Genomic DNA, 60,948 nt, shown 5'->3' on the forward strand with positions numbered 1-60,948 from the left:
AAAGAGAAAACAGGCTGCGCAAGAAATCGCATCTTCCCCAAGAAAAAAACGAAAGAAAAAAGAAGCGCACGATGAAAAGCAAGAGACGTGTTGCATGTAGCTAGCGCGCGCACGACCCGGACTCGCGGCGATGACGCAAGCGTGCCGAAGCCATGAAAGCAGGTGAGGGGAAAAAAATAGAGTCAGAAAGACAAAAGGCGGCACCGACTTCGTCATCTTGAGAGTTACCTCTCCACACCTCCTTTCCTCTTTTAGCCATTTCCCGCGACCTGTTGTCCTCCTTCGCCGCGAAGACAATGGTGCGGTGTAATTGGACGTGCACTACATATAGTGGCTTTGTTAAGCTCTACGTTGGAAGGGCAAGGTACGATACGGGACTGGGACAAGAGGACGGCCGCGATTAATATCGGTTATGTGCGGGGGAGAGTCAAGGCAGCGGTTTTGCATTCTGACTCAAAAAGCGATGCGGTTGTATCACATTCCCTTCTTTGTTTTTCTTTTTTATGGTATCGGGACTCGCTCGGGACGCTGATTTTATCAATAAAAGTTTCTTTCTCTGTTTCGGCAGCGTCTTAACTTGCATCCTTCTAACCATGGGCACTCGTTCCCTGGGCCTTTGTCATCCTTATGCCAGTTGCATTTTTAGAGTTTGAAAAAGCTTTTGAATAAAAAGAAAATGGGCAGACTCCACTCCAGTTGGTATCTAGGTAATGCGAAGCATGCTTGGTTTGGCAGAGAACGGTTGTTATGAATCATAACTGTTCTGCAGTGAATGTTAATGAACTTTCGACTCATTGACGAACTGATGTAAAGTGCAGCGCATGGAGTATTTGCTTGTTATTGTTGTGATACCCAGTGCCCCAAGGTGGTGTCAAAGAGGTTCAATGAGGAGCGGAACATACAGAAGGGTACATACCCAAGTTGCCAAATGTGTTAATTGAAGAGCGGCACATATTCAGTGTCACATAAGCAAAAAGCGGCCCACTTTTTTTTTTACTTCTCTACCTTCGGGATCAGCCCATGGCAACGGCCAGCTAGTCGTTACGAAAATCTGCATAGAACTCGCCAAGAATGCTTCGCATTAAAAGGGGGCAGCTAACTGCACTCCTTACGATCAAAATACGCGACGCAAGTTTCAATGCACAATCGTAATTTTTGACTCGGAAATTCCACCTGTGCACGTCTTGGTATAAATTGACAATGCTTGCTGACTTGCTACATTATCAGCGCCACTATATAGGAGCGAGTTTACCGAACATGCAGCAGTGATTCCTCGGCGCTGTTCTTGACTACTGTGTAGTAGGTGCATTATTTATCAGCGTGCATGCACGACAGGTCCTTGAAAGGATGCTTCTATTGGTTATGTTTGCTTATGGAAGCTGTATGAAAGGGACCTTCCAAAACACCTGTTTACAGTTTCTAGCGCATTAGAGCTTCTTGGTGTCTCGTCGACACAGATTGCGCAAAATTAAGTCATTGAAGATAAAATCCAATATTAAGAAGTTTTTCCATTCATAAGCATTTCTCTGCCTGCTTAATGAGAAGGTTGTCCGTCTTTCACATAGCTGACTGTTTACAATGCATTAATACGACAAAAAATTGCATATTCCGAGCCCATCTTACACGGACTTTCCCGCACGTCAGAAGAGAGACTTCCAAGACTTTTAGCTAGCGGACTACACCTATGTCTAGGAGTTCCACGAGCGACTTCGAGTTCTCTTGTAATAGCTGAGGCTCGCCAATCACCATTTCCAGTTATGCGAACTACAGAAACATGCCGGCATTATTTCCGTCTTCAAACCCAGCATAAAAACCACCCATTGGCTCTAGACATAATAAAACGAGATAGAAGTTATGTTCATATATAAATTCAAAAAAATCTTCACATAATGCCAGGAAATGAATTTTGGAACTCAGACATCGAATATCCTCCGTGGCTGCTTACAGTTCCAAAAATCGAATTGTCAGTAGAAGGGATAATCAGCAAAAGAGACATGTTCATTCAAGCTGCTCAACAACTAGCACTATACCAGATATATATGCGGTATTCAGGATACACACACATCTATACAGACGGCTCCAGTACAGCAACCTCTTCAACTTCATCATTCATTATACCGCACCTCAACAAAGAACAATCATTTAAGTTATCTCGTGCGACTTCGTCCACAACGGCTGAACTGTTCGCAATCCTATGTGCGGTAAAATATATATTGTCAGTAACAGAAGCGCAAAAATGGGTAATTTTCAGCGATTCACAGGCGGCTCTAACATCACTCTGCAGCACAAAGGGGAAAACATTCAGCGACAGTATAATATATGAAACACTTAAAAACCTCACAAAGGCAAGCGAAGCGAAACATGCAATAGCATTCCAGTGGATACCAGGGCATTGCAACATTCCTGGCAACACAGCAGCCGATGAAGCAGCACGACAAGCGCACCTGAAAGATGATACGGCTCCGCTCCCAATATCAAAGAATGAATTACGCTGCATTATAAGGACAACGTCTTTCAACATGTCTAGAAACACTTGGTTTGACCAGAATTCTAAGAGCTCTGACTTATATCATATTGATCCATTTATTGAATTCAAACTTTCATTGTCTTTAGATAGAACTATGGAAATGCTTATTCATCGATTAAGGCTAGGCACTGCCGACACAAAGCATTTCTTACACAGAATTGGCCGAGCGGAAACCTCCGAATGTGATTGTGGATTTGTAGATGAAGATGTATATCACCTCCTCCTAGATTGCCCACATCACGATACACCAAGAGGCCGGCTTAAATCAGCGCTAAGTAAATTAGACCGCAGACCTTTCAGTTTAAGGAAACTTTTGGGCCCTTGGCCAACAACGGCCTTGCAGAAGAGCGCTTTAAAAGCACTAAAGACTTTTTTTGAAGACAGCGGCATCGTTGGACGTTATTAGTGCTTTCATTGTTCTGTTCATTTCAATGTCACTCTATATATCCATCTGTTTCGGAATAATGTTATGTTGACTGCTCTGTTGTGACTGTATGTGCTAATATATTTACACGATGTATATACCACCCGCGGACTAGACAATGTGTTATTAGGCGACAGTATCGTTTGTACTTTTGAGACTTTCGACTACATAGGTGTGGAGACATTTGCCATAGTCTTCCTGTGAAAACGTTGCTTTATAAGTCCTGGTGTTTGTGTGAAAAGATTATTTGATATGTAACCGTGAACCCTGAATGATGTGTGACGGAGCCACCCAAGAGATAAGGAGTAGCCGGCGCCTTAAATTGCGCGCCAACATCTCCTTATATCATATAAATAAAAAAAAGACGAATGCACTGGCTCATACCTCGTAAATCATGGCTCATAGCCCCGTAAGCAATGGCTCATATCTACGAAAGGCAGAGGCTACAAGCACTCAGCAAAGTGAAACGAACAGCACAAACATTCATTAAAATCACCCGTACAACAGACAAAACAGCATACATTTCAATAAAAAACAAACTCAAAGCAAGCATCCGATACATCAATAAAGCATTGCATATCCCTCTCAGCGTTTGTAAAAGTTGTTTTTTTTTTTGCAACAGCTTCGCTTGACCTCTGTGTTGATAAGGACATATAAGAGTTGATAATGGTCGCATCATGTTCGATAAGCTTGATAACGACCGATGAGGATGATAAGGGTTTATGCTAGTTAAATGAAGTTTCATAACATTAATAATGACACTGGGCTGCGTGAGGATTAGCAAGTGGCACAATACTTACACCTACTTAGACAACTCCCAGAGGAGTTCCTGCATGATTTTTTTTTTTTTGCCTGCGCAGGAGAATAGAGCTTACCCGCAAACTACGTAGAAAAAAGGTGATGAAAAGTGATGAAAGGTGAGTGCTCAAACGGTAAAATTTTCTAATCAAGTATAAATATTTGAAAAGAAATTGTAAATGTTGCGTGTGTTTTTATCACACCTCTTCGTTTCCATCTGTATGCAGTAATCGTCACCCCAGGTCTGCTCTTTTTGGCAGGTACTATGTGCGACCTCACCTAATAAAAGCGTTGGGTGTGGTTCCGTCTTTTAAGTAGTGGAGGCTCTCCTCGATCTCAGTGACGCACAGGCTTTCCGTTCTCCCTGGAAATGTGCACAGGACACCGGGTGCACCCGCCTGCAACTGAAATGTTGAACTCCAGGGAGCTCCAGTTCTACTAACCGTACAGCTCCTGGTACCTCAAGCGCCCCAGTTTGGACTGTCAACAGCCATCAGCGTAATCCCCATGTCATCACAGGACTCCGCGGTGACGACATTGAGGACTGTATCAACAACTACAACAGAGTAAGCGACTATAAAAAGCGGGTAGACCTCGAGCAGGTGGCGAAAAAATTGGTTCCTCAACCACGAATAGTAAATTACCGATTTGGCGGCATTTACAAGGTCGATCGCATTTACGCAGGAGATATGACAGATCTTCGGCACTACTGCAGGCCGATCTGATGCTGCCAAAAAGAAGCTGGCCTACCGCTGCCAAAACGAAGGTGAATCGTACACTTCGTACATTACAGACACCAGTAGCAACATGACACAAGCAGAATGCATTCGCCACATTTTGAAGGGAATCAGCCCCGTCGCATTTAACGCTTTGGTGGTTCAAAATCCCCCTTCAGTTAGTGACGTCATCACTACATCCGAGCGGCTTGACGAGCTTCACTTCCTTCGGCTACCGCATCCCTACGACAGTCTGTATACAGACTGTCATAGACGCTCAAATACACGAAAAATTGCCGCGTGACTAGCCGGTAGAGGCACTTTGCGTGTATTCACGGGCTTCTTTTACGCTCGGAAAAACACTTTTATGCAGCACGTATCCAGCAACAGAAAACTGTGTCGGGGAGTTTTTCATGTTGCTCTACAATTCTCTTATTGGCACTCTTCATCTAACTATAATATTTGAGAAGTTGATTAATTAATTAAGACTAATGATCTAGTTACGCGGAATGAAAAAATAGTAATCTGAGTATCTCCCTGCAACGGCAAACAACGTTACTTCGGTTCCGTTCAGTTACGTGGCAATTGCATATCATTATGTTTGGCTCAAGTTACGCGAGACACCTTGCATACATGTCCACGGTTGCTGAATTGACGCAACAAATGTTTTGGTGTTAAAAGAATGAGCTGCGTTTACACGAATACGACAGCGGGGCTTTGCTTCACCTATACACTTTCTCAGCAGTTCCTTGCAGATTCTGCGTCTCTGCCAAAGCAGACTGAAACCACATCATACAGCGGAGCCCTCAGAACCCCCTCCCCTTTCCTTACACAATTATTAACTAGTGAGGAGCAGTGGGCTGCCTTGCACGGCTCCAGGCCCGACCTTCAGGAGGCCATCCTGGGGTAGAGGGAAGCGGAGAGCCAGCCCGAGTGGTCTCTCCTCCATTTATTCACTTCCCTTTCCCCTTAAAGAGGTACAAATAAAGTTTTCATCCATTCATTACTTCCAGCCTCCTTAGCCAGTGGTAAGGGCGAACGCACTTACAAATGTTCGTCCGTGCCGTTTCGCCATGCTCGGCGTCTGTTTGGCGCTCGCCACCGTCATCACGACCATGCTACAGCTGAGCAATAAATTAACGATGTGGTGAACAATAAGGCCTTTAAAGCGTTCCGAATCGTCAACGCACCAGCAGTGGTGATGTTGTGGCTCCATCTACTAACCGGAAATCAAACCACTTTTACGGCTCTGCTCGGCTCGGCTCGGCTCGGCTCGGCTCGTCTCTGTAGTCTTAGGAGCGTCAAAACAGACAGCTGATCTTAAAGGGACACTAAAGAGAAACAATAAATCAGTTTAGACTAATGAAGCATTGTTTGAGAACTCTGCAAGCAGTCATTTTAAAAAAATTGTTTCATTATTAGATGAGAAAATCAAGGTCCACGTATCAGAATTTGAATTTCGCGCCGAAACTCCAGCGCCAGTACGTCAGCGTGACGTCAGGGATTCTAAAATATGTTTTCGCATTTGGGCCACGTTGACCGAATAAAGGTTACCGAAACTTGCCATGTTTAATATTTGGTTCCTTTAGAACACAATGTAGTCAATCTGTACCGCTATATATAATTAGTAGGCCCTAGAAGATGCCATCAATATCCAAGACGTCACAGCCCCCAGGTGCGGGAACTTAAGTAGGCGTCGCCACCCGTATTTCGTTCTTGCGCTATTTCTTATCGTGTTATACCAAACGTCTTATCGTCGTAAGAGTGGTGTTTTTGGTGTTGTATAACGCTAATTTACTGATGCCGAAGAAATCATTTTTCACTTTAGGGTCCCTTTAATAAATCGATTGCGACAAAGCGTACCTAATGCTTGCCCTTAGCGTGAGCTGAGACCAAGCGATGACGGATTGTACAGCTATTTCTTGCCGTTGGGCGGACGGCCAATAATAAGTGCGAATTCCGATCGAGGTTGACAGTCGGCGTTGTATGCATGGGCGCTGCCAAGTTGCCACGTATCACGGTTAGTCTGACTATTACACTTACCGGCGGCAACCTCCTATAACTGGGAGGTCATCGCAACTGTGGCATTGTGATTTGCCACAGTGACTCGATGTTCTGGTTCGCTAATCGGTGGTACTCGTATCTGGCGCGTGTTACACGTGCGGCGGTTACCAGCCAACATCAAGCAAAATCATTCTACCTTATGGGTCGGTTCATTCAAAACTTCTCAAAAGGAGCGTCGCCAAGTTTGGCTCCAGGAAAGATCTTAAGAAATCATGCCCGCACTTTGCACAGCAGTGTTTTTCGGAGAAAGTTGATCGCCTGAAGGCGTCTGGCTACCCGGATCATATTTTAGCTTCGCTGTACGACGCGGAAGTCAGAAGGATTAGGAAATAGTCTTCCTGCCAGCAGCAACGCGAAGAACCAAAAAAAAAATGGCTGTGGCTTAGCTAAAGTTAAGCCCAGGATGCGAAGCATACTAGCCTCTATTTCAGTTGTTAAACCACTGTTTAGCCTGGTGAACTGCTGTTGCTTGGCTATATTTGGTTCGGCTAGACGAAGAAACAACTCATGCGTTACTCTGCTTCGCCTTCAAGAGTGAAATGCGACAGCGTTCCCGTCGACCCGCCAAAGGGTGTAAGACAATGGGCTACGGCGCAGCGACTACGCGCCCCGCATTGGACGCGGTGAGCGTCGAGCAACGCAGCGTTCGGCGCGGCAACGAAATGTGCGCCTGAGCAAGCGACGCACGCCTGAGCCTTAGAAACAGCTCGTTTCTAAGGCAACACCGCATTCACTAGAGGCGCTTTTGTACCGCTTTGAAGCATCGTATTCGTGGCTCAGTGGTAGCGTCTCCGTCTCACACTCCGGAGACCCTGGTTCGATTCCCACCCAGCCCATCTTCCAAGAGTTGAGCCAAAGCCACCTAGAAAATCAGTCTCTGTAGCACGCCGCAACCTTCGCTTCTCATTCCAACGAGCAGCTCTGTCTCCAGGAGGCATCTCACCTCGTGAGTGTCTCTAGCAGAGGCAAACGCAGCTGCTTAAATACCGCCGCGACGGCGCGAGTTGGAGCCCCGTTTCTCCTCTGTCGTGACGTCACTGTGTCACGTTGTATTGAAGGCGACACCGCCGCGCCTGAGGAGCTGGGTTGAGCTCTCGTAATTATGCTTCGCATAAAAAGAAAGTAGTAATTCCGTGCATTCATCGGGTATCGCACTACCTTAAGAAAGCAAGGGCTGAGCATTGGTAAAGCAACCAGTGTGGCATATAATTTAGTTCGGACTATGGCAGACGAAGGAATCTGTGAATTGAAATTGGAAAAATCGACGACAAGAATAACTACGTCTGTGTAGGATGTCCACTGAACCCACACGAGAAAGAAAACCAGCTGCGGCTGAGAAGCATATGGAAAATTAGCTTGGCAATCAAAGGGTTGACGCGCACATAAAGCTAAGTGCACCGGCGTTTCCGAATTCTACCTCCACGGGGATTTTGCCGCCGTTTGAGCAGCGACGCAGCAGCAGTTCAGCAGCAGAAAGCAACAGAGACACAGCCACCATGCCGGGTCACTCGAAAATACTCGACTGACTTCTAACGCCCCCTTGAAGTGCGCCAAGACAACTTTCCGAACGCTCCTGAAAAGACAATTCAAGTACAAACAACATAGCATCATGGCACCACGCGCCCCCACTTGCCCAGGAAATGAGCCAGCTAGGAAATAGTTTTGTCAGAACAGTGCAAGCACAGTAAATACCCGTAACACCGTCGAAGAGCGAATACGGCGTGCGCGCCAGTAGACGACTTTATGCAAGTTACATCATATGCCGGAGCTTTCAAACACTCGCGTCTCCGCCACGGCCGTCGACCATCATGCTCGTCAACCAAGAAATTCCTTCCGACATGAGATAACGAGCGACGGTGCATTAAGACCATTTTCTACCCCTCTTGATTACTTCTAGAGAAGCTTTCCGATCCCTCCCCTTTTTCAATGTTGCGAGAATGCCTCTCGGTCGCGATTAATTAAGAACTACTATTATTTCATAACGCTGGTCATCTTTTATACCGGTCACGAGCAAATTCCATGAGCAGCCTATAATTTTCCTCTTCATTACTTCTTGAGCTGTCCTCAGTTTTCTTTCAGAGTTTTTTCGGTATCACCGAAGTTTTGGCTATGTAGGTGAGCATCGGTGAGACACTGTAAATATATTAACTCATCTTTCCTACTACTATACAAAGGGATTTCTTATCGTGCGCCCATCTCTTTCGTTTATCCATGGCCTGAAGAAAGCTTTTGTTTCGTTGCCCATGCACGACCAAGTTTTCACGCAATCCGGAAGCCGCTGCAGGAGCAACGCATGGAATGATGATTCGACTCGCATGGCTATTTAGTATAGCTTTTTTTTAATCTGCACCAAGAGTAAATTCTACATAAATCATGTCAGCAAATTAATCTACTTGGCTGGCAACGTGAGCCGTTACAGCATTCTTCTATACAACTTCGAGTAGACATGTTATTTCTATTTCGACGAAGTAAATTTCTTTCTACCAGGGAGAAGATGTTAGCATATGTTCATAAGGGTTTACGGCTAATGGTCATGTGTTTCAATGCGCTTCTGTGCATCAGGTAACAAAATCAACGAACCAACTATAGCAACGTAACCATATGCTACAGATGCTGTGTACAGCCTCCGGACTGGACGACCTTCCTTAATGCATGAGCGTGCTTACCTGCCCTTTCCATGTAAGCGCGTATCTTCAATTTTATCATTCTCTAAGTTGTCTGAACTCGTGGTGTTCTATGCATACTGAGAAAATTACCAAACTATTTTATCTTCACGGCGAACGAGATTTACTGGAAAAAGACGAAGTGCCCCCTCTTACTCTTTGATAGATGATGTTATAGAAGCACTTCACAACGTGCATATATCATCTCCAATGTGTTGAAACCATACAGTTTGCGTGCAGAGGGTGCTCATTCCTGGACGTATTACCTGACAAGAGTATCCCATTAATTCATAACATGGCAAATCTTGCTGTGCACGCGCAAAAAAAAGAAAGGAAGAAAGAAGTTTGTCTTTTCACTGTCGCATACTGTCCGATGCCAGGATTTAGTACTCCGCGTATTGAGCCGCAGAATGATAAGACGCCGCCTGCTGCAGCGCCCCATATTACCACGGTGGTTCAGAAAGATGCGAGTACATTATCCACCTCCTCTGATGTGGAATGGCCTGCTCTGTCATCCAAAGTCGTCGAACCAACGCGTCCATCATTCCGTGCCGGTCCAGTGGACAATAAGGACAAGCCGGAAGGCCAGCAGGTGAACGTTCTTCTGAAACAACTTTTACATTCCATGCGCACGCTGCTTTCAGGCCTCAATACGCCAACAGCAAGGGTTGTTGTTCAGTTTTTGGATGCAATTGAGCCGCTCTTGGCGGCACTGCAGTGATTCATTATGGCGCTACCACACAACCCCTCCTCTGTGTCGATGCACATACGTCGCAGTGTAGTGATGCAGTGGAATGCCCGAGGCCTGCGTGGTCGCCTAAGTGACTTCCGACAGCGCGTCCAGAAATACCGCTTCCCCGTGATTGTTATATGTGAGCCCAACATGCCTTCTGCTTTCCGCCTTTCTGGATATGTATTGCTGTGGTCTCGAGAAGCTGATGAAATCAGCAAGGTATTAGTGTGCATACGCCGAGATATTCCACACTACCGCCTTGTCCTCCAGCACCATAACACGAACCACTACATTTGCTTGACGTTAACGCTTAAAGGGCGCGTCTTCTCGATACTCGGCGGCTATATTCCACCCAGAGATCACATTGATTTCTCGTACCTGTCCTCAGCAATCCAGAGTTGCACAGCTCCCCATATTATTGTGGGCGACTTCAATGCTCATCACCCCCAATGGGGAAGTACAGTAATGAATAACCGAGGCAAAGCCTTGTCCGACTTTATGCACTCACAGGATTTCGTCACTATTAACGATGGCTCTCCTACGTTTCTGTGTGGCACGACCTATAGTAGCTGCTTGGACCTGACGTTCGTTTCCCCACGACTACAGTCTTCTATTAGCTGGTCCAGTGATGTGGAAACACATGGCAGTGATCACATACCAACGTATATCTGCGTCAAGTGGTTCGCACTTACCACTTCGTCTCATGTGCGGTGCACTGACTGGCCCACTTTTAAGACATTCGTGGAGAATTCCTGTGCGAATCTCGAGTCACCAACGCAAATAGAAGACTTGATCACGTCCGCCCTCGGTGAGGCCACGCGGACCATATGTGCACCTTCACCGGGGTCTCCTATCGACGTGGAATTCGAGAGGTTGCGCGCAGTCCGACGGCGTGCTGAAAGGAAATATAGAAGGACGAAATCCACGTACGATCTCGCCCTCTGTCGCCGAGCGCAGCGAAAATAAAGCGCCATCTCGAGAAATTAGGAAGGAAGCGCTGGAGGAAGTTCTGCTCATCACTGGATCCTCGCAAGCCACTGTCACGTAATTGGCATGTAGACAGGAGCCTACATTTTCCCCCACAAGAAAGGTACCCTTTCAGTGCTCTGGCCCTTTACCAACGCCGCAATAATGTAGAGGTAGCGGACGACTTCTGCAAAATGATTGTGGGCACAACTCAACCAGCCTCAATCCAATTCGAAGTTTTTGCGCCACCTTCCTCAAGTGACCACTACGACTTGCTCTTTACGATGCCCGAATTAGAGGCTGCTCTTGCGTCGTGTCGGCATTCATCTGCTCCTGGCCCTGACGGGATCTCGTACTCGTCTCTGTCTCACCTTGTCAGGGCTGGTCGCACTGCACTGCTCAATTATTACAACGACACATGGGTCTCCGGTATTGTTCCGCAGCAGTGGAAGATCAGCCGCCTGGTTGCTCTCTTGAAGCCTGGAAAGACTCCTTATGAGCTTACCTCATACCGCCCAGTTGCATTAGCCAGCTGTGTTGGCAAAGTTATGGAACGAATGGTCCTGGCGAGGCTCGAATGGTTTCTGGAAAGAAATGATCTTTATCCGAACATGATGACCGGTTTTCGGCGGGGTCGTTCTTCAATTGACAGCGTCATTCACCTCGTTACTACAGTGGAACATGAAAAACGTCAACGCCGACTCGTCGCCGCTGTTTTCTTAGATATCAAAGGGGCCTAGGACAACATCCTTCATGAAGCCATTATCGATGCCCTAGATGACTTGGGTATTGGCGGCCGGCTCTACCTGTGGTTTGTGAGCTACCTCAGCGGCCGTTTCGTTTATATGTCCACGCCTGACGGAGACAGTAACCGTCATCAGGTATGCCGTGGAGTTCCTCAGGGAGGAGTTCTCAGCCCAACATTATTTAATGTGGCACTGATTGGCCTGGTGAGCGAGCTTCCACCTCACATCCACATCAGTGCATATGCAGATGACATCTGCATCTGGGCTTCTGGTACAACACGCCCACAACTACGTGCGAAATTACAACGGGCTGTGTCATCTACTTCACGATACATGCGGCGTCAGGGTTCGCGCTTAGCTGCCGAAAAATGTGCTGTGGTTGCATTCACGCGCAAATCCGTCTGCCGCTACCCGACCTTGATTGACGGTGTCATAATACCTTATGTCTCTCACCACAGATTCTTGGGCATTATCATCGACCGCGGTTTGTCATGGACGAGTCATGCTAATATGTTGAAGCAAAAACTTAATCTGTTTTGCCATGTTCTTCGCTTCGCAACAGGCATGAAATGGGGCCCCCCGGAAGGCTCATTACTAAGACTTTATACGTCTCTTTTTGTAGGCTACATTCGATACAGCCTTCCGATACTGTCAAACTTGAGCATTTCCTGCTTACGGACATTAGAGAGCGTCCAAGCGCAGGCACTCAAAATATGCCTCGGGTTGCCACGGCGTGCCTCCAACAAAGGCACAATTCAGGAAGCCCACGTATGCCCATTACCGATATACCTGTCCCACGAACCACTTCGTGTGTATTTACGCTTACTGACACGACACCATTGCCATCCATTGACGTCGGTTCTACATGAGCGACCGGACAGCAGTTTCACAAGTGCCCTCCGCTGCCATCTACCCCACATAACATCAGGCTATGCCCTTCCGTATCACCCCGTCAAACCACCATGGGTGATGGTTCAACCTTCCGTATGCGTACATGTCCCCGGCATACTAAAGAAATCATTGGTTCCCGTCAGTGGACTACAACAACTTGCTCTCGCGTACATCTGGTCAGAATACCAGACATATGTTCATGTTTACACAGACGGCTCCGCGTCACCTAAGGCATCGACAGCAGCTGTAGTGGTACCAGCCCAACAGATGACTCGAGCTTTCATACTAGACCATAATTCAACATCAACCGCTGCAGAGCTTGTGGCTATTCGGGAAGCGATTCGCCACATTTGCGGGGAAAGACCTCAAGAGTGGTACATTTTCACGGACTCAAAACCCGCGCTGCAAATTTTGGGATGCTTCCTGCGCCACACCGCATATCAGGTTCTGGCCCTGCAGATCACCGAGCTACTTTCATACGCTCAAGAAAAACACCACCGCATAGTGTTCCAATGGATCCCGGGACACTGTGGGCTCAACGGTAATGAGATGGCCGATGCTGCAGCAAGGCGCGCCCTCAGCAATGGCCTGCGAACTGTAGTGCCATTCTCCAGACCGGACATCACATGCCTCCTGTCGGAATTAATGAGGAGTGCGACGAGAAGACACTGGGCCCAGCCAGACGCTTGTCACGTCCGCCTTAAAAGCCTGGATCCCGATATGAAATTTCCCATTCTGCGTGGAATTCCACGCCCTCATACATGCCTGATACACAGACTGCGATTAGGCGTCGCCTTCACGCGCAAATATTTGCACATTATTGGACGGACAGACTCCCCAGACTGTTCAGTCTGTGGCGCTGTAGAGACTATAGAACGTGTGCTCGTGGTGTGCCCTGAGTATGTGCGAGAAAGACTGACATTGGCAGATACATTGAGACATTTACACAATGGACCACTGTCGGAGGACCTCTTGGTAGGCGTGTGGCCACAGAGTTGGCAGACGACAGAGACAATGCGTGCACTTTCACGTTTCCTAGGTGACACGGGCCTGGGCTCACGCCTGTGATACCAGTTGTGCTGTGTCATTCACCTCGTTCCTCCCATTATCATCCCCCATTGTGACCCTTTTTCTTCCCCTCTTCCCCTTCCCTTACGTAGAGTAGCAGGCCAGATGCTCCATTATCCGGCCGACCTCTCTACATTTTCCAATCATTAAAATACTTCTTCTTCTAGTACTCCGCGAAACATGCGTGGTGTCATGTGCCTCATTACCGCGCGGCAAATGCGTCGATCAGTATAACATGTCTCAACCATTCCTCTACTACATCGGGACTGCTGTGTTTGGGTCATCTGAGCCCCCCTTCACAGAAGTGTGGATCAAGAGAAGCTTGTATTGCCTCACTCGTGTCAGTGTTGGTGTTGCCGTACGAAAAAAACCAAGCCGCGCGAAAGTAAAAATTGCTTGTCGGGTTGGGAGACCACCAGGCAAACCGATTCAGCCACTGCCGGTTCATCATACGCGACCTTTAAAGCGAGGGTTTATATGCATGAAGAAACAGGCGCAGCGCTAGACGCAAGTCAAACACAGGCGTCCCCTCGCTCCGGAGGAGGGAAAGGGTGTGATCGCATGTTCACTCGCCTCGCGCTCCCCGTTTCCCGCCAGTTCAGGCCCGGCAGTCAGATGGGAAGGCCCCGTTTTGTTCGTTCTGCCGAAGAGCAGGCTGCGTCGAAGGAAACGCAGCGATAGCGGGCCGAGCCAAAGCCACCTTTGGCCGAGCGTCGTGCGTTCGGCTGAAGAACAGGCGGTATTTCATGAACGCTGACGGAAACTCGCTCGAGAAAGGGCTCGTCGTCGACCTGCCGACCTCGCCGTGAGAGAGCGCGAAGCCGAGGCCTTACGACAACGAAGAACCACGGATCCCGAGCTTCGCTTGCACCTCTCTTCACAGTAGTGGAAGAACGGTCAATTTTATTGCGATAGCAATTATATGGACACTCCAGGCCTATTTCTGCCATCGGCATCGCCATGCAATTCCGTATGAGTGAAAGTATGTGAGGGTGAGCCGGCGAACGCGGTTCGATCTCGCGTGCGCGAGCGAGGAACGCGACCCGAATGCTGAGGCGAGGAACGAGGTGCGTTGGTGCGTTCTTCTCCGGCGGCTGCTATGCCGCCTAGATGTCCTCCTCGCCCGGAGTGGAGACAACCGCGACGTCCACTACGACGTTGGTAACGCGAATCGCGGACGCGTGGTAGACGCTTTGGCGGACGCCATAGGGACGCGTTGCTGGCGCTCGTGTGTCCTGAAAGCGATCTGCTACGTGACTAAAGTGCGCGGCCGCGCGGGCCTCTTCTACTTAGCGGTCTGCGATGTTTGCAGAGTGCGCGTAGTGCGGGTAGCTCCGTATGCGCTGTGTTTTCGACGTTTTGTTCGCGCTGAAGCGAGACATACATGAAGGTTTATTCTATTGCTGCTGCCGCGATTCTTCACTCCAGAATTTTCACGGCGAGTTTCTGCGCTCATCGAGCGAGATGTGTTCATGTTTACCTGTGCGCGCGTGACACCATGCTAGTTAATTTAGTTAAAACGCGTTGACGGGCTAGTTGGTTTGAATCCATGATAGAATGTTTAAGCACGACTGAATAAGGACGTAGAAAGAAGCAGACACACAAGGGCAGCGCTGTCTCTGTATCTCTGTTTCTTTTTACGTCCTCGTTGAGCCACGCTTACATATTGTATCATTGTTAATTTAGTTAGTAAGCGAATGTTTACAAGTCTGTACGGCCGATAAACCTACTGTCCTTACTCCGTGCAGGTACCTACTAATTTCCTACCGCAGTCAGTGCTTCACCTGTCGGGCAAAACTGCAAATTATCTTTTTCGTACGCGTCAGTGTTCCTCAAGGCCTACAAAACTTGGAATGTTCTTGGTGACTTTCTTTTCCTCCTCACTCCTTATTCCTACATCTTTGTGTGCATTCAATAATCTGCGTATATCTTTGCATGGCGCACTGCGTCATAGAGCGTACTATTATTATGATTATGCGAATGATGTTACGAATGAGTTGCAGCAGCTAGAAAGCTGTGTTCAGAATGCTTACTATAGTCAAGGGTATGGAATCGCAGTCGGAGACCGTAGGGAACTACGTAGTGTAATGAAATTAAGAAATACGTTGCATGTATGACGTTGTCACCTATCGGGAAAAGGAGGTAATTGGATATCGATGGCAGTGGCTTTTATCCTGCCGTGGACGTAAATATAATTAGTAGTAGTAGTAGTAGTAGTAGTAGTAGTAGTAGTAGTAGTAGTAGTAGTAGTAGTAGTAGTAGTAGTAGTAGTAGTAGTAGTAGCATTATTATTAAAGAAAGTGGTGTAATGGCTGACATAAAACCCCGTTTGATATTTTAACGTACGTGTATCGCAGACGAAAAATAAAAGCCAGGTGCGTATATATTTTCTTTTCAGCTTACTGCATCTCCCAGCGCACAATTTAGATAAGCGTTGAAACCGGCAACCCAAACCATTCTTAGGATTCATCGGTCTTGTATTTTGACCACTTCGTTATAAGCAGGCGTACTGAGAGCTGTGATTATAACTTGTCGGTGGGAATTAGAGATTGAACTGAGATCAAGATCATCGCACGATGAGACCGCATGGTTCCTGCCTTGCTTTTTTCCTGTATGGAAACGAGCCATCATGGCGTTCTTACTGCATTACAAAACCGTAAGCAGTGCTCGCAATGTGCTTGTGCCAGCTTGTGCAGTCTTGCAACGTGCTCTTCGCTAATCATGCTTGGAGGGCCGCTATATCGGGGATACAGACAGCCTTTATATAATCTGTTTATTCGCCATTCAACTCATTCCCAACAATGTTGCATATGATTTAATTTAGGTCACTTGTTAATTAAGGTAGAAGACTAGTTATCCTGTGATCAACGCATGCAGCCACTATGCTGTTTCATGGAACTTAAAATTTTGAAGACGCTCGACAAGCGTAGAACAACAAGGCCTACACATTTGTTGTCCTTGCCGCTTTGCTCTTCAATAACTACTATTACTTGCCGAAAACGTGGTAGCACTACTAGAGCGCAAGTGTTTTTTTTTATTTAAGGGTAAATAAGTCTTCAACAACCTTTAGGTAATGACACGATCGAATGCCGGCATGAACATTGAAATGCTGTTAAGTCCGGCATTCCTGGTGTCTGGCGGTGGGTGCGTTTCGTTGTAGAGCGGTTACGACCCATTCTATGTTCAAGCTAATCGTCCATGCAGTCGTCGTGGGAATTGTCTTTCGGGGCCTGCGTGTTCACCAAGTCCAGGTTTGTTGTTCCTCATGAGACCACGACGACGATGACGAGACGACTCGAGCGATTCCTCAAAAGGGCGCGTTATGAAGGGGTCGACAGCTACGCAGAACCAGCTATATAATTGCCGAGAAGAATGTTCGCGTCCAGCCCATTCGATGAGCCGAAGCGCTAAAACTGGGAGAGGTGCCACACTTTCTAGTGATTCTATTGGACCGCTGACTTCCTCCCTCGTGTGACTGGGACGATCTGCACTGCGTTCCCGCTGTGTCCCTTTCCACTCGGAGTTCCATGAACGAAGGCACACGGTCGACGCTCTTTCACCACGAAGGCGGAGTCAACGGTGTCTTTGGACAATCTGATTGGAGAAGAATGACATCACTGGTTTTCCTCGCTCAGGTATTTGAAGAAGACATATGGTAAAGACAACTTTGATGTAGTGCGCTTCGATGGGTGCAAAAAAGAAAAAAGAAAAAGTTGTAGAAAGATTTAAATTTTGTGAACCCTCCCCTCTCCCTGTCCTTTGACTCGCCCCGCACTCCACTGCTGACCGCTGTTCAGGTGTCAGCAGATTACGCTAGACAGTTACTGCGGTCAACAAAAAAAATTTTCATTCCCTTCTATTTTTCCTTTATTTATCTATCCTTTATTTATGTATCCTTTATTTATCTATCCAACCAATTACTACTAACATTCATGACCATGGTAGCTGGCTGGGTGCTGCTGCTACTGTCTTGCCGAATAGCTCGTACTTCTGGAGATTAAAAAAAATTTAATTGCGAGCTCGACGGTGGGATCGAACCTCAGTCCCCCAACAAAGCAGCCCTATGCTCTAACGACTTGGCCACAACCTCACGCACGCGTCGATCGTTGCCAACGCCAACGAGCTCTTCGATGTGATCGTCACGTTTGTCGCATTGCTCACACGGTGTAGGCGGCAATCATGCCTTGCACATGAATTCATGGACACCGTAATCACATCTGAACAGCGGCGTAACTTTTTCTTGGTTCTTAGTCAGGGTGGTGAAACCATATTGAATTTAGCGAGACAGCCCCAAATATTTAGTAAATGTGCCGAATCCCGACTTGACACACTCGGGGACGGGCAAGGGTCCCGACTTTAGTTTTCTTTTCTACTGAATAACAATCATTTAAACAGGCTTACTTTCCATAAAGTTTGACAGCTCGTTTCTACAGCCTTCATTCTTTTTTTGTCTTCTGTTGCACTGCCATAAACACGAAGGTGGTTTCATTTCTGTCGTGGTTCTATTTGTTTTGTATGTCCTAACCGTTCACAATGCCTCCGCCTGTATTTGTAGGACAGTGTGTAAGGTAGGCAACTACTGCACCTTTCTGGTAAATTGCGACACGGTAAAACTAAAAAGAAAATTAAAAAATTGCCGATCCAACGCACATTTTAAAATAGATGTGAAGCGAAACTTTCACCAAGCGGGTAATCAAATGCTACAAAATTGCCCATTTCATTCCTGCGTCCTTGTAATGTAAAGTGGCGTCTGCACAATTATGCTGCTCTCGCACGCCCGTGCCGATGCTTGGGCTGCCCTCACGCGCACCTCTCCTTCGCATTGGAGCGTGAGTGACCACAGCCCCCATATCATATAGAACTTGCCTCCAGCCCAAAGTTAACCTAATTATATTTCCTAGACACCAAATTCTGCCGTAATATACGCGCGCAAGCGGTCCTTTAAGCATTCGTTTGCGTCAGTCCACTTTCCGGCATGGCTCAACTTGTTGCCGGAGAGATCGGCTTCGCGAACATACAGAAAAGCAGAGCAGTGAAGCTAAACTGCCCCTTTGCCCTCGTCGTAGTTTTTATTTTATTTTTTTTTTCCTTGGAGACTCACGCCCCTTCACTGAGCTAAAGCGGTCATGTGTCAAACACCCGAATTTGCACAAACATTGTTTTAATCTTATTCTGCAAATACATATGAAAAAATACGGTCTATCAGATTTTCTGCCTCCAAAGGACGGTATTTAAACATGGCGTTGTAGCTACAGGCCGTTCAGCCTGGGGATAGAAACCCATGTTTGCTTCACCTGAGCGTCCCTTGTAGCGTAATTCTGTCCATAAATGATTCTAGTAACGCGTGAGATTGCTGTCATACACGTCTTCCTAGATAGCCGCAAAACACGGCGATCTCGGCTACTTATAGCCGAATCTAGGGTCGATGGAGAACCAGGCTATTGCAGCTAAACCACTGACAAATGGTTAATTTTCTTAATGAAATCCCACGTTTCTGGCATAGTACTTCATTCCTTCGCATAGAATGAGTAACACTCGTCGTTTGCAGCGATGCCAGTAGAAAATATTTAGTCATTGAAGCGGTGGAAGAAATGGTGGCGCCATCTGTCGCTAAGGGGGGCCCAAACAACACCGAATTCTTTCTTCTGGGTGGCAGATGGAGAAGACAAATTTATATGATGCACGTATGTATGAGATTCTGAAGCTTTGAGGTCAATAAATTTCAGTGAACACCAGTCTGCGTCTTTGAGGAACATGAGGACAGAGTGTAGCAGCTACTGGTGACAGTGTGTGGCAGCTCCTGATGACCACGCTCGTTGTCCTTCATGTATATTATACTTTTTTCTCTCTCGCTTCAGTGGTGCAGCCAACCATACCTTTACCAGGGTGTCAAGACGAAAATGGCTAAAGCGCAAGCTGTCCTCCCGGGACGAACTGCCTCAGCCCGTCCTACCATACATAGCTCTTCGAAAACAAAAAAAAAGAAAGAAATTCAAGTTCTAACTTAAATGTATCATGATGATAATGCCACCAGACTTGACAGCGTCTAAAAGCAGCGCAAAGTATGCATAAATCTGCGCTTGGTATTTCTTGTTCAAGCGCTGCTTCATTTTTGGCTACTTCTCTCTGGTGACCAAATTTCTATGTACTCTGATATGTTGTAAATAAGACTCTGTTTTAAACAGGTTTCTGTCTTTAAAGCTTGGGCACCTGTGACAAGTTACATTAAGTGTATGCATTTTAAATGAAACGCTTCCTGGTAATGATTTTGGCATTACGCTGACATTAAAATGCACTAGTAATTCTGTAACTCTTCTTTCTTCTCATATGAAGCAGTGCTTTTAAGCAGTGCTAAACTGTTAGCGCTTAAGGAGGTGCCTGAGGCAGTGACTCATAATATTATTGTGCTGAACTGAGCGAGCTGGAATTGCGATCCCTATGGACCAACCAGTGCAGAAATCCACATACACACGAGAACAGAAAAGCGCCTTCTTTTTTTTTTGTGTCCTCGTGCGAACGTAAATTTCTGCGCTTGTTAGATATTATGAAGCATCATTATACAAAGGAAGACGAGTATCATACTCACCTGACTCGATGCGTGCTCTTAGTCATGGCAAACAATCTGACATTGTAACGTGGCATTATAGGCAGGCTTCTTTTTTTCTTATGTGTGTGTGTGTGTGTGTGTGCATATCGTGTGTAGTGCAGTGAGCGGTAAAACTTCCAATATTCCAGCGCATATATTGTTTCGCGCGAAAGAGGCCGTATATCACCCTTACGGCTGAAGGAGTCCGTTTATTTTAAGTCGCGAAGGTGAGCTCAAGAGCGGCCAGCTGGTTGAAGATGTCAACGCCGTCCTCTTCCTCCTTTCCAACTCGGCACCACAAGCATGTTCACCCCGGTCTTCGTTTGCCTCATAAGTACGTGCAACTACTTATATATATATATATATATATATATATATATATATATATATATATATATATATATATATATATATATATATATTTATATATATATATATATATATATATATATATATATATATATATATATATATATATATATATATATATATATATATATATATATATATATATATATATATATATATATATATATATATATATCGAAAAAGTCGAGGAGTTTTACATTCCTACTTACACTACGCTAGCCGCCAGATGTTTTAGGGGATCGCGCATGACACATCAGCAGCTTGCTACCGTGCCGCAAGCCCACTGGCCGTCGTCAGTTACCCCGACGTCATTCGTCTGTTTGTCACTTTGTTCCTCTGTGCACCGTGGTCAACTTTCCCTGGCAACGAGGGGAAAGCTACAGGAGCAGAGCTTCTCTACTTGTGGTACTGCGCCAAGCATGTTCCAGGTATGCGTCAAGCGTTCCGGCCGCGTTTCACAGCGCTCTTTGGGCTTTGCGTTCCTAAGAGCAGACGCTGAATCAACGCTGCTTGTACGTGCAACGCTTTCGCACTTGCCCAACCGCAGAAGAGAACAAAAGCATAAAAAAAGATGGCTGTGGCTTAGGTAAGGTTAAGCCCAGGATGCGAAGCATACTAGCCTTTATTTTAGTTGTTGAACCACTGTTTAGCCTGGTGAACTGCTGTTGCTTGGCTATATTTGGTTCGGCTAGATGAAGAAACAACTCATGCGTTACTCTGCTTCGCCTTCAAGAGTGGAACGCGACAGCGTTCCCGTCGACCCGCCAAGGGGTGTAAGACAATGGGCTACAGGGCAGCGACTACGCGCCCCGCATTGGACGCGGTGAGCGTCGAGCAAAGCAGCGTTCGGCGCGGCAACGAAATGTGCGCCTGAGCAAGAGACGCACGCCGTAGAAACAGCGCGTTTCTAAGGCAACACCGCATTCACTAGAGGCGCTTTTGTACCGCTTTAAAGCATCGTACTCGTGGCTCAGTGGTAGCGTCTCCGTCCCACACTCCGGAGACCCTGGTTCGATTCCCACCCAGCCCGTCTTGCAAGAGTTGAGCCAAAGCCACTTCTCCTCTGTCGTGACGTCACGGGGTCACGTGGTTTCATGGCGACACCGCCGCGCCTGAGGAGCTGGGTTGAGCTCTCGTAATATGCTTCGCATAAAAGAGCTCGAGTTTACCGCTCAGTGGTGCATTTTATTCTATATTCCTGTTGTGGATAAGCTTGCCTATAGCCAAAGGTAACGCTGCATGATGAGAACGCGGGACTTTTTTTTTTTATGCGAAGGGTCTCCGGAGTGTGAGACGGAGACGCTACCACTGAGCCACGAGTACGATGCTTCAAAGCGGTACAAAAGCGCCTCTAGTGAATGCGGTGTTGCCTTAGAAACGAGCTGTTTCTAAGGCTCAGGCGTGCGTCGCTTGCTCAGGCGCACATTTCGATGCCGCGCCGAACGCTGCGTTGCTCGACGCTCACCGCGTCCAATGCGGGGCGCGTAGTCGCTGTGCCGTAGCCCATTGTCTTACACCCCTTGGCGGGTCGACGGGAACGCTGTCGCGTTCCACTCTTGAAGGCGAAGCAGAGTAACGCATGAGTTGTTTCTTCGTCTAGCCGAACCAAATATAGTCAAGCAACAGCAGTTCACCAGGCTAAACAGTGGTTCAACAACTAAAATAAAGGCTAGTATGCTTCGCATCCTGGGCTTAACCTTAGCTAAGCCACAGCCATTTTTTCCTTTTTTTTTCAGGAGCGGTCTTACTTGCGCATACGTTGCCTGCATAGCCTCTCCTTCATTTCCGCACAACGCATTCTCCTCACTTCTTCCTTTCTTTTTTTTTTCATTGCACCACTGTCGAGAAGGTTGCGACGTCAGTTAAACAGTGACACCCTTCCTTTATCAGTTTTCATTCCCGCGCCCGCTATTCCGCACACCATTGACATTTAGCGATGGGCGGCTTGTGAGGGGGCACATGCGAGGCTCAAGGGGCACACTTTCTCAGTCTTGCTTTTCATTAGAATGACGTAGTCGCAGTCCTCGAACGCATTACTAAAGACATCATCAATGCTTGCTACCTACATGCATTACTATCAAGCCGTACATTCGATTCCCAGAACACCCAGAGTTTTGTCGCAGACATCTTGCAAGAAACTACAAATAAAGGCATCAATTTTGATTCAAACAAATAAGGTAAACGCAAATAACGGAGCGAAGGCTAGACTTGCGCAATGACAATGATGGTGAGTACTTTGGCTTACTCTCGCGTCACGTATCTTCCTTTGACGAAGTCTAGTCTTCGCTCAGTAAGCTGTAGTCGTGCCCTACCAACTGCATAGATCATTAGCCAGCTCGCTGCTCAATTGTAGCGAGACCGTGTATAGTTTTCTTTAAACTTGCGATCTTTGTGCCATCTTCGCCCTGCCAAATAAGCATTGCGGTTGCATTGCACTTTGTCGCCGCCACAAATCCACCACCCACTCACTGCAGATTTCTCTTTAATTGCTACAAACAAATCGAAACAACAACAGACAACACACAGTTCGAGCATTTGCACACGTACAGAATATGCACACATAAAAGACAAAAGCACCAATAAATAATGCGCACTCAAGTTTTTTTTTCTCGATCACTTTTTTGCAAAACACAAACTACAGCTATATGCTAGTCATTAAACACACAAGCGGCATATCAATGAAGAGCACGACAAACGAAGACAAAAAAAGAATTTAAAAAAATATCGCCTGCGACGACACAAAGTGAGTATGAACTGGAAGTTGCCCCTGAAGGTGTCGTTGCTTCGATATTGATGCTGTTTCCCGTTGTTTCGGAAAAGCGTGCTTAGCGAGAGCCGCAGCACGTCGCCAGCGCACCGAGGTCTACGACTAATAAATTACCTACGCGCGTTGAATCACACGAAGGAGCTCTTAACAATAGACAAACAAACAGCGCGATTATCGATAGAGCACACGACTGCAGGCCGCTAGACGCCGGCAAAACACGGGCAAACGAGTTCGAGGGCGGCACACGGAACACGTGACGAGGTGGAATGAGCAATCTGGAAAAAAAAATACGCAAAGCACCGGACGCGCACAGCGCGAGCGCGGGTGGCGAGCGACAGGCTTCAGGCACAAACGAGAGATGAGGCAGGAACGGGGCGGCGGCTGGAAGGCGACGTCACCCGTCACTCTTGAAGCCAGATGAAGACGCGGACACGGAGTTAGTCTGTCGGGAGGCACGGTCGTTTTTTCGGACAGGAACTGCGAACAGAGGGAGAGAGGGCCGAGGGGAGGAGACAAGCACCGTGAGTGGAGAGCAACAACGAAAACGACGACAATGAAAGACATCACACGGGCGAGTTTTCTGCTGAAATAAACAAAAAACAAGAAATTCACATAAGGCGAAAGCAAATTCTGAGTGCGCCTCCAATGTCATCACGCCTTCTTCCATGTCAAAACAATGCCCCATGTTACCGTGAGGTGTACAAAGAAATCGGACAGTGCTGCGTCTGGACTGTGAAGCGTGTGAGGGGATTGTTGCGATTCTTCGGCGCAGGGTAAAAGAAAGGTATATATATACGTGAACAAGGGACTGACATGGAACAAGCCATAGAACCAGGCGTAGTGAACGCAGTGGAGGCGATGTTAAAGTAGGTTTCAAATGAATACTTCACTCACGTTATGCAAGCTTTGCAGAAACGGCGGGATGCGTGAATTTAACTTACTGGGAAGCCTATAGAAAGAGGCAGAAGTGCCAACGAATAATTTTCACAAATAACGTGTTCAGAGCATCAGCCTCAGTCTTTATTGAACAACCCTCGTATGTTTTTTTAGGTAGGTTATCGTTTTGGCAAAGGGCTAGCAGGCATTAGCTTTTATTTTTTTTAACGGGCATTAACCTGTTTTGGGAAAGGGCTACAAAAGAAACATACTAATAGCATATTCGAGTGGTCGTTGCAGTGCGTTCCGGTAGCGCCACAAAGATCACGTGAAGGAGCAATTTAGGAGTCACTGCTAGCGTAAGAAGGCTCCACAGAAGATAAGGAAGCAGGATCATCACTTCCATACGCGTTCATTCGTGTAATACAGCTTTAACGCTGTTTTTCATCGCCTTCGTAGCACGGTCACAGCTCTCTCCAACGGCCACCTGAATATGCCATAAGTAACTCAAGACGACTGCAATATGCATTTTGTTCTGCTCTGCCACGGAGCCTCACAGCTCCGTGGCAGAGCTGTGCGATTGCCGTAGGCGTATCAGCTCCCTAGCTTTTATTGAGTTCTAGTTTGGTCGGTTCTGTAGCTCTCAACAAGCTTAAACGTAACGCACCAACCAGCCCAGGCCGAAGTTCTCCCTCTGAACTCTCCCGTCAAACTGAATCTGCAGCCACGGAGTCGCGTCAACTCCTAGAAGCATAGCCTCGCATTCTCTCACGAAAATTTCTTTTCTACGCTGGTGCTGATGATGACGCGCACAGGGAGGGAGGGAGGGAGGGAGGGAGGGAGGGAGGGAGGGAGGGAGGGAGGGAGGGAGGGAGGGAGAACTACACGCGCATACACTAGAATAGTTTTAGAAAGTTGTTCAGACCTAATGCTACACAAGAAAGTGCGACGCAAGCGATTTTGTGGTCATTTTCATCTTACGCAACGTGTAATGCCATGCTATGTTTATGTATATGCAGTATAGCTAAGCTAACTGCATAGCTCCGCGGAAATGCAAAAAGCGAATCAGGCGTTATGCAGAGTATGAGACGTCGAGACAATGATGTCACGAGGACGAAGGCGCTTCATGATGCCTATCGAGGGACGAACAGTTATAAGAGGCTTATGTGCAGAGAATTACGATATATACTGCATCTAAATGCATATAAAGCTTAACGCGCCGCGGTACAGTCCAGCGGCTATGGCGCTGCGCTGCTGAGATCGAGGTCGCGGGCTCGATCCCTGCCATTGCGACCGTGTTTTTATGGGGACAAAATGCAAAAAAAAAAACATGCTAAAGGACCCCATGGTCGAAATTACGATTCCGTAGGCCCCGCGCAACAGCTTGCCTCATAATCAGATCGCGTGTTTGGCACGTGAGGCCCCAGAATTTTGATACGTTTAAAGCTTTATTTCTTGTGTCACAGCGGAACGTACCCGCACCGAAGCATTTGGCCAAGAATGAGCACCGTGCCCAGTGGTACGTACTGAATGACTCAAGAAGGGTGTAGACCAAATTAAGAACATTATGCAATATGAAAGTAGCCATTGTAAAAGTAGATGTTACAGTAGAAAATGAAAGTAGGCGTTAAAGATCATGCGATGTTCCTCAAAAAAGTATCTGCGCTTGAGAGATATAAGTGTGCCTAAACTTCGTGTTCAAGCTTTATGTTGTGATGTATTGTTTTAATAAAGTAGAACAGAAAGTTCTCTAGCAGGTACCACTACGTCAGTCAAAATTGCAGCCTATAGAGGGAGGCTGGAGCATTAGGCGATTGCGAATTGAAGTAGTCCACATGTAAATAAAATCATATTAATAAGGAAACCGTTGAATATCATGTGCTATTCCACTAAAAGGTCATTGTGCTTGGGAGACAAGTATAATCTCACACTGCTTACAAGCATAGGTTCCGGACGGCTCACCCCATGACATATATAGCCTTAATAATTTGGCGGGCGAGAATGACGAAGGCGAGCAGCAAGCGAGCGTTAAAACACGTAGGCTTTCCCATGTACATAATCGACATTTCACAAACTTGTCAAACTCGCCGTACCTTATAAAAGAAAATTATAAGTAATAGTACTGAAGCATTATGGGCCTTTCTTGTATCTGAAAACGCAAAAAGATATCGTGTACGCCGAAACAATATAAAAACAGGTATTTCCTTCCGGCGTACTAACTAGACTCATCAAGTAGGTCACTGGAATTTTATTCCGGCCGCAGGCTACTGCTACACAGGAGTTCTCGTGTTGCAAGTCATATTGGGCACTATAGTGCATGCCATATGTGTTCCAACGACGTGGCCATGGATTGGGCAACACTTCCTTTATCAGGTTCGGGTAAGCCATGAAACGTGCGCGTGGGTGTCGCTGTTACGTAGTAGCGTCTCGTTTTCGTCGTAGCCCAAGCAGCTTGCATCGACACGTCGTGTTGGAAGAATGTGATGATGATGATGATTCATTGACTTCACTGTCGAACTTATGCGGCGACAAATGTTCACCTAGCCTGCTTCAGCTAATCAAGTGTGCTGTACATGCTTGTTTAGTCTAGCGTCCTGCCTACCATCTCCTTATTCTTTCTTTCTCTGCCTGAAAACTTCTGTATCTACATTGTACCGTTACTCAAGCTAAAATAGCCGCGAGGCCAATCTGTCCAGTGCCCGGGGCCCAATAAGCCTGCCAGACAGGGTACTCCAATAAACGAGCCCCATCGAAGGGGCACTAAAGTGTCCCTTCCGCCCCCCTCGGCGAAGCCGGGACCCGACGCCCCCAAGCCTACGGTGGCTGGTCTCCCATTCCGGCGGAGAAGCTGAGAGAGGGGGGGTGCGGGCTATGTGGGTCACTCGGAGCCGACGACCGGCGGCCGTGACTTTTCGAGGCAGCCCTCGGCCCACTTGCGCGGCTTACGGCGCCGCCGCGAGGCAAGGTCAAGGGCGGCGCGTTCCCTTCCCCTCTCCACGCTTCGGGCCGCGTCTGCCGGGGCCGCCGCAACACCGGCAGGCCGTTTCCTGGATGCCGGTGCGCCCTGTGTGTGCGCGCGCGTGCACGTGACCTCGCGTGCGTGTGTGTGAACAAAACACCGCCCCGTGACCCGGACATGTAGCCACTGAGCCCCCCCCCCCTCCTCCCCCCAACCATCGGGCCTTGCTTGCCTTCCTTCCTTCCTTCCTTCCTTCCTTCCGTCGCCTGGTGGTGATGGTGTCCTCCCAATCTCGTTTCTCGGCGCCTAGAGCGCTTCCTTCGGCCTAATCACTCGATCACCGATGCTATCGAACTCCCCCCCCCCCCAACACCGCTTACTACGCGCAGTCTCTCGAGCGTTCCGCCGTTTGCTACTAGCGATTTGTCGGTATTTTGCTTTAAACATAATTTACGGAGCTTTTCCGGCTCTCCTGTTCAGGAGCTGCATTCGAACTCAGGTATGCAAGAAGTTTTCGCTTGTTTGTTATTGCGTACCCTAGGTTATACACAGTGGGAAATTCTAACGGCGTCCAGTTAGCCGCATAGCTTTCTAGTTTTCAGTACGAGCGTCATTTTTACAGCTATTATTATTATTATTATTATTATTATTATTATTATTATTATTATTATTATTATTATTATTATTATTATTATTATTATCGTAGGGGAAAACTCTATCTAAAACATTTATTTCGTTCTAATGCAGAAACAGAGAGATGTAATAGGGAAAACAAAATATGTGAGCATCCCGGAAACATCGCTTCTTAAAGAAAGAAAAACATAATAGTAGTCAATGCAACTATACTAATTTACGTAGCTTACCTCTGTTTTACGTATTAAGATGGTTATACTGTCAATGAATAGGACGGTTTCCCTAAGTCTACGTGTTACAGAGGGAGTTTAGGAACATTGTAAGGACACTAAAACTACTCTCAAGTTCGCACAGCTGCCCTTAAGTGGCCCATACAAGAAAGCCTGCCTTGGGGAGCCACCGAAAAGGAAACGCAGACTTAGTTCAACGAAGCTTTCGCAACTGTGTCACCCTCTTCGAAACAAAACTGTTCCCGCCAGTCCGGTCAGCGGGAGGAGAAAGCAGACGAGACTTTGTGTGTCGGAAAAGCAATGCAGAAAGAGCTAAACCACATCGTGCGAGCAATGCCCAATAAAGTAGTAGCAAACAAACTACCGCACTGATATCAGCAGCTGAGCTTTTCAGGCGCTGCGTCCGGCCCATTCTTCGTGCGTTTAGTTTTTATTTACAATGTTTTGCAGGATGCGACTACGGCGTGCGCGGCAGCGTGCTCGGTATAAAATGTCAATCAACGAACGTCCAGCAACGCAACATGCGTCAGAGTACCGAATTTGTTGCCTTGAAACGTAATTATAAATAATTATAAAATAAAGGTTACTTTGCGTATACTTCATACGAATAGACAGCGGCTTCTTTGGGTGGTATTTCTTTTTTTTATGTCAGAAATCGGTAATTTATATTTCTCGAGTCGCGATTTGCCGCCTCCAGGTTGGAGGTCATCTCTCCTTGTACTTCCGAAGAACTAAGTGTGGGAACTAACTTGCTTCTACAGCTGCACTGTCTTTAATGTATCAGTTGATCAGATTTTCACATATATGCGAAGTCCTTTTTTTTTCTTTTCGTATCACTGTGTTCTAATCTGCGCCTAACATACAGAATCGCGTTAGTAGTACGTTTAATTTTGCCATAGCGCCACGCGCTTCCCTACCAGAAGTCTTTCGGCACGCCACTCACCATGGTAACGGCAAAAATTGAACAAGTAGCGTGACGTGTGACGTTAGAGGCGCCATCTATAAATAGGAGATGGAGGTGAAAACAGATGGAAAATTGTTCAACCCCTCTGCTTAAAGAAGAAGGGTCGAACCAGGTAAACCGTTTCGAATATGCTGCATGGTAGACTTTTAACAACATGGACTTGTCTTTCAAGCCTTATTAGTTTTCGAGCTTATTAGTTTTACGTGGTTGCTAGTGCACTAATCATAGCAAGACCGCCTTTTCGCAAAAGTAAGTAGGGCTACCGAAACGTCGGCCAGCCAAGCGCATCCCTTCTTGCCCACAGTGTTTTTCAATATGCCGGCATCTACACCTTGACTAGTACCTTTCGGCTTGTTGTTCATTGTACACGTGGTGCATAGCGCGGAGAGACTAGTTGCCCTGGAGTTGTTCATTCCTGTCTTTATTTGCCGCATGCCTACTTTCAGCGATCAGTGAAACGAACAACCGTTGAAATCCTCGAGGTCCATTGGTTTCAAGCTCACGGATTTTAACCGTCGTTGGTTTCAATAGTCGTTGAATAGAAGTTAACGACGAAATAGAACGCTTCGCCGTAGGCGGACAAGACAACCACGATAGTGCTAGGCTCAAAATACACAATTAACTTATCTAAGACGTGACGACCGAGTGCGGGTTGACCAATAAAGACATGTGCGTATTAAGAATTCGTTGCGATATCTGTGCACGATGTTTGCCGTCATAATGGTATGAAAGGACCCTAAAGCCTCATTCAAACAGCTGTCAAACGTTCCTTCGCGGTCCCCGTCCCGGCACCGGCTTTCGTCGGTGGAGAGGGTTTCAGGGTCGTTTTCTCCTCAAAAACGGGTCGCCGGTGACCGACATAGGGCGGGGCTCTACGTTTCCGTCGCCATCACGGTGACAGAGTCCCGCCCCTACAAAATGGACCAATCAGAAATTAGGAAACCGTCGCTAAATGCAGTCGTTTTACAAAGCTGAAGCTGGCAACGGAAGCGACTGCTGCTTTCTTTACACCTGCGTTACACGGGTGGCACATCGAATACCCAGCTGTGCACTTCGGTGTTTTATTTAACAGATTTGACGTTATTTAACGATTATTTATCAGATTGAATTCATAATGTACGATACGTATCTCTAGGTTTAGACGAACATGGGACCGGTCAGTCGACACTGTACAAAACCGTGCTGTTGTCGACGTCACCACTGCCATCGCCTTTCCTACACTGCTCCGTCGGGCTTGCTGTACACTTTTATTATTATCTTCTTTTTATTTTGACGTGACGGCGACGTGACGGTAAGTTTGACGGCTGTGTGAATGAGGCCTAATACCGCGGGCAAATTGGCGTCAGAAAATCTGTAGGCTAGCTCATCTGACTAAACTAGAATCAACACACTTTTATCAAGAATGAGAACATTCACTGTAACAAACTGAGCGTGACATGACTGTTAAAATGCAACCGGAGAAAATAATACGAGTGAAAGACATCAAACTATTTCAAATAGGTTGTCCGATTACGTGAAGCGAGCGAACAGGCAGTGAGCTAGCTGATCACGAGGAGCCGAGGAGAAGGTACTGGCGATAGAAACAGTACAAATCGGGCAATAGCTGCACAGGTACCTGCTAACGCATCAACGTGGCCCGCTCGGCCACCAGACAAGCAAATGAAGCCTCTTGTAAGGGCATGGCCACACACTCGAAAAAGCTGCGCCGTGATACACGTGAAATACGAACAAGGAGCAGCACGTGCGTACAAAGATCCCACCGTCGCAGAACCAGTTGCAAGCCAGTACGAAAACTGCCGCGCCGCAAAATAATCAGGTCGATAAAGATAGCGATGGAGGAGCAAGCGGTGGGGGCTCTTCGACGCGGCTGCAGCGTGCGATCGGACCAGCCTCGCGAAAGGGGAGCGGTCATGCCGCGACCGGATACGTATACACAAACCCGTGTGAGAACTGGGTGACCGTGTTACGAGACAGTCTGGTTCTCCCCGAAGGAGACGTAACGACGCGGCGCGGCGGACACGGTTTTCGTTTTGTTCCTTGGCTCGCCAGATCCCGTTTACTGCCTCGGCCTCGCTAGCTGTCAAGTTAAAAAGGTGTACTGGCTGGAGTACGACGCAACGCAGCATTTGGGCCGCCAAAGAATAGGTTGCTTCCTGTCTTATTTCTTCCCCTACCTCTACGTCATCCCCTCGCTTAAGAGATCGCATAACAAGCACAAGGATGGTACTTATAAACACAACCAAGGGGGTCAGGCGCTGGGCACAGATTGCTGTTGTCACGATGTCGTAGCCTGCTTTTATACACGCTAAAGCCGTTGCAACGATGGACCGGAGTATAGCGCTGGTCAGCGTTCGTATGCCTTTCCTGGTGTATTCTGTCCAGGCTACTACGCACCGGTTTGGCATAATGCAGGAGTAACTCGCCAAAGAACACGTTGCAGAAGATTGTGCATGAAAAACGTACACGTCTTCACAATGCTGGTGTACAGGCTGGCTGTCAATTGCAAACGCTAAAAGTTTCTCGGTAATCTTAGAGGAGCATCATTCATATGATATGGGTTAAGGTTAGGAAGTCCTGCTGCCACTTATGGAAGATAACTGTTGCCGGTTGGTCTAACAGATGTTTCTTTCGTCATTGTTTTTCTCAATCTGAGGCTAAGATAACAAAATTTGCTTCCTCATGTCGCGTAACAGGCTTCATGTAGTCAAAAAGTGAGCACTTAGTGCCGCCCAAGCCCATTGCATGTATAAATCAGTAGCTTATGGTCCCTAACATCTTATGCCTATTGGCTTAAATGAAACTCATCATTTATTTAAACGCCTGACCGGTGGAGCGAGCGTTCTGAGCTGTGTGCTGGTTGATGCGAAAAGCTCCGAGTCATACGAAAGAGTTTCGATGAGCGTGCTTTAAATATTGGCAGAAAAGCATTTCGCATATGAAGGGCCCTAGCACTCTAGCATCGTCAGCGTTATACAACATTTGCACTGGCACTCATATATAAACGATAGCATAGTTCTATGAGCTCAACGATGGGCCGGTTTGAACAATCTCCTATAGCGCTGCTACTTCATAATTTAAATTACGATGTGCGAGACACCGGAAAGCAAGTGCAAAAAAAAATTGATGACTCTCCCATAATCGAGGGTAGATGTAAGCGTGAGATTGCAACCGACATGCGATTGGTGATTGACGAGTTACTGCATACGCGGTGTAATACGCTTTCGGCAGATGTTGCCCCCCCCCCCTCCATTCCCTACCCCGGCACTTCACGTGGGCCTCCCGGGTTATCTTTTCTTCGCAGCGTCATTGTGTGTTTATAAATGAATGCAAACAAACACGCAACGAAGTCACCGCGGGCGCAATGGCACGCCAGTTGGTATACGCTCACCTGTACATGAGGGAGAGTTTGGCAGCGTCCTATTTACAGAGGTGGCGGTGGTTGCGTGACGTCCAGGAGGAGCGGGAGGGTGGCGCCCCTCTTCCCCCTCAGTTGTTCTTGGTGGCGTACTTCTTCTCGCCCTGCTCGATGGCCTTGGTGACGCGGTCGAGCACGTCGGCGAGCCCGTCCAGGATGGCCGGGTTGATGGACGGCAGGCTGAAGGTCCTCTTCTGGCCCTCGCGGAAGAACAGGCTCACGCCCAGAAGTGGAAGCAGGAGGCCGCCCAGCCCGAGCATCAGCAGCATGGGCACCGCGTTGGTCAGCATCGACGGCAGCGACGTGATCAGGCCGGACATCAGCCCGGAGAGGCCCTGCGCGGAGAAGACGGGTTCTGTCGAGTAGTCGGAACGCCCAAAAGTGACACCCGGTTTGCGAAAGATCGATAAAGTGTTTCAGTGGATCACTTGAACTTTGTTTCGATACACACAGCGCAGCGACGCGTGACGAAAAACAGTATGCAAGGAAATTTATACGAAGTACACACAAGCGCAGACTGGAAATAAGTTAGTCAGCATTGCATGTATTGGAAAATTGCGCTGCCTATTATAGAAAGGTCGCACAGACAGTTTCTGAAAGGGCTCCTGAGTGTAGGCTTTCTCTGAGTTGAAAGGCACGCAAGAAGCGCTGAGTAAGAACTTCTCAGTTTGCGATTCCTATGTGTCCTCCGTCTAGGTTATTTGCATCGGCCGTAATGTCAATCACTGGGTAGCGTAAGCGTGGTGTGACGGAATTGAACAATAACAAATAGTTTTCCTCGGAAACAACCAGTAGTGTAATGTAGTGTCGATGCTATGTTATATGACACGATGCTATGTCATATGACGATGCTATGTCATATGACATAGCATCGTCATATGCTATGTTATGTCTATGTTATATGAAGCGATGCTATGTCATATGACATAGCAATGTTTAAAGGAAGGAAAAAAGCATATTGCAACATCTTTCGGCCCACACGTCGTACATCGCACAAGCACAGCGATCGTTCCGCAACTTCTTTCAAGCAGCGTAATAAGCAAGGTTTTTTGTTGTTGTTGTTTTTGTGCTTTACCTTTCTTAACCTTGCGTTAGCCCTAAAAGGTCATGTCAGGAATGTTAAAGGAAGCTATTTGTCCGCACTTTCAATGTGTAAGCCATACTGTAATGCATTTGAGATTCTTTTCTAGGCGTTTCTGCAGGTGTTAAGGCCCTGTGGCTATAGAAAAGCCGCTATGCTGCGCATACATCTCCACACTGACCATCGCTAACTCTCCGTCGAATCTTTTTTTCCCTCTCATCTGCACGGAGAGCTGTGCACGTCCACTGTCGCTGACATTCATTGCCGCTGTCCGTCCGTCGCACATGTGTGGCTCCTCACAGCAACCCGCCAGCCATCTGCATGAACTTTCTAGGGAGTACTTTTCTACGCTTGAAGAACTTGGGGCAACTCAATGTAATCACTATGGAAGCTGCAGGTCAAAGCAAATTTGGAGCACCGTCGAGTGTCGCGGTGTCCGACAAGAGCGTCGTGCCAGCCAGAATGTATACAACGTCAGCTACGGTTCAGAAACCGGCATCATTCATCTTGCTAACCTTTCTTGCGCTCGCAAAAACAGTCGCAACAAACGTCTGCAGATTTGTGGGCCGTGCTTGTGCTTAAGCTATCGTATGCGCGTAGATGAACACAAGCTAAAAATATTTGCTGAGAGAGAGAGCGAGAGAGAGCAGGGACAGGAAATGCAGGGAGGTCAACCAGACGAGCACCCGGCTTGCTACCCTACACTTGGGGTGAGGGAAAGGGGAATAGAAAGAGGAAAGAATAAAGAGAGTGAGCACTGAGTGCGTGTGGAAGGATGCACAGAGACGTGGCGAAACACAACACGTCGGCACGCACATCAATGGGAAAGGTTTCAAGATGTCGCGTGGGCCGTGTATATCACTGGTGAAACATCGCAGGCTTTTGCATGCGCGCTGCCCCGAAGCCATCTGAAGCCTTCGACAACGACTACCCAATCGGGAAAGCTGCACGTGCAAATAGACTGTTGCTTCGTTCAAAGGCGTGGTGGGGAAATATCTTCGAGCTCTTCTCTGTACGCCTTCCTTAAATCATCGTCAGCGACGCCGCACGCGTCGCGACCTCTGTACTCGCCTGCGTGATGGTGGACGCGATGCCTCCGGCGGCCGCCGCTCCGACGCCCCCGCTTTGCCGGTTGATGTTCGTCTGGTACAGGGCGGCATCCGGGTACACTGCCTGCGCCGCTATGCTGAGCGTGGTGGCCAGCACAAGGGCCACTAGCGCGCACGCCTGCTGCAACCTCATGGCTCCCCTCGTTGGCTTCCGCGGCCGCCGCTTGATGCGCTACTCCGGTACTCGGTCGGCGATGGAATCCTCTGCGAGACAATTGGGTAGAGAGGCATAGGAAAGTTACCTCTTGAAAGCTCCAAGAATTCGCTCGCATCATCCCCGGCTTGGTGCAAAAAAAATAGTAATAATGTGCGGTGGGTCGGGGCTGTTATTGGTTGCAGTGAGTCTATACTCCTCTATAGTTTGGACTAAAGTTGTTTGAGCGCAGGAAAACACGAGCACAAAAGAAGATACATTGCACGCATCTGCAGGCGCCTGTGCGATCAATGTGTCCTCTTTAGTACTCGTGTCTCCCTGCAATAAACCACCTTTAGTCAAGACGTACCAACCGTCCCACACCGCCATCCTTTTCTGGCTTGGAGCTGCGACAGTAAAAGTACTCTCTGCAGGGCATTACGAAGGCAAAAATACAAAACAAGAAACATAAAGAAGCAAACAAGTGGAGTGGTTACTTTACTCAACCTATCCCAAGCTTGCTAACGTGTTACACAAACGTGAAAAGCCAAGACAAAGGACGGTGACGCTGTTCTTGCCAATAACACCATGAACGGCACAGATCCCTCGCTTCTTCCCCACCTTATATACTGTGCTGCAGTTGAGCGTTTTTGTCACTGTCTAGAATCTTTCATTTATAAATGATTTCGTCCAACAAGAGAATAGACCTTGATCCGCGCAATTGTCAACTTCGCTTCACTTGCTTCCCCCGACCATTTGTCACCGCGGGCGACACGCAAACGAACGGAGGTTCACCCCATGGCAGCTAATCAGACGAGCTTGACACAATCATCGTTGTTGATACGTTTATACTGAAATTACATATGATTGACCCAGACGGTAAATTCTGTTTGCCCCCGAAGCTTACACGGAGCAAAACATCATTGCTACACAGGATTCGGCTCGGCGTTGCTTTCACCCGTCGCTACGCACACCTCATCGGCCAATCGAACAGCCCTGATTGTGTACACTGCCACATGCCCGAAACACTGCAACACGTACTGTGCGACTGCCCAGCATATATGCTGGAGCGAAGGACGTTAGACAGTTTCCTAGCCAGCGTTGGCAGACAACTGCTGTCGGAGGAAGCTATCCTCGGCCCATGGCATGACACTACAATTTCAATGCGTGCAACAAAAATATTGTTGAAGTTCCTGCAGGACACCAAGCTCGACGAGCGGCTCTAGCGAGGCAACTGTCTCATGCACATAAGCACTCACCACTTCTGTTATCATCACCATCCATCCCAATACTTTCACTCCCCTTCCCTCTTCCCCAGTGCAGAGTAGCAGACTAGAGCGCACTAGCTCAGGTCTACCTCTCTGTCTTTCCTATCAATAAATTCTATTCATTCAAAACCAATGGAAACAAAATGCGTCATCGAGTACTGTATAATGGTCAACTTGAGAATTCTGAAACTCTTAAACAAAACAATTGCGCTACCATTTCTGTGACGACATAGCTGCACGTGTATCTCCGACGTCGTCATGCGCCTAGCAGGGTTGTGCGCACTTAAACTATCGTTGCAGCTCGTTACACTGCCTCAAGAATCTCGAGCCGTGCATAATTTTACTCTTCATCGACATCGAAAAGGAAGCGGCCAAAATGAAAAATACTTGACAGGCGAATGATATGTTTGGAGCAAATCAGTCGGCTAACTTCCTTTTCAGTCCACAGCGCGGGCAGAGAAAGCACGCCGAAGACAAACACTTATTGTCGCAAAAATGATCGATAAAGACAAGCGCGCTGTTATTATCAGCTAAAAGAATCTGTTGTTCACAAGTGTACCATTCAGCATCGAGAGCGCACTGCTGTCGTATAGCCTGGAAATCGTCTGTCCGCTTACCGGCGCGCATGAATACACGCACGGCTGTGCGTTCATCCTTGCATGCTGCTGGCAGCGCATGCAGCTTGAATATACCTGTGCGCTTATTTGCATTCGTACGCGCCTTGAAAATTTGTCGCGTACTGAATTCGTTGATTCCTTGTACATTATATCCACATTGCAATACGGTATTTGCAAAAGTGCACACGGATAAGAATAAAGAACCATTTAGATGAGTCATCGGCGGCACTCCTTCTTAGGCTTACAGTGAAAGTTTTTCCCTCGTCGCTTCTGGATCTCTGCTTTCGGCCATAGCAGAAATCAGTTAAGCAGAACAAAGTGCTTATTGGACCCTTGCAGCCGCGGGTATATGCTATTCTTGGGTACAGAGACGTCGCAACGATTTAAAACTATTACGAACCCTTGCGCACAGTCTGCGAAATTATTACCATGCATGGCAGGTTCCTCGAGACTTTGTTGCAACGTCAGTAGAGCTTCTTTCTTTACTTGTTTTATTCGTAAGTTTATCCAGCGGCATAAAACGTTTTATGCGTGCACGTTATGTATGCATGTATAAATGGTTATGTCCAAGGAAATTTAACAAGGATGTGTTGTGCGGACGACAGATCCACAGATACTGGTCAGGTGGGCGCCTTGGGCGTGAGAAAGACTAGACTTTGGTATAGGTGTTTACCAGATTATATACTTCTCATGCAAAAGAAGCTCAGTGGGTGAGATTAATGAGGAATAGTTACATGGCAACGTAGCACATGCAGAAATTATGCGTAGCTTCAAAGTATGCGTAGCCTCAACCCATCCAACTCCAATCCGATGAATTTGCACCGAAACTATGTAATATCGTTGAATCATTGGCGTCATTGAGAATAAGTCGTCAACCTAATCATATTACGGTCTCCATGGCACGGCGAAATTTTTTTTTATTTATTTTTCCATCTAGGCATCTGTCTCAAGCAGACATGCAGTATGTTTATTATATTACGTTTACATAAACGAGCTAGTTTATTTCCAGTAATAAGCACACCCAGTAATTCAAAGGCAAAACCCACTATATCGCTTGTTGCAGGCGGCAGAAAATAAATGTTGGATAGATGCGTATCTTCAGGTGTGTTTACCAGAAATGACAACTTCTTCGAAAGGTTTGATTGCTGTAATCGCTGTCGTGTGACTCATCCGCAGCAGAATTGTCGAATCTTTTTTTTATTATTATTCTAGAATGTGCGCTGCACTGTTTGCTAAAAATGGCTGCCGATAGACAGAAAGCAAAAATAGCAAACGCAGTAATAGCAAAATAGACAACCAGATGAACGTCCGGTTTGGTAGTTTGCTGGCTGTCTCTAAGAACGGCTTGGCTAGGGTACAAGTGTGGATAGCTTTCACGCCCTCCTGAATTGGACTTTAGGTTCTTAGATCTGTTTCAGTCCTTCGCATTCCTTTGAGCACGAAGTGTTTACAAGCGACTTGAACCAGGTTTTAAATAAGCTTTCAGTGTTCTTTTTGACAATGTCACGGTCCTGGCGAAATAACTTTCGTTATCCTTTATCAGGTAACAACGCAAAAGAGAGAAAAGAAAACAACGTTAGCCCTTACCAGGAATCAAGTATATACGGAAACTCTCGATCTATCGATCTGCATTCTACCGACGAGGCTACGAGCTCATTAGCGCCACCTTATGCGCTGGCGTGCTTCTGCAAATCCTGCTTGCGACAAGCATAACCGGTGTCAAAGCGCAACCTGAGGAGGAAGAAGATGTAGAACGCGAGTGATGCACTTCTAACTGGACACGGAATAAACGAAAATACTTTTTTATTAGGAAGCACAAAGACGGAAGCGGTCCCCTCAGGCATGGGACAAGAAGGAGGCGGCGACGGCAGTTTAGCCTATCTTGTCGCAGTGAGGAAATGAGGATGACAGAGATTATCATCACTCACGTGTACCCTATCGCGAAAAAAATGTGAGGACGACTGGCTCACTGGCGACAGCACGTGAACGGCCCTTACTTTTTCTTTTTCTTTTGCGATGGGTTGTACATCGGTCATGAAATATTTCTTCCTTTGATTGTTTCTTTTAATGAGGTTTCGTAGTTATTTCGTTGATTTAATTGCACCGTGAATTATTTTGCCAAGAGTACCAGTTACCATAGTTTCATTGCACGGGACCTATACAGGACGATCAAAACAAGCATCGACAAACAGGGCAGCATGCTTTGAAATGCCCAGAGAACGGCGACTGCCACTGTGCAACGGCCAAAGAGAAATGAAACCCAGATATACGGTACAACTGCTTACAATTTTAACAGCTATCTTCTCTTCAAGAAACATTAGCCCTGCGTCCTCTTTGCACCATTTCGTAATTATCAATAGATAATAAGAAATTTCAAATTAACACATCTTAATTTTGGAATTTCAGAGTTCCCCTGGAGCAGAAAAGGAGTAGCTACAAGGCGGTGGGAGAAGCATTTATCTTGGAGTGAATTTGAACAGGCTGATGGAGACGACATGAATAGTTGAGGAATGGACCTCTTTCCAAGCTGAAGCCGACTCCACAATTGTCGAACCGAGTACATCGAAGCCACCGTGCTTGAGTACACTTTACTCTAGGAAAGGTGTTCGCCTTTTCCTCGACCAGAAGATTTGAAGCGCATGACACCAGCACAGACATCAAACTGCTGCTCCTCAATCTGCCTCAGTTTTCTCGGCCTGTCCTGGTTCCGCGCTTGCAACCTGGAGCTTTATCGCAAAGTTTCAAATTCAAAAGCTTTCTGTGGTTATGAGACGCATCATCGAAGAACATATCAGATGCGCGAAAGGCAGAATCGAAAGCATGGAGATTTGGCGAGGAAACAAGATGTAAAGGCGCAACAGACACATGTGTGCGTATTCGTTTGTTTTCTTCGACACGTTCTGCGCCAATGCATGATGTGTAAGCGAGCATAAAGTTTATTATGTTTTGTCGATACCGCGCTGGTAGCGCACTTGTCCTCTTCAATACTAGCGCTTCTATTCTTTGCGCATGTAGCTTGTCTCATCGTCCGGGCCATTTGACAGGCGGAACGAAAATCAACAAGCCCAGCATGAAACTCTCCTCCAGAATGGACAGCATCTCAGCCAGAAAGTTGGCACATTATAAACGAAAAGATTAACTGCAAGCCACACATCTTGCCGCAAATGAAGAATACCCATGTATGTACTACGCGTCGCAGTGGTCGCTTCCTCCTTGGACCCCGCCATCCACAAATCCACAAGACCGGACGAACCTAAAGCTATTACTGCAGACCGAAGTCCCAGGTGCGCGCACTAAACAAACATGTCGCACACAAGTACGAGCGAATCAAGCTCACGGCAGTTGTCCCCCTGCACGACCATCACGCGACCTGCATTCAAGCGTTAGCCGTATAGTAACGGCCTACATAGCCGACCACGCCACCCCTGGACCGCCGAGAGCGCGACGCCTCCTCGAAGCGACAAGGTCGAGACGACGAACCAAGGCGATTTCCCCGTGAGGGGCGCGCTTCGTGACGGGCCACGCGCGGGCGTCGCCACGATTCGATACGGATCACGACACCGGTATGGGAAAGCGCTTGCAGGAAGTGGCCCCGCGCGCACCGCTGTAGGAACTGCAGAGTCGTGAGCAGGCGCGACCGACGAACGCTGACGCGAGGCGAGATTTGAATCGCAGATTCGGACGTCGCATGCGGCTTCACTGACGCGCGCAGAGAGCATGGCTGAGCCCGCGCCTGGCTAATCGCATTGCTGCGTACCGGCCGGTACTGTGTTTCCGTGAAATTCAAACCTGGATCGATCCCTCCCCCAACTGCGCGCTAATCGCCGTACACCGCCGAGCGAGTTTGTCAGGACAGCCTAGTCATATGCTTACATAGATGCAACTAACCTATTAGGAGACTTCGACGAACAGGTGGATGATCATATACTGTGGTGGTAAGATGGCGCTTCGCACGCCACGTTTATCTATAATTCTGTTTATGTTTCACTTGTTATGGCAACATTCGGTCCTGGACAAACACGCCGTCGGCACGCTTGAGCGCTCTCGGTGAAATTCCGGCGCCATCAGGCAAACCCTGGTTCGAAGGAGATTCTGAAGGTGAACGCCCTTAAGAGACACCTCCTCGAGAGGCCAGTTTTCTCATTCATCTGTAGCAGAACAGTTAAACACTCGCCTTTGTTCGAAGCCAAATTCAAATTTTAGAGGCATCATTGTTTTGAATACGACGTTATACGAGCCCGAGGAGGACTCTGGTTAGAGCGATGGGTTCATACTCGAACATTACTAAAAGGCGCGCAGTGCGTGGTTTCTAATGTACTGCGCTGTCTTCGGCCCTTTTGTTCTTTGCTAATTTGCTAACAAAGACCACGAGGGGCCTCGTGCTTCGCATTCCAAAATTACTCTATTCACCCTGTGAGTCAGGAAGGATTTCATTCAGCAATACTCTGAGGCCTAAAAATGATTACTTACCTATCGTTACTTTCGCGCTAATACAAATCGCGACATTAAAAATGATTCTCGCATCGATATCTACAAGAAGATCTGTAAAAAACATGCATGCAAGAAAATGTTTGTTTATGCTATTTATGTGTATGACCTACGTATGTGCAGACGTGGCCCTTACAATTACGCATATTGTCAAGCTCAATTCTGTAAGTAGAAATCTCTGGTCCTAAACGCAGGACCAGAATTTTTCTGCGGCCACGCACATGCACTGCTGCCGGTGTTTGAACGAAATTGACACGTCCGGGCGAAAACCACGCGGCACAGTGAGTTCTGCAGCACAAATAACACGGTATACGGTGCTGGTTTCGGTGAGCTGGCGTCAGTAGTCATTAACGGCAGTTTTTGCGCACAAGCTACTAGGGAAAAAGGCCCGCGAAAAGACAGACACAGGCGCATATATAATAAATAACACTGTTTTTCATCGCTTCCGCCGCATATCTTCACCTTCAACATTCGTGTCATTCAAGATTTCATTGTGCTTTTCGAAAACTGTGCGCGTAAGTTTGTGGGCAAGCATTAAACTTAAATCGCGTATTGTTTGTTGTTCCTCATTTGTCTAGAAAAGACCACAAAGACCGCGCGCATCTGTAGTGTGAACGGGCGGTGTAACTGGCCGTGTGACAATTTGAACGCAGCCTCCGCATGTCGACAGCGGCAGAATTCAAAAACGTTCGTGCACACAGCACCGACTAACTGCACGGTCATCGCGGCAAACGCGGTTTATTGCGTGAGAGAAACTAGTTATGCAACATGCCACCAAAAGTAATCCGGAGCTCCTTTCTTTATGAGCCCCGACAATTATCCAAACGTTGCGACTGGTAATAATTTGCGCGCATCCTTTTTCCAGGACCCGTACATTTCGTTTATTTAGTGCTCTTGCCTCGACCAGCTTGGAAGCATAACGCTCGAGCAACGTTCATGGCACTCGGTGACAGACAGACTCTCTGAATGAAGCTGAAGCAAAAGAAACGTCCAGTTTGCGTTACATTCTCTGGCGGACATATCGAAGACAATGCTAATACAGGAAAACCATGAGCTGCACTGGCTTCCTACTTAGAAACGAAATTAGATTATTGTTCCTTGTTTCGGGAGTTTCAAAACGACAGCTGCCCGTCCCGGCCTGTTCCCATCTGCAGACACGCGAAAAGTTAATCACAGGGAGGGAGCTGCGGCGTCAACGTCAAGGAGAGAATAATTTTGACGTGAAACTGAATGTATACCGCCTGCCTGTCTACGCTCCACAAACACTTCCCAGACATCAAGAAACTGCTCCAATACACTATGCACTGCCTCTTTTCAATTTTGCTTTTCTCTGCATGCCTGCACGCCCAGTCGCCGCCAGACAGGTGCCATCAATTCAACCCACTGCCCCCAGCGGCTCAGTTTTGAGGCACATCGCATATCCTCATCGCTCGCCGCTACGGTCGCCCTTGCTCTTCTATTTTGCTTTCCTCCACATCGCCGTTCCCGCTACCTCTCATCCTACACGCACACGCGTCATGCACGTCACTCCTGAATCCACACACGCGCATGCGTCGTCTCGGCCACTCACCTGAGAAGAGCGCGTTCGTTTCAAGGGCGTTCCGAAAAATCCCGGGAGCGACGACTGGGGAGGATGAGGGCGTTCGTTCTCCTGATGGGTACAGCAGCAGGTGCGCGGAAGAAGACGGTGATGCCTTCCTTCTTCTGGCTCAGCTGTTTTTTTGTTGTTGTTTCTTTTTTGCTTTCTGTGCTGGAGGGCAGCGTGTGGTCAACTGTGCCGGGCGATCGCTCGTGGCCTATCGGGTAGATGTCTCCGTCGCTATGGAAACGGCTTCTGCTCGAGAAAACACCCCGTGGTCGTCGCGTCTCGCGTGCACACTCAACGAACCTCCGGCGCTGTTTTGGCCGGCATCTCCGCTTATATACCGGTCCGCCGACGCCATCAAAAAAGCTCAGCCACCAACGTCGTGCGGCCATCCTTCCCTCCTTCTTTTCTTCCTCATCCCTTCCTCGTCTGCAGCTGCTGGGACCGTAACACTTCTTTCTCGGCGTGCCATTTACTCACTCGCCCTCCCCGGCTCAACCTCTCCTCACATCGAGCCTGCCCCATGCGACCGTCACTTCATTAAAAAAGAAAAACGAACTTCGAAAAAAGAACTTCGCGTCACCATTGCCAAGGGCAGAAAAGAGACAGAAACAGAAAGAAAAAAATAATAAAATAGAGGCGGTGAAGCAGACGAAATTCGGCGTCGTCGCCGCCGGCAGCCGAAGCATCTTCTTCTTCTCCTCCTCCTCCGTCTGGAAGAGGAGGAAGAGGGACGAAAAGTGCGAGGACCGGGCCGATAAGCGTCGGCTAGATTCCTAACGGTCACGGGGCCAAGCCGGAGCGTGGCCTTCCCATTGGCCCGCTAAGCGCCGTGACGTCACCTGCCACGCCGGATTTCGTTAACGCGATCTGGGTCGCTCGCCCGAAGTGGAAGAAGAGGCCCCACCGAAGCCGCGGGCGAGGGAATACCCAGCTCGCCGCCGCACCGGTGGAATCTAGGTCCTCGGAGGTTAGACACTCCATTCAACTATTTACTGCAAAGTCGCTTCTCAACTTCTCCCCACGCCCTCTTATTATTTTTTGCTAGACTGCTAGTGCAGGGAGGGCGAGAGCGGGGGTCCTCCAAAGGCAACTGCCAGCGATCGTCGGACGGACGCAGACAGCCGCTTTCGGACGGCCTAATGCGCATAGCTGTTTACTTTTGCGGCAGGAATCCCGTCGCCTCACAAGCAGGCACCAGGCTACGACGCGGTTTCCAGTCAACCCCGAAGCTGTTCCGCTTCTTTGGAGAGGTCGGTTGCCTCGGTGACTGGGATTTCGGAAGCCACACGCGGATCTACTTGCCGTGCCCATAGTTTCATCTAAACTTGGTCTGCCGAATCGGCGGCCCCCGCTGGTTATTGCGTAGCGAGACAAGCGGCGATGTCTCGTATTCACTGCGTGACCGCAGCAGTAGGAGTAGTAGCTCATGTGCGAGAGAAGACGGTATGCGAAGCGCCTGCATGAAACATTTCGCGCTGGACGTTTTTCGTAAACGTGATGTTGACTTTTCCCCACTGTACTTTCCATCGAGCGTGTGACGTCACTGGTCCACTTTCGAATTACAGCCAATCGCTGCATGCGCGCGTTGCCGCTTATATAGGCAATGACATCACAGGAATGTTACGTATTCACAGCCACATTCAACATAGATACTGCAATTTACTCGCTGACACAGGGCGACAGTAATGACACGAGGAGTTGCCGTGAATCCAGCTTAATTATATAGGGCTCAAGCAATGCCCTCGTGAGCTGTTCGGGATACGTTCCGTTCAAGCCGAATATGCCTGTCTTCTCAAAAATTAAGGTTGAGGAAAGCATGCGTTCAGCGCACGGCTAGTGCGTCACCACATAAGTCTAGATGACGGTGGAGACTGCAGCTATGCAACTTGACCACTGGCACACCGCCACTGCATTGACGCTTGCACGGCTACATGAGACAGTACACGCTCAGTGTCAGTGTGATTTTCCCGTCTTTTATTTGACGGCATCGAGGATTGCACGTGTCTCTGTTCGGGAACATACCCACGTAGCTACAAAAACAATCTTTGCACTTGGAGAGTAGGCATGGACGGAGGGAGGGTTTGGCAGCTTCTTTCGTGGCCCTCCGTTAAATTCAGCGAAATGCCGGAGGTCACCTAATACAAAAATAATTAACGACAGTAGTGTCAGTGTAGCTGCAATAATATGGTACTCATCCAGCTGAGCCGAAGCACTGGGTGTGCTAGCAACGGATGAGGGGCTCAAACGTGTTCGCAAGCACGACATCACGACAGGTGCGAAGGGCGAAGCACGCTTTTATGAGATGAAAATACCAGCGAGTTTCGGACGACTTGGTTAATGAAATCTAGCTTAAATGGCAACTTCACGTTATAATGGGAGCAATTTAACACGTCCCTGGACATATATTATGGACGTAATTCGTCACCGGTGTAGAATGACGCGCTTAAGCAGCAGTTTTATGGACTTTATAGTTTATGGTTGCGCTTAAGCAGCAGTTTATGGTTTTATGTAACTATAATGATTATAAATACAATATATAGAAATGTAATATAATTATATAGTTATAGAAATTATATTTCTAAAATAAGTCTTCAATACAGTAGCAGCCACTTAACACTGTACAGCTGCAGACTTGCATTATTTAAGCAGTGAAGTGTGTTGAAGTGTGCTGGTCTGTACCACGGCATGCCCTATACCCTTAAGGATGCTTTCTTTTTTTAACTGTGCACGACAGCGAGCTCGCGCAACATCTACGTTCACAAAAGCTGTAGTTGAATACTATGCAATAATTCTGGCCACCTGGAGTGCACCGAAATATCTGACACGAGAGTTTGAGAGCTGCAACTATAACAGCTTATTTCATGCAGTTTTCGTGTCGCCTGTCGCAGCTATATCATCTGCATACCCATATATGTTGCCAAGAAGAAAACTCTTTTTATCGCCATCAACGACTCGATCATACCGGTTAAGGTTGAAGATGACAGCCATGAGATAGACCAGCACCCCGAAGGGCACAATGTTTCTCTCTCTCTCTCTCTCTCTCTCTCTCTCTCTCTCTCTTAGCTGTGATATAGCACGCAGTGCAAATTCACTGGACGGATTCCGAAATTGGCAGACGTCAGGAAATGCGAGAAATCCAGCTACTTCTATTCATACGACAGCGCTGAGGTCCGAAGAGAGTGTTGCCGACGACCATATTAATCGGGAAACAGACGGCGAAAGCGGCGACGGTAAAGCGACCTATGGTTATCCGTGAGAAAGCGTCTTCGACCGCTCTCCAGAGAATGACTTTCCGATGGACGTCAGAGGATACCATCAACCCGCAACTACGTTCAAGAAACAAAGCAGCATGGCGTCCCAGAGCCGTCGAAACCGGCTCCTCTCCGAGAGGCAACAAGCGGTAAACAAATCGGGAGAGGGGCCGTCGAATGCCGTTTGTCGTGCTCCACTCTCGGTTCCGGCAGCGATGCGGCGTCTGCATGCGGTTACGCACCGCGAAAGCAAATAACCATCACTGGCCAGCTTTCTACACGTTGCGTGGTGGGCTGCCTTGATGTCATCGTGCTTGGAACAGAAATGTTTTCCTCTCGTCGGCCTGACTATAGGCACCGCCACCGGAGGCCCCAGCTTCAGCTAGCTGTAGCCGCTCACACTGAAGTTTAAAAACAAATATGTCACGTCCAGTCGAAGGCACTGTCAGAGGGAATGTAGAAGTGATTTTCGGGCAACGATCACTGGCAATGCGGGAATTCAGATATGACATATGTGATGCGTAACGAGTAGCTTTCCAGGGGCCGAATCTTATAACGGTTCGGTTGGGGAACCGTTCCTTTGGCCTCACCTGATTGGCCAAAATTTTTATTACGTCACAGGTCGTCAGAGGCAGCGGGGCGGTATCGCAATTTTCGAATACGTCACGCATCTGTCAATCATCTTCAAAGCGAACCGATCGTAGGAACCGGCGAAGGGGTAGTCCGCTTTGGGTTCTGTTGCTGTGGCTTGGCTTTGGCTTGTGACCCTGGCCGCGCGCGCCGGTCGCGCGACCCCGGAGACACGCGGGCGTCGCGCGCGCGTGCGTTGGTTGCTTCGGAGGCTATTACTTGCCTTCGTCGTCTGCTTGGCGTTCGTCTTTCGGTGTCGACCACGGCTGGAAGCGCGATACGCGTTCGAAGAAGTGACGGATAATGAGTTGCACCGCCCTTGCTGGCTTTCTAAGTAAACCTTTTGCAAGCTACGCTATCAAATGTAGGGGACTCAGGTGCAAGCGTACGAGTGGCCATTCCACGCAGAGGAAGGAATATTGCGCGCTGCGGTTCATCGCCACTGGCCTGCAGCTCCCAGAGGTCGGTCGGACGTGAAGCATTCATCGGAATGACCTAGATCTCTGCTGCCGACACCGTCCACAAAGTTGCTCTCGCAATTACTGTGTTGGCCGGTTGAAGGGCTGGGTCAGCTTTCCCGTGACCTCAGCTTCAAAGCCAATGCCAAGGAGATATTTGCATGGTGAGATCGAATTCTCAGTGCTATCGCCAGCATGAATAGCTTGCAGATCGCCGTTCAGCAGTCAGAAGGGTTCAACCTAGGCTGGTTCAGCACTTCCATCGTTCGGCTGATAAAACTATACAGTCAGGACGGGAATATATTGTGGAGATCTCTTATTTGGCTGCCTTTTTTTCTCTGGTTCGGGAGTGCCGCACTTTGTTACTCAATTTTACGGCACAGCGCGCACCGTCAGCACCACACTATTCGATTTGACTTCGCGCAGGCAATGCAGGGCCCGTGTATCGTAATGTTCGATTTCAAGTTCCATTGCTTTTATCACGCGACGCGCCGTGGGGCTTATCGCAGGGACAGCGGCAGCGCGGCGGCGAGCGAGTCATGTCCGAGCCGATGACGAAGGGCGAAAAAAGATGGAAAATTGATATAGTCGGTTAGTAAAGGTGTCCCTAAGAACCAGTTCACGGTTTTGTCGCGCTCGCTACTTGAGAAGTGCCGGCAGTGCGTTCCTGTTGCGTGCATCATGCGAGATCCTGGTAGCAGACGACATAGCGCTGCGCTCTGCCAACTCATTTACGCTTGCGATACCGCCTGTCGGCTGAGAATAAAAAAGAATGACATTAATAAATTCTGCATTGCGTAAACGCCCGGCACCACAAGTTTATACTTGAGAACTTGGCGTATAATATTAAATTTATATTTTACATTTATTTAGCAAGCGTAAACATTCTGATATTCCTCGATTAGCTCGTCATATAATGACGTACACTTCAGAGGTGGCACCCTCTCATCTATTGGTCGCGTCCTCCCCTTCTTCCACCGCCGGCTTGGGAGTGGCACATCTAGTGACGTAAGCGGCGAAGCGAACGGTTCGTATTCCGAACCGTTATAAGATTCGGGCCCAGATCCCCATCTAACCTTGCTGAAAAAAAAAACGCTATCCAGAGTGTGTTTTTAGTCCGTACGTTTTCCTGAAGGCAATTTTGCTGTTTCCTTTTATAGTGTTAGAGGGAATACCTGTCTCTAGCGAAATTCTGACCCGTGTTCGTATGTCTCGGATTTTTTTTATTTTATTTTTTTCCTTGTGGTCAAAGAAGACGTGCCAGCACGCATTGATACTGAATGGAAAATGCTTCGTTCTGAGCCTCCTCCTTCCTTTTGCTTTCTTTACTGCTTGTTTGTGTGTATCTGCGTCCCAAGTTCTCAACCGCGTAATAGAAAAGAACGTTGAAACACAGATTCCGACCAAGAAATGCTTCTTTATTGCTGCAGAAACCCTGCGAGTTTCACAGTTTCTGCGAGGAAATACTTGAAAAAGTAGCAGTAGAAGGGTGTCAACGGATAAAACGGCCCTGCAACATAGCATACAAGAAACTTGGCCCCAAATATCGGTTCATGCCTCTATTTGCGGCCGAAGAGTGTATCAGCGTTCCCAACGAACTGGACCAACAGAGCTGTGGCACCAAAAGCTGCTTCTGTCTTCATAAACATTATTTTTTGTTCTTAAAGTTATAAAGATGGGACAGTGTAAATATTAAGAAATACTTCTACAGCCGCGATTCACCAATCAAGAACATGAAAATAATCCACCTCTCATACGCTACATATAAGACACATGAGACATTTCGAGCACTTCAGGGAAAAAGAAAAGAAATATCGTAGAACAGAGAAATGACGACAGCGCGCTGCTCTCCAAATAGTCTTACCACATAAAAATGAGACTCTAGAAATTCCTGTGGCAACATACAGAGATCCTAAAGACATGACTCATGAGTATGAAAAGTTAATAGTTCGTGTGTTCGTGTAATCAGTTGTTTCTCCGACTCGCATGGTACGTCGCTTGTACATTGGAAACCTACTCAATGTCTTCAATAAATTTCATTTTCAGCAGCTAAATATTTGCGAATTCATGAAACGCGCGGCGATAATGGGCATCTCGGAGGTATAATTTATATCGTGTAGTGCATTTCCACAATAAGGTAATATGTGCATTAAACTCGGCACGTCTCGTCCATTGTGACGTGTGATTCGGATACATGGCGCACGAGGCCATTGTCACTGCTCTTCAAGCGTCAGTTTGACGTATCCTTTAAGCTACAAAGAAAGTTCCATTAGAGGGGTACTGAAATTATATCTGTGAATATTTTTCTTTTCTTTTCTTGCGTCAAATGACGGTCGCAGAGCTCCAAATGCCCTAGAAAAAAAATAATGACAAGCCTCAGAGCTCCGTAAATAATTTATTATAACAGCTTCTTTACGGCCGGTTGTGGTTTCCTCTACCAGGAGGATACTGTGTCGTGACGTCACGATGCAGTATGTGGTCACGTGGGAGCGGAAAATTACGACGCTTTGACACTCCCGCCGACTCGCTTGGTCCTTCGCTATGCTGCTACATGGATGGACCGTCACAGTGAGTAGCAGCATACGAGGCGACCAAGCTAGCCCGAAAGAGTGTCGAAACGTCCCAATGTCCTGCACCCACATGCTGTTTCGTGAAGTCACAACACAGTATCCTCCTGAAAACAAAACCTAAACTGGCTGTAGGAAATCTGTTATATTAAATTAGCAACGGCGTTATGAGACTTCTCGCCGTTTTTTTTTCTATGGTTTAGAAGTCTAGGACTGTCACTTAACGCAAAAAATTATTGGCCGAAAATATCATGTCGGCACCCCTTTAATAAACCCGGGGTAACCACCTACAACACGACCTAATCATTAAGTGTATCTATTGTGTTTGCGAACACATGTGCGGCGTGAGCGCGTTCGTATGGCGGCGTCCAAAAGAAAGGAAAAAACAGTTTGAATTTTCAAAGCGCCTGACCGGGTCTTCGTCCTCCATTATTATGTGTAAATCTTCCACATTCCAAGATGCCGTCATTTTTGCGAAGGCTTACAATTGGCGAATGTTTGGTCCCACAAGAGTTATAGCGCGAACGCGATTAATCACACGTCTCTTTATGCAGCGGTATCAAAAGAAGACTCAATTGCTCTTTTAAGAATCTTGGTCGAGACAGTGACAATTGCACAAAATATAGTGTGCATTCTTTCTTTTCGAATACTACCTAAAAAGAAAGAATCCCATAGTATTTAGTATAGTGTTTTACGTTACGTGCCAAATACCACGATCTGATTATGAGGCATGCCGTAGTGGGGGACTCCGGACTAATTTTGACCACCTGCGGTTCTTCAACAGGCACCTAAATCGAAGTACATGGGTGTTCTTGCATTTCGCGCCCATCTAACTGCGGCCGCCGTCGCCGGGATTCGATCCCGCGACCTCTTGCTTAGCAGCGCAACACCCAAGCCACCAGGCAATCACCGCGGATAATCAGCTAAATTCGTCGGATAATTTGTGACCAATTATTTTGGTTTAAATGGCCGTTTTGAAATGTTCGAACACGGCACATAACTTTATATGATAATTTCGTTCAACTTTCCGTATAAACATGTGCCCTAATGTTCGTCGCTAAGAAGTAAATTATTGTAGTTAGATTATTAATTGTATAGACTGCTTTGTCGTTTCTTGCAAATGATGTCCTCCCAGGTAGATAGTTAAGCTATAGTCACGAATTCGAGTGACTTCTGTCGGCTTCTTAAAAAAAGTGTTCGAAGTAAGAAAAGGAACACGCACACACACTGTGTTATCTGTTTTCAAAGCTGAAAACAAAAAAATCCCCCGAAGTCCAATAAAGGCAGTCGTTTGTGAAGTGCTTGACCGTATCTTCCAACGACGGATCGTTTTTCGCATACACGCACTGTACAATTACCGCCAGAGGGTCTCAAATTCTGAGAGAGAGAGAGAGAGAAAACAAGGGTAGGAAAGGCAGGGAGGTCAACCAGAACAGCATCCGGTTTGCCACCCTACACTGGGGGTGGGGGAAAGGGGAATAGAAAGCGGAAGAAAGGGAGAGAGTAAACACTGAGTACGTGTGGGAGGGACACCATACACAAGGACACTATAAACGGTCTCTTAAGCCCGTGCACTTCAAGTACTGCACTAGTGCGCGAATCGCTTTTCGTGCCAGTGACGGGTGTGGCCACGGTCCGAGTATCTTTGACTCGGTGAAAGGTCTCGAGTCCAGTCTGCGTAAAGTTGCTCGCAGAGAGAGGCGTTGGACATCGTAGCGAGGGCAGGTACACAATAGGTGCTCGATGGTCTCCTCGCACCCACAGGAGCCGCACATCGGGCTCTCGGCCATTCCCATACGCTAGGAGTATGCGTTCGTAAACGCCACTCCCAGCCACAAGCGACACAACAAGGTTGCTTCGCCGCGGGAAAGGCTAGATGGCAGTTGCAGCCGTAGCGTGGGGTCCAGTTTACGTAATCTGCAATTGAAGCCACTTGAAATCCAGAGATCTTGGGACTTCTTGCGCGCAAGTTGGCGAAGTTCTCTGGCAGCGTCAGACCTCGCCAAAGGTGTTGGACGCGTCTTGGTATCCTCGTGGGCACACCGGGCAGCCTTGTCAGCTAGGTTGTTGCCGACGATGCCACAGTGAGCAGGGATCCACTGAAATATAATGTGGTGTCCTCTTTCCAGAGCATGATGGTGCAGTTCCCTTATTTCAGATGTCATTTGCTCGTAAGGTCTGGGACGTAATGCGGACTTGATGCTGTGAAGGGCTGCCTTAGAGTCACAAAATACAACCCATTTCTCTGTTGGCTCTTCGGTGATGTACATCATAGCGGCATGGAGAGCTGCAAGTTCTGCCGATGTAGATGTAGTCGTGTGCGACAATTTGAATTTAACTGTAACGTTCTTGGCTGGAACGACGAATGCGGCAGTTGAGCTGGTAGCTGAGGTGGAACCATCGGTATATATATGTATGCCGTCATGATACGTCTGGTGCAGTAATAGGAGCGTAAGTTGCTTCAGAGCCGGCGATGGATGATTGGACTTTTTTGTAATTCCAGGAATGGCAAAATTCACTTGAGGTGGTCGCAGGCACCACAGGGGAGAGGAAGGCTTCGCCGCCGGTGTAAAAGATGCCGGTATGTACTCTTGATGAGCCCTAATCACTCGTGAAAAGGTCGCTTGAGGTCTCTCTGCTGGTAGGGAGGCCAAATGATGGTCGGGGATCCTTGACAGATGGCGAATGTGCGCTCTGAGAGAGTCGACAGCTACATGAGTCTGGATTGTATGGTCCCTTGCGATGGCGATTGTTGCTGCGGTTGAAGTGCACCGAGGCAGCCCTAAACACTAAAAGCATGAGCTGCTGCTAGGTTATGTGTTCGCACGGTTATTTTTCAGCTTTTTCTTCACGCCCTTTAACGCATACAGACTACACTAACTATCTGACCCGACATGCTTTATCGGTATACTCGTGAGTCACACAGCCGCCTACTCACAGAAACGTCGACACGCAATTTCTGCGAGTGCAGAAACCTCGCGGCGTCGTCCACTCGTGCCAGAAATATCGGGGCAGATCTCCATCTGTGTGCACGTCGCCAACGGTTGGTCTTCAACGGCGTCTTCCAGTACGAGATGTATACACCGCTTACCTCATCTGCAAGACATCTGCTATAACTGTTCACTTTATTCACAAGACTCTGCCAAGCAGCGACGATAGCCACACTGATGTGCGATCATGGTTTTTTGTCTCATGTGCTGCTTCCTGCATCCGCGCATCCTCTACCGAACGTCATTCCATCGAGTGACGTCTCTGCCGTGGGCCAAGCTTCATGTGACGTATATGAGACGACATGAGGATAACCCCGGCAGTGACTCGTCTCTCGCCCGCTCCAATCCTTCAGAGCACTCACAGTTTAACATTATTGCAGACCCTTGCTAATCGGTGCGAACAGGCAAGCCACGGACCTTCATTCCTATTTCTATGACGATCCCATCGTAGCAGCGACCTTGCACGACGCCCCACCATGGTTTGATGTGTGGATCAATACCGTCAAAACAACAAAGTTTCGCTAACGTATTCAACCTGCTCCATCTTTGGGATCAGCTTGTACGCGGTGGTTAACTCACAAGAAGGTCTGGTAGCGCTTTAGTGAGCGCATGTATTCTGGTATTCAAGCCGCTGGCAGCTATATGCAGCAGGCATTAAATTTTTTGTTATTACGTCTCCTGGAAGCTGCACACGATGCGACTCAAATCGTGATCTCGTTCAACCACTTGCTAAAGTCAAGGAAATCGAAACTTACGACATCTTAGGGTATGAAAGCTTCATATAAGTGAACTGATTCGTGGAATTGTCAAGTATTTCACTCCCTATACATTATTTATATGTTGTGAACCAGGGACATAGTCAGGACCACTATACAGTAATGACCGTGCCACTGAATTACTCGCTTTCTCTCAACTCGAGCCTTGGTTATTTCCTCCCTTTCGACCACTGCTCCACTCTCGTTGACCAAAAAGATATATTTTGCCGTGAGGCGCACATGCTTTAATTGCCCCTCCCCCTCATGCGTTCGCTCACTTATCAACACCCTTTCTCAATGGGGAAAGAAAGAACTAAACTTTATTGCACGCGTATTAGTTATTGAGACTCTGGCAGAGGAGCTATCGTGGAGGCCATGTGGCCGCGACGTGGTTAGCGCACTCTGCCAGTACGGCTTGGTATTTCGGGTCGTAAGTCTTGATCGTACGTTCCAAGGCCTCGAGTGTGGGAACTCGCCGAAGAATTGTTCTTGGTTAAAGGGGGGGGGGGGGGGGGGGGTGTACGGTTGGATGGGCACCCCGTCGATCTGTGTTGTCCTTGCCCTTGTTTTGGGGTACAGGAAATCGAGGTCGAAGTACCAGGGTAGCCTCTGCTCGAAGACTCGTGTGAGAGACGTCTCTCCTTTGAGAGCCTAAAATTCTCAATGGGGAGAAGTCTCTCACACAAGTATGCGAGCAGAGGCTACATTGCCATTTTGACTTGGGTTTTGTCATCCGAATCCCATGTGCAATGCGCACGTTTAATCATTCGCAGTGCGATCTAAGGAAGCAGCTTGAGACGTGACTGTCTCGAATCCCACATGTGGTGCTCTCAATACTATTGGCGTATAACTATTATTGTGTATTCTGTTTCGCAATAATTTCGAGGAACTGAAATGGGATCTTCCAGGCGAGGAAATCTTCGAGCACCGGTCGTGACCTGTCCTCGGTACGACATCGAACGCAGCTCTACAGATAACTTCTACGTGGCGTGTAGTTAGAACCACTTTCTCAGACAAAAAAACACAATGACACTGGCCACATTCATCGCTGACGCAAGAAGCTATTCGCAAACTAAAACAGTTCTTGAAGTGCACCAGCTGGGTTACTCTTTGTAGACCTGTTTATTTTCGTGCGTACATGCAGCGTTCGCTGTCTCTTTTTCTCTACTCTCCTCACTGTATTTCCTATCTCCCGAACCCCTAGTGTACGGTATAGCAAAAGAAACACTCAACTTGTTGACCTCCCTTTATTTCCTGTTCTCATTTTCACTCTAGTCCGGCCCACGAGACTGCTTTCGGCACTAAGCTCGAGATTTACCAGCCGACGCTATGACATAAAGGAGGGTTGCGGGGAGGAGGAAGGGACGTGCGAGGTAGGAAAAACGCCCTATGTGCGCACAATTACACTCCTGGGTTGCTCACGCCAGCTGGGCATTCTAATCTAATTCCCTGTTATTGTTAAACGGAGCATGAACTCAGAGACATGTTGACGTGTAACCTTTAATTGAAATAAAGAAATATAATGGTTGCACCAAGTGCAGCTCCATAAGCTGGCACTCTACTTATTTGTCTATCGCTGTAGCCAGCGCTTGTGCAGATTCGATGTCTCTTTTGAATATCTTGTATCGCAGGAAGAGATCAGAGGGCTGTATTGACCTTCGAGCGATTTGACTTTCGTGCTGCCTCTGGCTTCAATGCGAACTAAGAGGCGAGAACACAGCGTACACGAAGCTATCAGCACTCGGCGCACTTGGTCCCCGTCGCGGATCGCTTTCAAGATAGAGCCTGCGCGGCCGCGCCATAGGCTGCTGCCTCCGGAGTACGGCTGGTGACGGTCGGTAATGGCTCGACGCGAATGGATAAGGTGCTAAATATCGATAACGGCTCATAATGAGCGGAACGTAATCAGCGCACCTGGCACCGCCCCCTGCAGTAGTTTTCTTGCGTCATAAATTCACCTCGCGCTACCGTCAGCAGCGGTTCCTGTCGCCGCAGCGCTGTCGTTTAGGCTGGTCGGATCCAGTTTCGTAGCCTTCATAATGACACCAGGCTGCGTGGAGATGAGCAAATGACGCAACGCTTACACAGACAACTCCCAGAGGAGCTTCTGCATGAATTTCTTTTCTTTTGTTTTCGTTCTTCTTTCTTGTCCATCAACTTGACTTCCCGTCCCCGCAACTGCACCGACGACAACGAGTGCGTGGAAGATCGAGAAGACGTAAAGAGGAAGTAAATAACTCTTTTCTTTTTATTCTTTTCTTTCGGGACACGTGCCCTCCGGAGTCCCCGCGAACGACGACAATGCGGCACGGAGACGTGTCTTCCTGCTTCGCGTCGCATTTCGTGCACCCGTCGGTCGCCCCGTGCCGCCGAAGGCGAAGGAAGAGGCGGCCGGCCGCGAACCAGTCACGGCGTGTAATTGCGACGCGACGAGTCGAGCGCGGCAACGCCGCCGTGTCGAAGAAGAGAGAGCCGGTCGTTGCGTCATGCACGCAGTTGCGTCGCGTCGTTGCAGAGCAATGTCCTCCCGGCGATGGTCCCAGACCTTGGCCGTCCAACGCGGAGCGGTCTTCACCTCCTCGGTTTTCTTTCTTTCTTGGCCCTCCCCCGGTATTTGTTTTATGGACGCGGTTCTCGGACGTCCTTTCCTGTTCCTGGCTGGCTCACCCGCTTCCTCTCCGGGGACTTTTTTTTTTTCCACGGCGACGACACCGTGGAAGTGGGCAGACCTTCAAGATTGACCCTGGAATGTCTGCCCTGCTCAGGCGTTCTAGTCTTATACCCCGAAAGTTCTGTCCACGGAAAACGTTCAAGAGCTTGCCGATTTTCGAACGACACAACGTTCTTCTACACTCCCTATATATTCAGGTGCCAAAAATGCATTTGATGTCTTCAGCTAGACACAGCGGAAAATCCCATATGCCCCATAGCCTATATTTGTATGAGAACTATGGACGTGCGTCTCGTTAACCTCCCTGCCTTTCCTGTCTTCTATTCCTCTCTCTCTTTCTTTATATATATATATATATATATATATATATATATATATATATATATATATATATATATATATATATATATATATATATACATATAAACCCCTTATGTTACCATATATCATACGGGACATATGCCCCCGTATGTCCCATAAACGAGAAGGGGGTTAACCGAGGGGCCCGATTTTTATTAGTCATATCATGAGAAGCGAACAAACACTGACACCAAGGACAACATAGGGGAAATTACTTGTGCTGAATAAATGAAATAACGAAACGATAAATTAGTGGAAATTAAAGTGGATGAAAAAACAACTTGCCGCAAGTGGGAGCCGAACCCACAACTTTCGCATTTCGTTGTTGTTTGTTGGCTTCTCATAATATGACCCGTATGTCCCATGTGATATACGGGGGCATACGGGGTTTATATAGGGCCAACATACAGGGTTTTATATAGGACTCTCATATGTTCCTTTCTTTTCCGATTACCGTGATATTTATTATTTTGTCAAGGTCATAGCAGGGCGGACGAACATTTCGTCACACAGAACAAACAGGCCCGCACGAAATAAATACAAGGAAGGTCATAATTACGAAAAGGAGGATTATTGAGAAAAGTAACAAATTGAATTCAAGTTACGTGCTTTTCAAATGCTGATAGATAGTCCTGTTTACGACGTCATTACTGAGGACTTTCTAATTTCGCTCCATTGGACCTTTCTTGCGATGACCTATTACCACAATTTTTTCCCGAGGGTCACGTACTTTCAATGAAAATTTCTCAGTGACTGAAACATTTCTTTCTTTGAGTGAATAACGCCTTCGCTATTGTCACCTTCTTGTAATTGTCTGGCACTTTAACTTATTTTCTCTTTTCCTGCCAAGCCTGTGACACTTTTCCAAGCCGTACGGTAACGCCTAGTTTTTCTTGAAATTTTAGCATTTTTACTGGAGTTGTAGGACTATCTTACGTATCAGTTGCCTCTTCCTCTTAGCCACACACACAATCACGTTGTCTATTCGGCTTCTGTTTACCAGACGGTTAACTTTTTTTACTAGTAACGTAGTTACCTCTTGCAGTTCCCATACGGTTCATCTTAGTTCAATAACTTCTGCCTCCATTTTGTTCACAAACAGCATCTACCCATTCCATCAGACAGACAAGTCATGTCCGTTTCCAGTTTGCTTTTATATGGTGGTATCGATGGAGTCTTGGAAAAGTGTCACATACTTGGCAGAAAAAAGAGAAAATAAGTGAAATTGCTAGGCCATTGCAACAAAGTGACCACAGCGAAGGCACTATCCAAACTCAAAGGAAGAAATGTTTCAGTCTCTGAGGACTTTTCGTCCTCTTCGTCTTCCATACGGGAGACGAAGAGGACGAAAAGTCCTCAGAGACTGAAACAAGGAAGATTTCGGTTGGCAAGTGGCTACCGGACGACGATCCCGTGCTGGAAAGAAGAGCAGCAACGCGGCGAACGCGACGCCAAGTACCTCGCAAGCGTCCGGCGGCAGCAAGGGACCCGCCACCAACACCGGCTCGATCAAGTACCGTATAGTAAAGGCCTCAAGGATGCCCCAACTGCCCGAGGAGCATCGGAAAATTATAATCAGGCCACGAGGAGGACTAAATTTGAGCAAAGTAAGTACCACCGCTATTAGAACTGCAGTGATCGAGGCTTCAGGCCTAACGGCAGAGCAAGCAAGTGAAGACATGGTGTGCCCCAACTTCACGCAAAATATCGTGGTGGTGAGCACGCCTGAACCAGACCATGCGGCAAGGTACGTGAGAATGAAGTCCTTCAAAATCGTGGAAACGGAGTACGAGGTCAATGCGTACGAGACGGCCCCGCACGCCACGTGCAAAGGGGTGATTAGACAAGTCGACATCAGGGACTCCCAGTCTACTATCACAAGGAATATCGTGCATGAGCGCAACCCGCTCGCTTTGGCCGCCAAGCGCATCAAGACGTCGGGGTCAGTCATCGTCCTCTTCGATGGACTGAAAGTGCCAAACTTTGTGCGCTACGGGCCGACCTTGTTGAGATGTTATCTCTACAGGAAACAATTTGATGTGTGCTTCACTTGTGGTAGGGTAGGACACCGCTCGGACGTGTGCCCCACGCCGGACTCTGTCCAGTGTAGAGGGTGTGGAACCCCCAACCCACGAGCGGACCACGTTTGCACGCCCAAGTGCAAGTTCTGTGGAGGACACCATCCCACCGGAGACAAGGTGTGCAAGCAGAGATTTCAAACACCCTATGTGGTACGAGCTCGCCGAAGGGAACGCGCCCGGTCGCGATCGGCCGCGAGGGAGAGAAGCCGCTCCAAGTCGGGAGGAGCCCAGGCGCTCTTAGAAGATGGAACACCCGGTGCCAAGCCGACAGTTGGGACCGCCTGGGCGGATAAAGTCAAAGGTACGGTGTGAATCGTTGGTGGCGCCACTACGCCAGCGGTGACTGCAAGCAATGATGCCAGAATAGAACAGTTGATTAGGGAGGTAAACTCTTTGCGTAAAGCTAATGCAGAGCTGACCAAACAGGTAGCAGAACTGAAAAAGAAGGCACAGCCGAGCCCTGCAAGCGTAGCAGTAGCCAGACCAGTAGGTCAAAGCAACGAACCAAGCGAGGGAGATAACTCCCCCGCCCCGAAAAAAAGAGCAGTAAGCCACGAAACTGACTCGGTTTTCTCAGTCCTCAGCGATCTGAAAGAGGTAATCAAAGAAATTAGAGAAACGACGGAAAGGACTAACTTTAAAGTGGATAAACTATGGAAATGGAGGTTAACGGCCGAACAGCGATTCAAGAAACTCGAAACGAAATGCGACGACGACGAATTCTTGCCGTCAGAATCAGAAAGCGTAAAATCGCTCTCCGGAACGTCAGGGGGCGCTCCAAAGAGATCGATCGCGGGTAACAGCAAAATTAACCCATTCAATAATCATGGATAGCGCCCACAGTTTCAGTGTGTGGCAGTGGAATTGTCGCGGATTCCACAACAAAAAGGCATCGCTGCGCCAAATAATTAGATCGATGGGGGTCAAACCAAAAGTAATTATGCTGTAGGAAACTTTAGCGGACGAAGTAAAGCTAACCGGCTACAAATCGGTGTGTAGAGAAAAAGATGCCGGAAGGGGATTGGCCACCCTCGTTGACAAAAAGCTCCCCTTTATCGAACACGATATCCATCTCGGATTGAGCAAAATTGAGTATATCCTGGTAGAAGTCGTACTCAAAAGGCACAAGGGCAGGGCGCAGAGTATCTTCTGCCTGAACATTTATAGCAGTCCCACCTACAAGAAACAAAGCTTTAGGGCACTTTTCAACAAGGCACTCGCAGTCGCAAAGAGCTCTCCGCTCATCATCGGAGGGGACTTTAATGCACCCTACCAAGCGTGGGGATACGCTTGGAATACAAAGAAAGGTGAGGGGTTATGGAACCTTGCCATGGACCTGGGACTGTGCCTGATCACAGATCCGACTTTCCCCACCCGCTGTGCAGGGACTCTACGCCCGACCTAACTTTTGTCAACAACTCGAAACAAGCTATAGTTGGGAAAACTCGGGCACCGATCTAGGCAGCGACCACTATATCATACACATTGGTATAGGTATGCCGAAACAAGAGACTAGAACCTTTCGGTGCACGGACTGGGACCTTTTTAGGAAAGTTAGAGCGAAGAGACTAGAATCGGAACCGATAGAAGCGTGCAGACAGTCCTTCCAGACCTGGATCAACCAGCTCGAAGAGGACCTCAGGGAGGCCACTAAAGAAATTAAGACCGAAGAAAACATAGAGAGCATAGACAGTAGGCTCGCGCATCTGATCGAGGCCAAACAATCCATTCTGAAAAGATGGAAAACGCAAAGACTGAACCGAAAGCTCAGGAAAAAGATAGCGCTGCTAAACAGACAGGTCGAGGAGCATTCGAGAACGCTCGTGAAACAGCAGTGGGACGAAGTTTGCCACTTGGCAGACGGCAGAATCAAACATGGAGGCAGTTGGAACATCCTCAAACATCTATTGAACGAGAGCGACACTAAGTCGAACAAGAGAACAGCAATTAAAAAGCTGGTACATCAAGTCAGCCAGTGCGCGACTCAGGAGGTAGTCATGAGACAGCTCGCGAACAAGTATCTCCCGCTCGAACAACCGGGCGATAGCGACGAACGCGTGGAGTACATGGGAGGACCGTGCGAGGAAATGGACCGCGATTTCACCGAGGGTGAGGTACGGGCCGCCCTCCATGGTCTCTCTAATAGATCGGCAGCCGGACCCGACGGTATTACCAATAAACTCCTAACGAATCTAGACGATGAGTCGATCACTTTCCTGACGGATCATTTCACCGAGTTGTGGAGAAAGGGAGACTATCCGGAGGAATGGAAGATAGCTAACACCATCCTCATACCAAAACCGGGCAAACCACTCCATCTGGATAACCTACGTCCAATATCGCTTACATCGTGCATAGGTAAAGCTATGGAACACGTTATTCTTAACAGACTCACTAGATACGTCGAGCAAAATGACATACTCCCGTATAACATGATCGGTTTCCGCCCCGGACTATCGACTCAGGACGCCATGCTCCTGATCAAACACCAGCTCATACACGTTAG

The 60,948-nt window shown here is 47.8% G+C and overlaps 1 protein-coding gene across 1 annotated transcript; it reads right to left on the reverse strand.

Moving 5' to 3' along the window:
• Nucleotides 1-23,243: 23,243 nt before the first annotated feature.
• Nucleotides 23,244-42,969, reverse strand: LOC135907154 (uncharacterized). Its single transcript, XM_065438820.2, has 4 exons — nucleotides 42,662-42,969; nucleotides 34,548-34,789; nucleotides 32,369-32,730; nucleotides 23,244-23,795 (listed from the first exon to the last, which is right to left on the reverse strand). The coding sequence occupies exons 2-3, from the start codon at nucleotides 34,716-34,718 to the stop codon at nucleotides 32,467-32,469; spliced, it is 435 nt and encodes a 144-aa protein (XP_065294892.2). The 5' UTR covers nucleotides 34,719-34,789; nucleotides 42,662-42,969; the 3' UTR covers nucleotides 23,244-23,795; nucleotides 32,369-32,466.
• Between the last annotated feature and the right edge of the window lie 17,979 nt (nucleotides 42,970-60,948).

The sequence above is a fragment of the Dermacentor albipictus genome, chromosome 1 (genome assembly GCF_038994185.2).
Source record: "Dermacentor albipictus isolate Rhodes 1998 colony chromosome 1, USDA_Dalb.pri_finalv2, whole genome shotgun sequence".
Lineage (NCBI taxonomy): Eukaryota > Metazoa > Arthropoda > Arachnida > Ixodida > Ixodidae > Dermacentor > Dermacentor albipictus.

Coding starts and splice junctions, on each gene's coding strand:
- LOC135907154 (XM_065438820.2), bottom strand. CDS start 34,718: ATGAGGTTGCAGCAGGCGTGCGCGCTAGTGGCCCTTGTGCTGGCCACC. Junction 32,731..34,547: donor TCGCGTCCACCATCACGCAG/GCGAGTACAGAG, acceptor TTCTCCGCGCAG/GGCCTCTCCGGGCTGATGTC.